The sequence below is a fragment of the Oenanthe melanoleuca genome, chromosome 11 (assembly GCF_029582105.1).
Source record: "Oenanthe melanoleuca isolate GR-GAL-2019-014 chromosome 11, OMel1.0, whole genome shotgun sequence".
Lineage (NCBI taxonomy): Eukaryota > Metazoa > Chordata > Aves > Passeriformes > Muscicapidae > Oenanthe > Oenanthe melanoleuca.
The window spans coordinates 4,492,682-4,553,629 of record NC_079345.1 but is presented as its reverse complement, the minus strand read 5'-3'; the positions used below and the strand labels follow the sequence as shown (position 1 = coordinate 4,553,629).

At 41.1% G+C, this 60,948-nt stretch overlaps 2 protein-coding genes across 3 annotated transcripts; both read left to right on the top strand.

Annotated features, from left to right (window-relative positions):
* Positions 1-1,234: 1,234 nt before the first annotated feature.
* BCO1 (beta-carotene oxygenase 1) lies at positions 1,235-17,160 on the top strand. 2 transcript variants are annotated; one of them, XR_008841420.1, is made up of 12 exons: positions 1,235-1,424; positions 4,053-4,181; positions 5,052-5,181; positions 6,405-6,552; positions 7,414-7,561; positions 8,499-8,719; positions 9,566-9,823; positions 10,960-11,062; positions 11,690-11,784; positions 13,358-13,469; positions 13,646-14,081; positions 16,169-17,160. XR_008841420.1 is itself a non-coding variant. In XM_056500986.1 (11 exons), exons 1-11 carry the CDS (start codon positions 1,361-1,363, stop codon positions 13,816-13,818), a joined length of 1,581 nt encoding a protein of 526 aa, XP_056356961.1. In that variant the 5' UTR covers positions 1,235-1,360; the 3' UTR covers positions 13,819-17,160. The 2 variants fall into 2 exon arrangements, 1 of the variants encoding a protein (XP_056356961.1); XM_056500986.1 differs by having other exon boundaries at positions 13,646-17,160.
* An 836-nt stretch (positions 17,161-17,996) lies between these two features.
* On the top strand, positions 17,997-44,967 carry GAN (gigaxonin). Its single transcript, XM_056500672.1, has 11 exons — positions 17,997-18,254; positions 31,577-31,691; positions 32,529-32,879; positions 33,322-33,539; positions 34,391-34,512; positions 35,008-35,120; positions 36,147-36,296; positions 36,619-36,755; positions 37,230-37,358; positions 43,285-43,394; positions 44,678-44,967. Exons 1-11 carry the CDS (start codon positions 18,088-18,090, stop codon positions 44,857-44,859), a joined length of 1,794 nt encoding a protein of 597 aa, XP_056356647.1. The 5' UTR covers positions 17,997-18,087; the 3' UTR covers positions 44,860-44,967.
* The last annotated feature ends 15,981 nt before the right edge of the window (positions 44,968-60,948 follow it).

The window sequence follows — 60,948 nt, the reverse complement described above, 5'->3', positions numbered from 1 at the left end:
TATAAAGTGAATCAACATCAGAATGCACACACACACTTTCACATATATGCACAGTGGATATGCATGTCTGTGTGTATGTATCTCCATCTATATGTGGATTTTGATCCCCTTCATCTCCTACAGCCTTCTGGTTCTATCCTCCTGTTTATTAGTATTACTTATTCAAACAAAGACCTTATATTTTCTCTTCTAATCTGGCTTTTTATTTTGTTATCATCTGCTTCTGTCAGTGCTTTCCAAAAAGAGACCAAGGCACACTGCCCTGATGATCTCCTGGGGTGAAGATCAGCCATCAAACAGACAGAAGGTTTAGAGAAGAGGAACCATGTATAATAAATGTGTCAGAAGAGTCTGTAGCACAAATTGTGTTTTGAATAAAATAACTGTTGTAGTTCTAAGAGATCAGTCAGTCTTAAGAAGTGATGTTAAACATTTTGGGAACAATGGTGATTCAGCAGAAAAAATCGGATTTTAGGGTAACCCCATATGAAATTGCATAATATATAATTGTGTAAAGATTTTCTTTATCCTTCTTGGTCAATGGAGCCTAAGATTTACTCAGCAATCACATGCTTTATATTGAAATAATTCTCTTTCCAGAGGATTTTAAAATTAACAACATTGAACTCAGTTAAGTACCTTATCTAGAAACAAAAGCATGAAGTTAAAAATCTGCCTTAATTTTAATGAATCCTGCCATACTTTCATAGATGGATTTGGGTCACATATGGGAGAATATGGTAGAGTGAAAAGATATTTAGTCCAAAGATGTGCCACTCAGTTGGAACAGCTGGTACATAAAGAAATACATCACATGACTATTCAGTGGTGATAATTTGTTAATTTACAGAACAGTTCAGTTTAAAATCACAGAATGAAAAGGATAATCCTCTGCTCTGAAGTGCTTTTCACTCCCAAAGTGCCAAATCCAGAGCAGTGAGCAGAGATTTCTTTCCTTTTCCTCTCCCTACCAGCCAAATGAGACAAGCATCCCTAGCAGGGTGTAACATTTACCTGGAAAGCTGGAGGTGATGTTTCAGCCACTCCAGCTGTCCCCTGGCTGTGCCTGCCTCTGCCAGGTTCATAAGGAGCAAACAGCGGAGTATTTCTTACTTCCCCTTCGAGCCAGTGAAAGAGTTAATTTTAATACGAATGTGCAAGAATTAGAGTGTATGTGCTAGGGATTAAAGATCAGCTATTATAAATAGTCAATCTATAAGCCACCGGCCACCAGCTCGAGCTGCACTTTGACCTTATCTTTATATGTAACAGGAAAGAGCCGCTCTTGGCCCAGACGGGGGGGACACCGGCGGCTGCAGGAGCGGCCGGGCAGCGCCAGGCACCGCGGATTTCAGCCCAGATGGATGCGCTGTACGGCAGGAATAAGGAAGAGCACCCAGAGCCCATAAAAGCTGAGGTGCAGGGTAAGTGAAAGGCAATCTGCTGGAAAACGAGCCGCTATTTTGGTGTTTGCCGATCCGTAAAAACTGCGACTCTTCTTCACCAGAGCAGCACTGAAAAGGGAAACTCAAGAGAGAGGCACAAGGGAGTTTTGTTTAAAGGACTGATCTCAGATAATATTTGTGACCCTGCTGGGGGATTTTCCTCGCTCCATGAGCATTTCTGTGTACTTTTCGAAAGTCTGTTTGAACAGGACTCACTGAAGTTGGTGGTGAGGGATAGATTTCATTCGGCCCCCGCCTCCCCGTGGCTCTGCTCACACTTTCGGTTTCTCCTCCCCGAGGCTCCGCTGCCCTCCCGGGCTCTGGGAGAGTCTCGCAGTCGGGGCCCTTCACCAGCAGCAAAGCACCAGTGCAGGATGCAACAGGGCAGCGTTAGCAAGAGGGTTTAGAGGATAATCCCGAGAAACTGCAGAGTATCCTTTGGCTCTCTAGGGATGTCACTCGACCAGCCTGTTATTTTTCCCGATTTCTTTTACTTTACAGAAGACATTTTTTCCTACAGCTACAGGAGAGGTTTGTTGATGGGAACCCCTACTTAGTAAATCTTGGCTTTGTTGCTGTTCAGTTTGGTGGCTGAATTGGAAGATTTTGTGTCGAGTTAGACAAAGTGCTTTGTTTTAATGCCTTTGAATTATTTTATGCTTTTATGGGTTTATGCCTTTCAATTTTTTTTCTCAATATAACGACTTTTTATGAAAACATTTGAAGTTATTTGCAAACAAACAACTTATCAGACCTGATCTATATTATGCAATAGTTTATTTGAACAAAGACCACATATTTCAGAAGGTAAAGTTACACATACAAACATTCCTTCATTGCTGAAGAAAGTAAAAGAGAGCCATGACCCCTTAAAATATTTTGATAGTCCTGAGCTCTGCCAATATTTTGGCTCCTTGTTACTCAATATGTACACACTGTAAATATCTATCACACTTCTAACACCAGCTGCAATTTAACCCATGCTCTCCTACAGCCATGGGATTTTCTGAGATTCTGTTATTACCATAGCTAATAAATGTCCAAATATTTGGGGATTTCAAGTATATATCACTAATGTGTCCTCACACATTACAGAAAAGAATAAGGTCCACATTTTTAAAGCTATATAAGCACTTTGGGATGTTGATTTGGTAGCCAGTGTGAATTACAGAAATGCTTAATCCCCACTAAGATGAATTATCTGCAAACCTCACTAGATGACCCTTTTCTCCTTGTTTTTTATACTGAAATTGTGTCAGAAATTACATGGAATTGCATCAGAAATTTCAGAAACTGAATAAAGTCCACAGTGCTTTAAATATCTCTTTTCCCCTTTCTTATCTTTCCCAGCAAAATTATCATATAAAAAATACACTATAGTTATTGCTTTGGGGTTTCTTGTGTTAGAAAGGGAAGTAAGGTTTCGTTTTCCAGGCTCTTATAGAAAATAGCAACAACAATAATAATAATGACCGTGAAAGTTCATCCATTGTGTCAACAATTTTTTATGTACCTCATGTATTCCAGATCTGTAACCCTAATGGAGTTATGCCCTAATGATGATGTCCCATCTCTGGAATTGCTCACAGCCAGGTTGGGTGGGATTTTGAGCAACCTGGTCTAGTGGACCTGCCCATGGCAGGAGTTGAAATGAGTTAATTTTTAATGTCTATACCAGGACATTTCTAGCTGTTGTAAAGGGGTTTTAACAAGAAAGTGTGTCAACATAATCATTGTGAGGTCACAAACTGAGTGATAAGGAGAAATATAAGTTCTGAAGAGCTTTTTATGCAAAGGTAATACCCAGTGCAGGAATTGTGTGAGGCAGTATGTGATTCTAAATGTTTCCTCAGAAGTCTTATGCACAAAGAAGAAAGCCAGGCTTTTTATTTAATATCTGTTATGCGTTTGTTCATCTCTTTAAACCTATTGACATTCTTTAATTGTTATTATTCTGTGAGTCAAGTGGTAGGTGATGCATTTCTTGCAGGGATTTGATGAGGAACGTTTATGATTCAAATCTCAACAGCACTTATACATTTTCAGTACAATACTCCTATATTTTATTTGTGTACAAAATGCTACATTATGACTAGTGTCAGAAGAGCACTTCCCAAATGACACTATATTATGCTGTGTAATCTAATTAATGAAATTTTTAGTGGAATTAATTTAGCCTGAAGTCTAAGATGATGAGCTGAAAGCCAGTGCAAGTCACATAACCTATAAAATACGTTTATTTCTGATAAGCTCTAGCTTTTTCTGGCACGAGTAGAAGGGTTTAAATGTATCACTGTAAAATATGAATTCAGGAAGGAAAGGTCCAATTTTATTTACTTCCAGATAATTAACAAATTACATTCCAGCAATCTCATTTTCTTCTAGTAATTTCTGATAGCAATAGTCATGCAGAATGTCACTAGTGCCACATTTTTATGTAGGGGAAATTTTAGTTAACCCAAACTCCAATATAATTATATGGTACTGCCAATCTCAACACACCTACAGTCTGTCTGACTACATGAAGCCTCTGTCTTTAGGAGAACTGTGCTGGAACATTGTCCTTGCCTAAATGAATGGATCCTGGTAACTCCTTTGTGTTTATAGGGCAGTTGCCCACTTGGTTGCAAGGGATACTGCTCCGGAATGGCCCAGGCATGCACACGATAGGGGACAGCAAGTACAACCACTGGTTTGATGGCATGGCTCTGCTGCACAGCTTCACATTTAAAAATGGTGAGTTGTTGCTCTTTGGATTGAAAGGAACTCAAAAATCCACATCTTGGTGCCTTATGTTGCTGATTCTGTTCTGAGTTGGACTGGAGTACTGTGGGCTTTGTCTGCAGTGGTGTGTGAGGGGGGAGCTGCTGGGGGAATCTCTCCACACACCCCTCACACCTCACCCTTCACCCTGGAGCATCTCTGCAGGGCTGTTTGCAGGGAGATGTGACACTGTCCTTCCTTCTGCAGTGCCAAAGTTCAGTGCTGCTGTCACCCCAGGACAGCACAAACCCAGCTCTGAGCACTCACTGCAGGGCAGTCTTTCCTTCCACCCAGGGCAACAGAACGGATCGGCCACAAGTCCTGTAGTGAGAGAGACTGTTCTGCTGAGCATGAACAGCCAGTGTCAGGGAGGAGCAGCTTTCCCCTTCTGGGATTTGGTGGCAGCTCTAACAGCTGCCAGGAGAGAAATTGGGCCACTGTGTCACTTCACATGTCAAACCTCACTTAGGATATTTGACACTCTACAGTCCCTCCTCCTGCTTGCCATCCTTACAGAGGAAAAACAGGCAGCTATCCACCCTAAACAATTCAATTTTCTTTTTTTCATTTAAAACATTTTCACCCATTCAGCTGTTACACTGTGTGATACAGGATGGTTTACACCTGGATTCTTGTGGTGAAAAATATGTATCCATTAAAAAAATGGGATTTACTCCTGTTGTCCTCTAATCCTAGTGTTTATTTTTTAGTTCCCATTGTTGGTTTCATTCCAAACTACTGTTGGCTAAAGGACAGCTTCTTGAGAAACTCTGGCTCTACCTGTGCTAACTTTTTGAAGAACTAAGTATAAAATGTGATTGAAACCTGTTTGTTCTTCCTCAGGTGAAGTTTACTACAGAAGTAAATATCTCCGAAGTGACACATACAACTGCAACATAGAAGCAAACAGAATCGTGGTGTCTGAGTTTGGGACTATGGCTTATCCAGATCCATGCAAAAACATATTTGCCAAGTAAGCAACACTTTTCCCAACAAGATTCTTCTGTCTACTTCTCTCTTCAGCACAGATGTCTTTCTGTTTACCATTGACACATATGTACAAATAGAGCAGTTGATCTGTAAATTTACAATTGCTAAATATTGAAAAGGCCAAGAGATATGTACTGCCTATGGGTCAGTCAAAGGCAAATATTTAAAATTCATTTTATCACCAATATTTGCTGCTTCATTCAGTAACACAAGTAGATTATATAAAACCCAAGCATTTTCTTTCTCCAGTGTTGGTGAAACATCTTGATACTCTGTAAGGGAAGAAGCAGCAAGAAAGAAAAGGATTTAGAGATGAGGAAGGTGTATACAAAGTCTATTCAACAGAAGAAAGAGAAGCATCAATAACTACAAAACATCTTTTTGATTAAAGATGATTTAACAGAAAGGTGATGTTTAGGCCATCATGTTACCCTTGATCTTTTAAAACAGGGATTCACTAGCAAGTGCAAATAGGTCACTCTTCTCTCCTTGTCACTGAACTACCTGCAGTGACCTCGAACCTGATATTTGGTAAGGACACACAGACAGACATTTATTGCAAAAGAGCTGACAATGTTGTAAGTTGCTCCCCTGAGATGAGATTTTCTTCCCTCTCCCAATAGTAATAGAGTAACTCTGGTATTTTAAGTTCGAAAGGGATATGGCAACTTTGTCTTGGCTTCTAGTGACTATGATGAAATGCACTGATAAAGGAAACTGTCAAGCCTGTGTGAAGTTCAATCTCCTTTGAAATCATAATTGTGATATGGAATAACACTGAGAACAAAAATTTTCCACTGGGGAGTATATGAATCGATCTATTTTATGAAGGCATACACTGGAAAACCTGCCAGCTTTTAGGTAGGAACTGCTAGACCAAATTTTCCCAAGATAGGCATAGGAGAGTGTGTAATTAGCCCATCCTGATGAACCAGTGCATGTCCTAGAGCTGACAGCAGGAATGGGCCTGGATGCCCATTTGTGTGTGGAAAAACAGTTACTTGCATGTCCTGAGCCCTCACCCAGGCTAAGGCCATTGGAGAAGTCCATCTCCTCTGCTTTCCCACCCTTCCCAGGGAGCTGCCAGGAGTGGGCACAGCAGGGAGAGGCAGCCCCAGATCTGTGGCACTGCAGGGTCACTTGTGCTCCAAGTGGGGGAAGGCAGCTCCAGTTTCCACAGCTCTAATGAAATTTCCCTCTGGACAGGGCATTCACCTATTTGTCTCACACCATTCCTGAGTTCACAGACAACTGTCTGATCAACATTATGAAAGCTGGGGATGAGTTTTATGCTACTGGCGAGACTAACTTCATCAGGAAAATTAATGCACAGACTCTGGAGACATTGGAGAAGGTACAAACCACCATCTGTCATTCTGGTTCCTTGTCTGCTGATGAATAAATTTCAGGCTGACTCATAAGGATTCTTTAACATGTTCAGGACACTAAATACTTTTCTTCTACTGTTGCCTTATTTTTGAAATCGTGGTAAACTGAAATATTGAAGATACCAAAAGATAAAAGATATCTTTTAAAAATTCCTGAGTTCAAATTTAAATCCTGGTTAGTTTAGGAAAAGCTGGGCTTTGAGCAATTTCACTTGTACCTTATCTAGGAAGGCTGCAGGAATAACAGCACAGTTACATGATTATTTTGGGTGATTGCCATTATTATGTATCTGTAGTTATAAAATTATTTACATAATTAAAAAATCAGTTGGTCAGTTAAGGTACTTTTCAAGGATCTTATGTAAGATATTATTTAATTATTGAAATGAGAACTTGAGATATTGAAATATATGATTTTTTTTCCTAGCCCACACTACAGTTCGAGTACAATTACCAAACTTTAGATAAAATAGAAATCTTTCTGCTCCAGAAGATTGCCAGACAACCCTGTTAAATAAAGTGTTTTCAGGGTGAAATGGGCATTTGCAGAATAACTTGCTTAGCTAATCCTCCCTGATGTTATGTGACTTCAAGGGGGAGGTGACTGTAATTCAGATTCTGTAACTTGTTTTAGCCTTGAATAAGGAAATCATTTGAATACCTACACAAGTAATTTGGTTTAATTATTTAAATTTCAAAGTCATTTGTAAATGGGATGCCAGTACAAGGCTGCCAGGGCTAAAAATCTGGTGGTTTTGTGGTGTTAGCTGAGATCAATTTTCATTCTCTCACACATGTCTCAAATCTCTTATTTTATCATTTTCCAGGTTGACTACAACAAATATGTAGCTGTAAATTTGGCAACTTCTCATCCACACTATGACAGTGCTGGAAATGTTCTCAACATGGGCACTTCAATAGTTGATAAAGGGAAGACAAAATACCTTCTATTTAAGATTCCTTCCTCTGTACCAGGTAAGATATATCTGTTATTGGTGTTTTCTAGAAACTTGTTAGCAATTTCTTTTCTTCAAAGGGCAAGGGTGGTGATACAGCTGTTCTAGTAACCAATTGTGTTCATTTTCTTAATTTCAATTTATTGTGAACTTCATATTAACTGCTTAGCTCTTTGTGCATGTGCTGTTACAAAGGCTCTTCTTGAGTACTGTATACAGGGTGTTTCAGTAGGAAGAACCTTACTTTTAGATGAAGATTCTAAAACAATCTTCTCTATAGGCCAGTACATATAATTTGAAGCTGTAAATTTTAATTTCTTTGTAAGTGAAAATTCTCTTCAAATGCTGATACTGTGATTATAGCGAAGTGTGATACTAAATAAAACCTAATATAGAGTTAATTCCTGTCTAACCTGGCCAATACTGGCCCTTGCTGAAATGCTGTCCATTTTTCATGGAGCAAATCCATTGCTCTTTTTCCTTCAAGATCTCTTTTTGGTGTGTGTTGTTGAAAATCAGCTGCTATTGTGTTTCCTGTCCCTTCTTGAACAATCAAGAGGCTTTCCACAGCAGAAAGACCAGTTTGCAATTTCTAGCTGGGGCTCAAATTTAGAAACATCTTAGAAGTTAAAAAACACAGGGGCATTTGAACCCCTTTTTAAAGCTGCTGATTTAATTAAACGTATTTCTCCTCCATGCTGGAATTCTGAAGACAGCAGTCAGTGGAATTAAATCCCAAGACAAGGGAGCTGTGCCTGAATGGATCCAGCAGTGTGCTGCTTCCTGCATGCAAAGTTCTATGTTAATTATACAGGAGTAAACTAACACTTTCTTAACAGGAAAATGCAAATACAACTAAGAGGAACCAGTTCTTCCCTGCCTGGGAGAAACCCAAGCACGAGTTTGGAATGGAATTTATTAGAAATATAATTTTAATTTTTATCATTCATCTTCAGAACAGGAAAAGAAGAAGTCTTGTTTCAAGCACCTGGAAGTGGTTTGCTCCATCCCTTCTCGCTCTCTGCTCCACCCCAGCTACTACCACAGCTTTGGAATCACAGAGAATTACATTATCTTCATAGAGCAGCCCTTCAGACTGGATATTGTCAAAATGGCAACTGCTTACATCCGAGGTGTGAGCTGGGCTTCCTGCCTTGCCTATAATAAGGATGATAAGGTACTTTTCCTACTGCTGAGCAATGGAGTCAGGCAGGCCAGTGACCTCTTCCACACTGTTCTGCTTTTCATCTGGTTCATTCATTTCAGTAGTCACTCTTTTTTTTTTTTTTTTTTTCCAAACTTTGACTTTCGCTTTGCACAGTTTTTTTTGAAGCTGTATGTTTTGTTTCCTGTATCCAGAAATTTCTCAAATAAATATCTGGTGCTGAAGCTCTTGAGAGAGAGAATAGTTTTGCATTGCTAGAAATAGTGTGTGCTAGCAGAGAAATTCCAATCTGCTCTAGCATCCAAGACAGATCCAGTTGCTCCTGGTCCAAATAAAATTCTGTATGTGGTGGGTGAGATCTGCTCCAGGTGCAGTGCATGTGCTGGAGAGCCCAGCTGGGAAAGCCTGCACTAAACAAAAGAAGTCTTTCACTGTGGAAACTGAGGGAAAAACTGTTTTCTGAGGATCTTATTTTTGTGTGCTCTGGGCATCAACACATGGGACTTGCTGAGGTACAGAGAACCAGCACCACAGAAACTCTCAACGAAGGCAGATTAATTTAACTTAAAAAGAGAGCAGGGGATTTTCCAGGTTTTTATGGAAAATTTAAACCTTCAACCTAGCCCAAATAGTAATTAGCAACAACAAAATGAGCTTAAAGCTGTTCCACATTCATTTTAATGCAGTGTTTTCTTCAGTTTGGAACTCCTTGATTCCTAGAGCAAACCCTGAGTTCTTAATATCCTTCAGTACAAATACACAGTGATTAGAATGTTGATGGTTACCTCTAGAAAACAGTTTTCTAAATAACTATTTGCTGATTCTGAATGGTTTCAAATAACATTTTCTCTCTTTCAGACTTGGTTTCACTTTATAGACAGGAAGACTAAAAAAGAAGTGTCCACCAAGTTTTACACCGATGCTATGGTGTTTTTTCACCATATAAATGCTTATGAAGAAGATGGCCACATTGTTTTTGATATTATTGCCTATACAGACAATAGCTTATATGACATGTTTTATTTAAAAAACCTGGGTAAAGACTTTGAAGAGAATGTAAAACTTACCTCCATACCAACCTGCAAAAGATTTGTGGTTCCTCTGCAGCATGACAAGGTAGAAAGAAAATTACTTTTACTGTTCTTTGATGGGTAATTTAAAATACATCATATGTGAATAATAAGTGTATTATTAGGTGCTAGCCCTTATGTGCAAATTTCTGATTCTATGACATCCAAGGTGTGCAGGAGGTTTGGTTTTTGTATGTCCTGTGGGAAATGGCAGTGGGCAGCTGGACATGGTTATGTGGATCCTGGTTCTGATGACCACTCTGGAGAACAGGGCTGTGAAGAATATGTCATTTTCCTCCCAATGAGATTATTTGTTAAATGCCATCAAATAGAAGCAGATATACCCACTTGGATGTTAACTGCAAGGGCATGCATGAGGTTTTGCACAATCTGTTTCTTACTCTTCACTGGAAGCCCACATACAATACATGCATGCTCCCAGCTGGTGCAATGGTTCAATTAAAACAAGATTTCATTTAAGTGTGAAATATAGCAGGAAGAGAAAAGATTTTATCTTTCAGTTTAATTTAAATCATCACTTTACATCATTGTTTGCAGGGAAGATTTTATACTGCCCAGCAACTTGGGCAAGTTTCTGCCTGATACTTTTGGAATGGATATTACTTTTTAATTCTACATCCTAGAACGTTGCTGCTCTGTCCTTGTCTCAGAAACAGCTCTGCAGCAATGACAAAGGATGTGTTGGATCACACTGTTCAATCTTAGGAATTCAGCAGTAGAATGTTATAGAGTATATCACACCTATTTGTCAAATTTTCACTGAACGTCACCAAGGCTAGGTTTTTGCACTTGATTTTTAGCAGATGCAAAAACCTAACCTTGGTGACTTTCAGTGAAAATTTGGCACCTTGTTCCTTGAAACCCATCTTCATTCGTTAAATTCTCAAATGTGTGGTACTTCTGGACCATAGCCATGTGTATCTAAACATTTCTAAAGACTCAGTGTGATTCAAAATAATGGTTCTATGTTATATTAAAAAACTGAGTGCAACAAATTTCCAATGAAAACCTCAGAATTTAAAATGCCATAAGAAGGATCTTCTTGAAGCTCATTTGTTTAATCCCCAAAATGTTAATAGTAACATGAAACCTGATGAAAAATCTAACTTAGAAACATATTTTTTAGAGATCCATGACTTTTCCAGCATTTGTCTCTTTCAGGATGCTGTAGTGGATTCTAATTTAGTCACACTTCCCTCTACTGCAACTGCTATAAAGCAAAAAGATGGAAGCATCTATTGCCAACCTGAAATACTATGTGAAGGTAAGACATCCTTTAAATATCTGATACTACATCAGTTTTGTGTTAAAGCAGGATTCCAAGTCTGATCTCACAACTATTAATATGGCTTGCAAATCTATTTGTTAAAAGAGTAATTTTAGTTAAATAAGTCTGTTATAAGTAGTACTTCAAGTTAAGCTGCATTCTAAACTCTATTCTCTCAAATCTCTATAGAGATTGCCTTTGAAAGAGGATTTTTAACCTTTTATCAGGGGGTAATAACAGGAATATGTAAATACATAACTGCCTAAGGTGAAAAACATTTCTTGGAATGGTTGCCTCCAATTCTATCCCAGTTGTTAATGTCATGCATTTATAAAGAATACATGACAATTCCCAAACCAGGAAAACCCTCATAAATTCCCATTTAATGAATCCCTAAGAATGAAAAATTATTGCCTTTTGAACTAACAGCCCTGGCTTACTTATGTTTATATGCATCTTCAGATTCTTAGAAATTCAGACATTCAAAGTCTATACAACACTTTTATTAAGTAGTTTCAAGGTTTTTACAGAGTGAAACTTCCTGAAGATTGGTGTGTCTATATAGATGTACTTTCGAGGTTTTCTCTTGTCTTGTTCCTAAGTCTTGATCTTCATTTTATGCAGGGATAGAGCTGCCTCGCATCAACTATGACTATAATGGCAAAAAATACAAGTATGTCTTTGCAACAGAAGTCCAGTGGAGTCCAGTTCCTACAAAGGTATAATTAACATTTATAAAGTCAGTGTTTTCCCATTGCTGGGTCATTCACATGCAAAGAAACATGAAATGCCTAAATTCTCACAGTTCATGCTGTACCATTTTCTTACTTCAGCTGTATATTCCATGAAAGTCTCTTGAATAGTTCCTGAGACCCTCACTTTTCTGCTAAATTGGGCTGAACCTTCTGTGATGTGCCAGGAACTACAAAGGAAAGAGCAGGAAAAAAAAGTATTATTCAATACTACTGTATTTAATACTTTTCCCTTTAGGAACCCTAACAGAAAAACAAGATATTGCAAAACTACCTAATACATTTTAAATATTAAAACAATATCTAATTTTGGGAAGGCTTTCTATTTTGCTGGCTAGCTCTCTATTAGAGGTAGCAAATGCTTTGTTTACATGTGCATGATGCAAGGAGACAGCCTGGAGTACAAATAGATTAAAATGAAAAGTGTTTAGATTTAAATGTATGAGTATTACACAGACAAACTCACTCTTTACAATTCTTGTTCTGTGACTCCAGGACAGCACCAATTGAAGTCACTGTTGGTTTTTGCATATAATTACCAAAACTGATTACAAAATAAAGCTGGATTACTGCATGATGCAAGAAAATTTATTGCAGCACATCTGACAATAACTCAAACAAACCTGCAAGTTCATGATTTACAGTGTAGATAATCTCTGCTTGACTCAAATATAATAAAAATGATGGTAGGAGGATCTTTTTTTCACATCAGTTGCAGTTTAATGAATGCAAGCACAACACCCTAATCCTTAGGTAAAGTCTGTCAGTGAAAGTGCTGTCATCTTGGCTAGAAGAGAGAATTCTTTCTAATTGTTCCTCCAGTAATTTGAATAGTTTCACTTTTGTGTAAACGTATTTTTTGGCTAAAGATCAAAATGAAAAAGAATAGAACTGCATCTCTATGGGTAGAGAAAAGGCCTTAATGGAATTGAACTGAAAATGCCAGACATCCCCTCTGGCCACTCAGTGGGATGAAAATCCACACTCTATTCCTTCAGTAAACAGCAGTGTCTGCCCCACTGGTTTAATCTTTACACCTCACTAGGAACAACCTTCCTTCTGGCATATGTACCCTACTGCACAATACAAGGCCTTGAGGAATATGGAAGTAGCAATAAAAGGAAAATAACTCACAGGATTAAAAAATGGCAAGTTTAAATCCTGATTCCAGCTTCACTACAGAATCTGTGAATTGGAACAAGTCTGTTAAATATTCTTTGTCTTGAACTCTCTGCAGTGAGGGGCATTACTTACAATAAAGGGTCTCTTGTGACCTGTTAGCATTTGTGAATTCTTAAATGCCCATAAATGAAAGGTGCAATTGTAATCTAATGAAATTAAATTAAAAGAGCATTGTGTGATTATGCAGCCATAAAATGTGACTCCAAAACGGAACACTTCCAGTTGTTTCCTTGTGATGATACCTGCCTTAACTCTTAGCATTGGTCCCCCCTGCCAGCAGTCTTGTTCATGTTATACCTTTGGAAAAAGCCACTGTCAGGGTCACTAACATTTTTCTTTTCTTGTCATAACCATTTAGATAGCAAAATTTAATACTCAGACAAAGGAAATGCTCCACTGGGGACAGGATGACTGCTGGCCATCCGAGCCCGTTTTTGTTCCCAGCCCTGATGCAAAAGAAGAGGATGATGGTAAAATAATGACAATGTTCTGAAAGCTGGGGTTACATGAGTTTTTGTATTAAATCTTACAAGTTTCAGTACTCTTAGACAAGAAAGTTGGGTTGGTGCGTCCACTTTGAGATGGGGTTATCTTTTCTGCTTAGTGAAATTTTGTATGTTTTTAATTCTTCATTTGTATGTCACAGGTGTTGTTCTGACCTGTGTTGTGAAGACTGATCCAAAGGATCCACCCTTCCTACTTGTCTTGGATGCTAAAACATTCACAGAGCTGGGTCGAGCCACAGTAAATGTGGAAATGCATATGGACCTGCACGGAATGTTTATACCACAGCAAGATGTGAAAACTGGGACTGAATAAAACCTGTTTGTTGTATTCCACAGACTGACATAACCTTCTACTGAATGTGGGATAATATCCTTCAGGAAAAGCTTCTCTTATGATAAGAAATGACTAATTATAACTTCCTCAATATCTTCATATAATCTCTAAGAAGAGAAAGAAATGACATTATTACAAATTGTTATGTGGACCACTGGTATATCACGATTTCAAATGAAGAATTATCAATATGAAGTGCTAATGTTGAATACAGCTTGAAGGGCAAGGAATAGGAGACAAAGGTAACAAGAAATGTTTTGTTTGAGTAGAACAAAGCTTTCTGAGCAAATTAAGTACTTTATTCATAAGGTGACATATGGCATGAGTCACACATGTCTGCAGGTCATGTAACTTCCCTGGGCTGTTGCAAGACTGCAGCTGACAATGAAAGTTGTCTCCTGCCAGAAAACCTCATGTTAAACTATCTACCATGATACCAATAATTCATGGCAATGTATTCTCTTGGTGCTTGATTTCTTAAACTCTACCATAACCAAAGTATTATGCTGAGGTGCTACATTTTTCTTATCCCTAAGAACCTATCCCCCCAGCTTTTCTAACAATTTCATGGTGTATTTTTCGCTTTTATGTTGACAAAACCAAGTAAATTTATTGAAATAGAGTACATGGTTATATGTAGCATTCAATTATACTTTAGTGACATTCAATCTTAAGCAGTTTGTATTTAAATCAGTTTTCCTTGGGCAGAATATCTGCCATGGCATTTCATGTAATTACATGATTACATTCAAATGTTTACATCTTCCATAAAATGGAAATAAACACTTCAGTAAGGTGTGTCTGCAGAAATAGTCACTTTGAGTGCTTACAAGGCACATTACCATTAATAGTTAATAGAACTTTATCTTCTAAAGAAGAAATTTAATTCCATTTTTGTAAATAGTATTAAACCAATACTGGACGAGAAGACTGACTTGTGATATGGCAAAAGACATCAGCTCTGGGATTTCTTTTCATATGAAAAAGTTTGGATTTAAAAAATGCCCACAAATACATTTCTAGAATTACAAGGTAGCAATGAATCAAAAGTCTAACCATTGTTACAGATTTCCTTCTAAAAGTTTGTCTCCAGAATTTCTTCTGTAGTACTCACAGGGTTGTTTTTGGGATGATTATGGGTTTGGATACAGGAGTTGACTGCTGAGGAGGTAATTTTTACTGGTAGAGATGACAGGATAGGGGACACACTCATCATAAAAACAACCTGTAGTCTAAGAAAGCAAACATGTTGTTTACATTCACATAGAAATAATGCAGAAAATAAGTGATAAAAACTTGTCTTGGGCATGATTTCTTAAATGAGATATTCCGTATTCCCTTGGTCAGTACACAACATTTGATTTGCATTGTTTGTAGTTAACCTGAGGAGAAAAACAGTGATGTGAACCTGCATTTGCTAATCCCAGTATCCTCCTGCAGCAGAGACAATAGGAATAAAACCATACAGCTAATCACAAATTTGTTCAAGAATGTTTTTAGTGGTTGCAATACCAATCTGATGAAACATTTACCCTGAATAGGGTAACACACTATCATTTCCAGGCTGACAGAAGCAAGGGGAAATGCAGATATGTTTTGCCAAGTGGCTGCAAGGCTCGTAGGGTTTTTTTGATGTGGTAACATGGCACGTGGTAATGAGTGTCATTTGGTTTGCTTCTGACACCCTTTGCTGAGATTGAAATCTTGAGGGCTAGAAAGGTTTGATTCTTCTTTTGCACCAATTTAAGTCATAAATTAGCACAACAAAATTAATGGATTTATTACAATATTGGCTTAACACAAATCTAGATGAAGTGACTGCAAATAAAAAATAGTAAAGATAAGTATCTCCATTAAAAGAAAAATACATAGTTGAGTGAGAGAATCAGGCCACGGGTATGCATACATATAATTAATTACCTCAGAGATGCTACAAATGGACCTTGATAGAGTGGTTTGGTTTGTTGTTTTGGTTTGGGGTTTGGGGGTTTTTTTGTTAATGCTTTCATTAAATGGAACAAATAACAAGGTATAACAATGAATTTGTTCTCTGGAACTGGATATTATCTGTTACACCTTGTCCCATTGCCCCACATAGGCAACAGGAGGAAGCAGAAGCAGTGTTTACAAGGACGCCTTAAAAACCAGAAATGCAACAAGGTTTTCCTCTGTAACAATCTGTGCAGGTGGCAGGGAAACACACAGTGTCTTTCCTTCCAAATAACCAGGCCACTCAATGACAGCTTTTGCAATAATTTAAACCACTGCTCCCTTGGGTCTGCAATTACCTGGGTGTTAATGACAAGCAAAATACATCTTTCTCCTGCAGCCAAGGAGCAGTGTGCTCTCTGCCTTCATTACCCTCAAAGAGAGCTGAGAATGTGTCCTCTGGATCCTCAAGCTACCCCTGACATCCTGGATAATTATACCCAAGCAACAAAGAAGTGGCCTTCTAATATTTGTGAATGGGTACGTACAACAACAAGTGTTGCAGAGCCACTGGTGTTTCATGCACATTGCTGTGGGTTTAGGTATTCTGTCCTACAGCCTCTGCTTCTAAAACTCCTGCTCAGAGCTGCACAACGAACCTGCAGCACTGTGCTTCACCCTGAGACACCTCTCCAGTCAGGGAGCACTTCAGCAAGGGTTCAGCTGTGAAGCCTGGCTCCACCAGGGCTGAGCACATTCTGGGTGTGCACACCCTGGGTACAGGGTTTGGACTGCTGGGTGATGTGTGAGGATGTCCCATCTGCAGAACAAACCAGCATTGTGTCCAGCTTGGAAAGAACAAGGCTGCCTTTGTGAAGTCATTAACTTCTCTTTCCTACAGGGTCGCTTCCAGATACCCTAATTCATTTTCCATGTGGAAAAATGATTTGGAGACACCATCAAATTGAATGAATGTTAGAATTTTATTAAATTCCACTAAAATGCAAGTAATAAAAGTAATCAAAGTAATCAAAGTAATCAAAGCATGTGACCCATCACAGCTTTACTAGATCAGACCCTCTGAAAATGTGATTTTCCCAGTGAAGGAATGGGCAGCATGACATCCATTTGGGTGTTCCAGAGGCTGGGAGATCCCAGTGCTGCTGTGCCTGTCAGCACAGGGAGCACAGTGAGCTGCTGTGCTGGTCCCTCTCAGCAGCACCAGCTCAGTGTCTGTTTTAGAGCACATCACAGTTTGTGAAACACTTTCACTCAGTGCAAATAGTTTCACTGCTTTAATGTTGGATGCTGTTAAGAAAGCAGATGGAATCAAGTAATCTCTTAATGTGCAATTAAGCACGATAATAAATGGCCTAAATTTTACCATGTGAACTGTCCTAAAGATCTTTTTTTGCTGGAAAGGCCACATTTCCAGTGGGCAGCAATGGAAAGGGGCACTGGCACAATGAGTCTCTCTGTGTTTAATTCTGATTTTCTTACTTCTCCTTGTGCCTACTCTCGTAACATTGACCTCCAACTCAGGCAAGGGGACAAATAAATAAATAAAAGGCCAGTTTTATAGGATCACAAAATCAATTAGATTAGAAAACACCCCTGTGATCATCGAGTCCAAGTCATGACCAAACACCCAGACCATGGCACCGAGTGCCAATTCCAGGCTTTTCCTTAAACATCTCCACGGACGGTGATTTCACCACCTCCCTGGGCTGCCCGTTCCGACGTTTGATCACCCTTTTTGGGAAGAGATTTCTCCTGATGTCCAACCTAAACCTAAACCTAAACCTAAACCTAAACCTAAACCTAAACCTAAACCTAAACCTAAACCTAAACCTAAACCTAAACCTAAACCTAAACCTCCCCTGGCACAGCTTTAGGGCTATTTCCTCTTGTCCTGCTCTCATTGCCTGCACAAGAGCCGATCCCCCGCAGCTCCATCCTCCTGCCAGGGAGATGCGGAGAGCGGCAAGGCTCCCCCTGAGCCTCCTTTCCTCCAGGCTGAGCCCCCCCAGCTCCCTCCTGGTGCTCCAGCCCCTTCCCCATCTCCGTTCCCTTCTCTGGACCTCCCCTAGCGACATTCCAAAGCCGTGAGGAGACAAAGCCGAGATTCCCGCGGGCAGCGCCGCCCCGCCCGCGGTGCCCGAGGCCGCCGGGCCGGGCCGGGCCGGGCCGCCCCCGCGGGGCGGCGCGGGGAGATGATGCCGGCAGATGATGTCAGCGGCGGGCGGGCGCTCAGCCATGGTGTGAGGGCAGGGACTGAGCCGGCCCGGCCCGGCCCGGCTCGGCGGCGGCAGCAGCACCATGTCGGGCCCGAGCGCCGTGTCGGACCCGCAGCACCCGGCGCGGCTGCTGCGGGCGCTCAGCTCGTTCCGGGAGGAGACGCGCTTCTGCGACGCGCACCTGGTGCTGGAAGGCGAGGAGATCCCGGTGCAGAAGAACATCCTGGCGGCCGCCAGCCCCTACATCAGGTACGGGCGGGCCCGCAGCCCCCGGGCGGCCGCTCGGAGGGGCCGCGCTCCGGGAGCGGGGCCGGGTTATGTAAGGAGCGGGATCCGCGGCATGAGGGGACGGAGGAGCCGGGGAGGGCCGGAGGGGGAAACTGCGGACCCCGAGTGCGCCTCGGCCCGGAGCTGGCCCGAGCGCTCAGGGAGGGTGTGGAGGCTCCTCCAGAGACATTCAAAACCCAGCTGGACGCGGTGGTGTGTCCCCTGCTCCAGGTGACCCTGCCCTGGCAGAGGAGCTGGACTGGGTGATCTACAGAGGTCCCTTCCAACAGCAACTATTCTGTGGTTCTGTGGGACCAGCTGCTGGGCCACCTCCTTCCCTCCTTCCTTCCCTCCTTCCCCCCTTCCCTCGTTCCCTGCCTTGGCCGCTGCCCCTCCTCAGGACCCGTCGTGTTCTCGGCACACACACCGCTGATTTTCCCGGTTCTGAGAGGCTGTGTCACCCACCACGGAAAAAAATCCCCCCAACGACTCAATTGCTGCCAAGCGCCTGGTGTGAACAAGTATCCCCTGAAGGATGAACTGTGAGGATGATGAGGGAGGTGTCCGGCCGAGGGGCAGCATCCCAGCGGCACTGTGAGGGTCTGGGCTGTGTGTGTCCCTCGGCCGCACCGAGTCAGCACTTCAGCATCTTTTTTTTCCTCCTTAATGTCTTTTAGCAAGACAGGGCTCCAGCTGGTGGTCATGGGTTCTGAAGTACATCGGCTTCTAAATTAAAAAATAAAAATACAGGTTTGTCTCCCTATCGCTTGTGCCCCCACAGCACCTAAGAACATCACTCGGAAATTGCCAGAGGGACGAAGCCTGGCGGTGCCAGGATCGCTGGCAGCTCTTGGCAGGGCTGTCAGCAGCATGTGCAGTCAGAACTGTGCCACTTGACAGCGAGTGTCGGGGAGGACGAGCTGCATTAGCACAGTCATGGTTTCCAAGGTGCTGGCAAACAGCTGTTCCTGGGCTGTGTGTGCAGGGAAACCCAGGTCATGGAGAGTCCTGCTGACACCAGTTTGAACCCATCACACTCAGTGCTGACAAGTCCAGTGACATCAGGTGAAAAGAATATACCCTCCCCAAGATGTTATGGTACATATCTGCATGCCAGAGTGCATAAACAAAACGTACAAGTGGTTAATTTCAAAGGGTTTTTAAGTCCACTCATTTGCAGGTAATAAAGGCATTTGTTTTGTCTTGATGTGTAAAGCAGGAGCAGACCTTCAATACCACGTAAACATAGGATTATCATAAATCTGTAGCAGACTTTTTGTACTGTTTGGATATTTCTTCCAGCTCCTGCTTCCTGTGAAGTTGTCATTTTTTTGCATTTTTTTGCTAGGTGAGGATGGGGATTCTTTATGCTACAGTCCAAAAAAATGCAACCTTCTGCAATGTCATATCATCTGCTTTTAGGCAATGTGGTATTTTGGGTGACCATTGTAGTACAACTTCAACATTCTTGAGTACAGAAATAAATGAAAAATAAATAGAATATGAGGCTGGTAAATAACTTGTAAATAGTAGTGATCATGCAGAGACTTAAGTAAGGAGTTCTCTGCACTGATTAAACTAGTAGAGCTGAGATATAAAATAAAATGCACAAAGAAGGAAGATAATCAAGAATTTGCAAAAAGGATGTAGTGGAGCGTTTTTTTGTCACTGCTTGTCTTGAGAAGCAGGTTTGGAAAGAAATCAAAGATGTGAAATAGAAATGAGCCATTGATTCATACCCTTCAAAATTCCTGGATGCTTTTTAGGTCATTTGCCATCATATTTTAGATGACCATATGCCTGATGTTAAGTTTAAGAAGAGTTGCTCTAGGTGGTAAGAGGTCATGTCCTTGGAAAAACTGCTGTTCTACTGTTACAGCAGAATGAGTTTACAGAAAATATCAGAATTTTTAATGTGAAAAAGAAATGCTTAACTAAAAGATACTATAGATTATCCTGTGGAGAAGTGCCTTTTCACAGAATTTCATCTTTAAGTTTTGCATTCTGTCAATCTCTGGAAAATGTACTGGGGGAACATGGGTTAATTGTATGTGACGAATAAGAGTTCCAGACACAACTACATTAGGAACAAAACTTGTAGTCATTAGAGTTGTGGTTTTTTTAAACTGAGAATTGTTCAGGTTCAAATCTCATGAAGGAACTCATTAACTATGTGTGAAAGTAGGTTACATGCATTAATATATAAATATTATTAAGTATGGGGTTGGTTGGTTGTTTTTTTTAAGATTACTCATGTCTCTTCCTTAGGCTTTCAAGATGTAAAGAACAGAAAATACGTGTACCTAGTTCTTGTGTAGCACATTAGGAAACACATTTCTATCTTTGCAGAGCCTAATTTTTACTTGCTGCCTGTCTCTCTTCTTTTTATCACTCCAGGATCTCTCTTAGTCCAGCAGGTCTTCATATTGGGTAGAATTGGTCAGGTAGGTTGCCAATGTTGGAGCATTGTGTTTCCAGCCAAGGGTAATGTTTCAGTGGCTCTTTTTGGAGATAAAATTGATCTCCACCTTGTACCTAGTTTATGCAAGTCCTGTTTATTTTGAGTGTTGGTTTTCCAAAGAAAATCCGCTTAGGCCTCTATATAAACAGTTATTGCAGGAGACACAAGAATTTCTTGCCCCTGTATTTTAAGGGTAGCTGATTCCAAAGCTCTGGTACCACAGGCTGTTACAGTCTCCAAATGCCAATTGATTCAGATTGCTTTCATTTGAAAAATTCCAATATAAAGCTAAAAAAAATCCATTAAGTAATTTCAGAAGTAAAACTTGGAATAAAAATAAGCGTTTACATGAAACTTTGAAGTGAAGCAGTGGAAGGATGAGTTGATGTGTTTTCAGTGTCTGGCTGTGTCATTATGTGCTGTGGCTGTGGGCAAGTTGGTGGGCGAGTTCAGAAACTGTAGGGTTTGCATGAATGCCTAGTTTAGGGTGTGAGTAGGAAAATAAGTAGGCATGAACTTTGTGAGGGGGTGGTTGGGTGTGAGCGGAGTGTGCATGCTGAAGGATTTGTGCAGCCACAGAGAGAGGAGCGTTACCTGTTTTTTAGTTTTGCATGGAAGCTGTTTGGCTGACTGGTTATGAGTAGGACACTTGTAAATTATAGTGATGTGTTTTCCCACTAGTTCTTTGGCAACTGGATTATCCATGCAGCTCAAAGATAGCAGCTTCAGTGGGGAGAGAAAAAAAAGCATGACGGGGCACAGAAACACATTGGGAGTGTTATTGGTGTCATGGGTCCCACCTGCCTGTCTGATCCATGAGGTAGCTTCTGCAAGTACAGAAAAATAAAAAAGACCTGTTTCATTTTCAAATTTTCAGTCTGTGGGACCAGTAAGAATTTTAATTTTTGTGGTAGTTTGACTCTTGGGGTCTTGCCTCAACTGCTTAATGCCAAGTGGTTTGTAGCTCTCTCAGGGCAGTGAGGTCTGGGATGGTTGTGTGAATTCCTACAAAATTCCCTTATATGTTTGTCTAATCCCCTCTGTGTGCCCCTGGAGTAAATCCTGCCATTTACAAAGCACAGAAGTCTCCCTGCATATCTCTAACATCTTGTGGTATGTTCCTGAGCCTGAGAAAAGGAGGGTTCCTCTGGAAGAAACCGCCACAGGACAAAGCGTGGTTTGGCTCAAGGTGATGTTGCTGTGCATCCCAGAGCAGTTATACCCGAGCTAGGTGAGCTCTTGGTTTTCTCTTCTGTAGCAAATCAACCAGAAACCTGCACTTTTTTTGGTAGCACTCTTTGTCCTGGCAATTGCCTTGGAGTAGATGCATTGCCCTGGTTTAATTTATTTAGTTTGAGAGCCTGGTGTAAATTACAGTGCTGTAAGAGGGCTTTTCCCTGAACAAACCATGCTTGCACTGGTAAGTTTGGCCTGAGTTGTGGCATAGATCTGCCAGCCCTTTATAGGATAGATTTGGTCCAAGCATTCCTGGTATCCTCAGCATAGCAGCAGATGTTCCCATCTGAACAGATCTGTCACTGTCTGGCATGAGTCGTTCCTGGCCAGCTCAAACTTGCAACTCTTTATATTTTGCTCACTTACTGTCTGCTTGCCTGGATCACAGGGAACATGTGGGAACTACCTGAACAAAGAGGATATTTCAGCCCATATTCTTAGACAAATGCAATGTTGTTGTGCAGGGATTGTGCTGCTGCATTACAAATTGAATTAAGACATTTTTGTTACCTCAGCAAGTTTTGTCTGATTTTCACACATCTGCGTGAGCAGATTGCAGATGGCTGTATGTGTTCTATACTGTTCTTTTCAAACTTAGTAATGGACCAGTAATCATATTTAAATCTTTTTTTTCAGATGAACATAACTAAACAACAATGTAAATGTAAGATTAAGTTCACATTATTTTTATGTACTTATAAATAGCTGTACTGATTGTAAATGGGTTTTGGTGAGAAATAACCTGGCAGCATTTGCATCTTCTCACTTGTCCTGTTCAACCTTCTGACATCCCTAGAACACTGCAGTCCTTGTAAGTCCTGCACAGCCATGGCCAATGCTGAAATAGATTTCCATGGAGATGTGGGGGGTCGTGCCCCCATCACTGACCTCCTGCCCTTTCCTCTGTGTGCTGGCACTTGGAGCGTTTGCAGTTGTCACAGGGGAGCCTGCTGAGACTCCATCCCTGTGTGAGTGTGCCTGGGAGCATCTGTGAGTGCTGGTGTGGGAGGTGGGATGGGATGTCCCTCTGCACCCTGGAGGTGCGACTGGGCACTTCTTGTTACACCTGTTGGACAAAGAATATTTTAGAGCAAGGTCAAGTAGGAGCCAACACATACCAGCAGCCTCTGCTGCTTATTTCCTGGTACCTGTTTGGTTTTTACTAACACTTATAAAGATCTTTTATAGTGTTTTAAAATTTCCCTTCAATTTGGGATGAATACTGAAGTCAGGAGCACAAATGGCAGCTGGAGCTGGGAGCTGTTTGGTTTTCAGGACCTCGTCCCAGGTTCTGCTTTAGCCAAATCATGCTGTACTTGTGCCAGGGCTTGTTCCCTCTTCACTGAATGTGCAGGGAGTGTTGTGGTAACTGCATTGTCAAGGAGAGCTCTAAAGCCATTGTTGTCTTCAAGGCTTCTTTTGAGAAGTTTGTTTCTGACAGTCCCCTGGGAGCTTTGGAGGTTGCCCTGGCAGTAGGAAGTCAGAACAAATCAGGCCAGAATTTGCTTCCAGACTTTGTTTTTTAAATTGGACATAGTTTTATTTTGGTTTTGATTTTTTAAAAAAATTGATTGAAATGCTACCTATTATGTTTTAGTGGTAGCTGAGTTGTAAAGTCTCTGTGACTTTGAGAGGCAGTAAATCAAAATAGTTGCCTTGGCCAGAAACTCTCTGCCTGGCACAACTCAGAAGTGCCTACATGCATGTTATGTTTGGATAAGCAGTTAAGGGGCAACAATGATAAAGGTATGTTAAAAGTTTATGGTTTGAAAAGGGATTTAGAAGTCACTATACCAGGCTTGAATGGGGAGTTGTTAATTATATTCCTGCTCCAACAAGCCCCTAGAGATCGCCTGAAGGGAAGAAGCCATAAGGTTCTTACCCAGCCCAAAATAGTAAAAAAAATACAGTTGAGCTGCTGCTACATGCCAGGCAAAGGGAGAATTGGGAATAAGAGCATCTTGTTTATTCAGGAGAACTAGAGATGAAATTTCTTGTCCTTTCTTTGTACCTGGGGACGCGCAGCTCCTCGGCGTGCCTGACGTAAGAGGTGAGCTGAGATGGAAGGTGTGGCAGGATGGGGCTGCTTGGGATGTCTGGGTAATTTATACTCTGTAGGTTGCCTTTACACTTGTGTTAATTGCCTTGTTTGGCAAAACTCTTATTATTAAAAGAACCTTTTTTTTTTTTTTTTCCTTTTCGATTTGGAATGTATTTTGTGGCTGGAACAGAGGTTCTCTGAAGTTCCTGATGTGTCTGGAGCTGATGAGTCTCAAATGCTTGACTTGTGTTTTGGTTTTTTTGGTGGTGTTTTTATTTTTTTAATTCTTTGAACTTCTTTTGTTTGTGTTGGTCTCGGCTGCAGTTACTAAAGGAACTTTTTCCTGGTGTGGACTGACAAATATGAATGGTAATGAATGGTTTGAAAGGATTTGTTTCCTCACTCTGTTCAGGCTCTTACTCTGAATATTGCACAGAAGTTTCTCTCTGTGCTGGTACTGAGTACCAAGATAGTGCTACCCATGCACAGAGGAGTCTCCACTCCTGTCTTTGCCTCTTATATTTTATCTTTGCCATGGCTTAATATGTCCAAAAACCAAAATAAATCACTGCTTATGCATGGCTCTGAATGTCCTTGTCCCTATCAAGGAAGTATGTCCTTAATACCATGTGGTTAGTGGCTGGTTTATGTCCTCAGGCATGTTGGTTTACATCCCCTGGACAATGTGGGCTGCCTGGTGCAGCTCTTTATTTATGAACATGAGGAGTGCTCTGCATTGGAGACTCCTGTGCTGATGAAATCCATGTTCCTGGTTCCTTTTTCCTCTTGGCTGTGGCATTGCTTTCTGTGAAATTCTTGTTTTCCAGCTCTGGCATATCCAGAATTCCAGTGTTTCCCTCTGCTGGATTCCAAACATCTTCCAGCTGTTCCACAACACTATTCATGCAGTTAAAATTTTGTCCATTTGACTTCATACTTGGTATCAATTATGAAAATCTTTCTCTGACTCTGTTGCTTATTCCTCCTATGTGCTGTAAGGATAAGTGAGGTATAAAACGTGCTTAATCCAAGCTTTCCCAGCAGATCTATTGGTGTTAAATAATAATATTAGTAAGTTACAGGAATATTTGGGTTAGTAGACACATGCTACACAGCACTGTGTTTCTTGAATATATTTAACAGCAAATTTATCAGCATGAGTATGGCACTGTACTTGTTTCTTCTAAAAAAGCATTTTTAGCAAGTTTAAAAGTAGAGTTCATTTGAAAGAAGACATATTTCAAGTAAAGCACTCTTCATTTCTTGGCTTAAAACTCTATTTAAAAAATATCTTTCCTTGTTTTTCTGAGGAAGTCCTGGTTCCAAACTGCTACCTGAAAAAGTGTGACACTGCAGGGAATCATCAGTTCAGTGAGTGGACTGGACTGTCAAGTGGAGCAGACAAAAAAACAAACCCAAACTACCTTTCTAAACCCAGTGGCAGGTGTTTCTGTCACAGAAAGGTCCAGCACAGATGAGCAGTGACTGCCCCACCACATCACAGCTGAGCCTGAGCAGTGCTTCATGCACAAACCACAGGTGCCCAGCAGCTCATCTGCACTGCTAGTGTTTGACCTGTCTGCAAGCTCAGCTGGTGCAGCTGCTTGGTTGTTTTGGCTGGCTGAAGAAACCCAAAGTGAAATGAAACATCAGGTCCTTGCTGCTGCTGAGAACTCCCAGGGTCCATCCTTGGGCACAGTTTTTTGAGTGTGTATTCTGTCTACTTAGGGCTAACTCACATGTTTAGGCAAGACACTCTGGTTGAAGGTAGATTTCCAATTTAGATTACAATCTAGCTCTGGATGAGCTCAGTGTAATCAGAGTAATTTCAGATTTTCATGGTAAACAAGCTCTTCATTGAGCAAAGCCCATGAGCCCTGTACATGTCCCCTGTGCTGCTGTTGAAGGAATTGCCCTATTCCCTTTCTTATGGAAAGGGGGAAGCAACATTTTTGCCTGACTTAAACTTTTCAGTAGTTGAAAAAATTAAGTTATATGTCATAGTTTTTGTTTCTTTTAAAGCATCTTCTGCAAGATTTTGTGCTGAGCTGTGAAGTGGACTCCTTTGCCTTGAGATCTGAAGTTGGAGTTACAGATAATCTTAAGGAGAGAGACATAGGAGAGACATAGGAGAGGCACAGCCAAAATCCTCTGAGAGCTGGCACCCTTTGCAGGGTGTGGTGAGCACTGGCTTTTATGTGTGCTGCTAAAGGCCAGGGTGCGACCTCAAAGGAAACCTTCTGATTTGGTTGTAAAATATCTTTTTGGAGGATGGCAGTGGGTGGAGTGAACTGCTGCATCATGTTTTTATGTCTGACCTGTTTAATAATGTGATTATTAAGGGGTTTTTGCATGTAGAAAGACCTGCCTTTATGGGAGAAAACGTTGCAGGGATAAAGGCAAACAAATGAAAATCTTCACCATTAAAATGGTCAGTTCTAAGTAGGACTTAATTAGATTTACCATGGAAAGCTTGTACTTGAAACACTCAATCCTACATAAGGAAGCCCAGACCAGGAGATTAAATTGACCTTATGTTTGCATCACAAGCAGATTTTTTGTTTTCTCCTTAGTGATGCAAAATCTCCAAGTACTCGTCATTTTTGGGACTGAGTCATCCTTTTGAGCGTGTTTTGGGTTTGGTGCATGTCTTTGCTGGAACCATTTGTTGGAGGTCCAACTTCATTTTAAAATGCTGATGCTCTCTGGAAAAGGCCAAAACACTGATGCAGGTAAAGGATAAATCATCAAACTCCAATTTTATTGCCCTTTGGTTTCAAAGGACAGCTTTGCTTCTTGAGTATTAAAGTTTGCCATGTGGCAATACTAGCAAAGCATGTGTAGACCAGCCTTTAATGGCTAATCTGGAGGAAAATCATTAATTTGGGAAGACAGCTCCTTTCCAAAAGACAAGTGTCTCCCTGGTGTCTCCTGCAGTCTGGTTCCTGACACCCTGCAGTGTAAGTAGGTCAGAGAACTGTGTTTGCACCATGGTGACGTGAGAGCAGGTAAAAGTTTTGTGTTGCAGAGCATCAAACCCAAAGCATCTGTCTCTTGTTCCCCAGATTTTTTGATGGCTGTTCACTGTAAATATCAACAACCTGCTTGTGGTGATTGTGGTCTGGAGCATTCTCATAGGCACAGTCTGTGCAGACAGGTGTTTTCTTTACTTGTTTAGGTTCCAGTATACCAGCACTCTAAGGATTAAAGCTCTCCAAGAGTTGTGATTTTGTTCTCTGTATAACTTGTGTGACCATGGTAAAAACACATCAGTTGTCTTCTCTTAATAGTTTATAGATAAGGCAGAGATTTCAAAGATGAAAATATTCCCACAAAATTGTGTCTGACTCAGGAAAGCAAGTGGTGTCATTGGTGGCCAAGTTCTTAATTTGAATTTTCATTTTGTTTGTTGTTTTGTCTAGTTGAGTTTTTAAAAGGGATTATTCCCCTCCTGTAAACTTTAAACTGTAAAATGTAAGAAAACCAAGTTTTCAGACACATGGATATTTTTCAATCTGCTTCTTATAAGTCTTGACTGTCCCACAACTGTGCTTTCACAGGGATTGACTATAAGGTCAGAAGTATTGGTTGTGTTTTGTTTTGCTCTTTTAAAATAACAGTAAGTTGGAAGTTCCATCTTAATTTTAACAAGACTTGTGAGCAGTCTTAATTTACCTGTTGGTTTGCTTTTTGCTTGTGGGGTTTTTTTTTTTTTATTTGAATCTATTTTATGTCATTAGATGTAAATTGTTCCTAGCAGTATCAACATCAGTTCTTGAGCCCATCTTTTCATTTTGAGGATTCACCTTGCTTATATTGCTTATGTATACAGAAGAGGTACTGGAATTTTTATCCTCATTCTGCCTCATGTAGGGCATTTCAGATGACTCATTAGGATTGTATTCCTTAAGTGATGTGGAACAGCAGATTCTAAATTTGTCACACAGACAACATCAAAACACAACATCAACCCATTTGTTCTTATGCCACTGGCTCAAGGTGTTGTGTGTGCCAGCAGTTTTCCTGACGAGGCACAAGATGTTGGGGTGGATGTTGAGCATTTATAGAACAGTTTTCTGTTACTGCAAGCAATTTCAACTTACAATCATGATCTTAATTAAAAAATTGAAATTATTGTTTTAAAACGTGTATGGAGTCAAGTTGCTCAAAATTAAATTACTTGAGAAAACAGGAGGAAGAAGTTGCCTTATTTCATTTCTTCCAGCTCTATCTTGGCTGTGCTCTGCTCCCAACTCACGGGGGTTTTGGTTGGCTGGGAGGATTATTTCCTTCTAGATCTTGATGTTCTGGTCTTCCATTTGAATTAAGGAAGACTGAGGCAGCCTTTTCTGCTGTGGTTTGACAGCTTGGAGTGCTTTTAAAGTAATTAAAATGCTGTCCTCAGTAGGAAGCTGTCACATGTTAGAAGCAGCTGTGCTGCAGCTGGCACATCTCTGCACCTTGGGCTGCTGGTTGCCACTTCCAGCTCTCAGCCACACAAATCAGAGGCTGAGGAGCCTGAGGAGGAGGAGGATGACAGAAGGAAGGCATCCTCCTCCTGGGATGCTGACAGATTGGAAAGCTTCTGCTTAAGCATAGCTGGTAGCTTATTTTCTAAAGTGAAGTTTGATAGAGGGCAAGGGTTAAGTATTTCTCCATGTGCTGCCCATTGTCTTTCAGAACTGGGAACAAACATGTTTGGAAACTTTCTCATTCTGTCTCTGTGTGTTATGACAGGGATGCCCAGGCCTCAGTTTGCTGGCGAGGTGTGGGTGCAGGTCACAGCTGGTGCTGGGTGATGCAAGAGGACATGTGGCTCCTTGCCCTCTGTTGCACACCTTCTTTTCTTTCCTCCTTCAGCTTTCTTTCCATTTGGACTCATGATTTATTTTTTTTTCTTAAACTTTTACGGCCCCAAACCAGGTTATAATATGTTCTTGCATCATATTTTTCCTCCTCTCTTCCCAATAGCCAGTAGCTGTCCTGCAGTTTTGTTGTGAGTGACAAGGAGTATCCCCAGCTGCCTTTGGGAATGGCTCTCTTGGCATAGCTCAGAAGTACTTGTACTGAAATAAATAACCTTGTATTTTATTAACCAGCAAATTAAAATCATGTGACAGATGGATCACTGTTGCTTCCCACAGATAGATGATAGGAACAAAACTTAATCTGAACTGGGAAGCATTTGCATAAGGTGAACGTTTGCCTAGATAAGAGTGTCTCTAATTTTGAAGTAATTTGATTTGTCCTCAAGGTTATTTTTCTGCTTTGGCTTCATGTTTTTGCCTTGCATTAGGGCCTTGGTAATTTCTTTTCACCTCACAAACTGTTGATGCCAGAAAAAGTACATAGTAATTAGAACATCTACCCTGATAAGACCCAGAAACTCTGAACAGCACTTCCTTGTTACCAGGAGACGTCAGTGTAAAGTCCATGCAGTAAGGTGATTTAGCTTGGGTGTGTGCAGGTGATGCTAAGATGAAAGTTAGTGATAAATTGCATGAGTCCTTTCCCTAATCTCCCCATTAGTGCTGGCATCAACATGCTTATTATATGCCTTGGACCTGTTTTAAGGCCCACTATGTGTTGGACACCCCAGGTTCTGTGTAGATACTACTGTGTATATGATCATAAGAGCTTCTTACAGGTACCTGACTCAGGTGAGATCCAGGGATCACCCACCTGACTTTTTTTTCTGCTGAAGGAAGCCAGACACTGTAACTTAATTTTATGTTAAATTAAAAGAAAACACAGTTTCATCCTAGGAATCAAGAAGTGCTTTTTGTTACACACGAAAAATCCCAGAACTCATGTGTAAATGGAGGTAGTTTGGATAGATTTGAAAATGTATGTAAAGGAGCCTTTGCTCTCTTAGAAGTGAAGAAGCACCTTGCCCTGTGTATATATATGCTCTGTGGCTTGTTTGGAGCTTGTAGACATGGAAAATGCACACTGCACATGGGCAAGGATGGCTCAGGTTGAGGTACATGTTGTATGTTCTGCTGGAAATGAGCATTTGGGACAGGAGTTTTCAGCTGACAAGCCGTAAATCAGTGCCTGCTATTGCAGCATGCACTTTAATGGGAGTCACATAGTTTTCCTAATCTTCTTCCAAGTGTTAGGAAATAAACAATTTCCTAACCCACACCACGTTGTTGTTGTTGCTTGTCTTGTAACTCGTGCTGTGCAGAGGGTGAAGCAGCTCCAGCCCTGGTGCAGTGGTACATGGGCACCTGAGCATCTCTGCCTCTGGGTGCTCTGCATAAGAGGAAAGGGATGTGAAGACAGGACCACAAGTATGATGATGAACTAAAGGGCTAAAATTACTGCCCTTATTCACACTTAAAAATAGCTCCTTACAGACTAAGGTTTTATTTAGTGTGAGTTAGAGGTTATTTTGTGAGAAACTTAATTTATTCCAATATGAGTAAGTGAGGCAGAATCTGCCCTTAGCTAAGACCTATTTATGTATTTGCTTAGTATGACTGGATAGCAGGAGGCTGGGCATTTCCATCTTAGCAAAGCCACAGCTTTTCACATAAAAAAACTGATTCTATCTAAGGATATATTCAAAGCTTAATTCAAAGAATGTTAAGAAGTTTTAAAAGCTTTTATTTTAGTGTGCTGTGGTATAGATGTCAGTCACTATATATACACAGAGGTAGTGAAACAAACTTTCTTGTCTTTATATAATATATTCTTCATTGACCAAAATGTGGAAAAATAAGTTTTAAATTATCTTTTATAAGCTCTTGTGGCTGCTTGCACCAGACTGGTGAATGTTGCTCCCTTTTGAACACTTAAAGTTGTCTCTCCTGGAAGAAGTGTTTGTACGGACAGCTGGTGGACAGCAAAGTGCCTGCTGTGCTATTATTACTTCCTCACCTTTTCCCCTAGCCCCCACCATTCTATTCACAGGCACATCACAGCCCTCCTGGTATGTTTAAAGAAATGGCTTGTAAGTGAAGTGTCCACTGATGTAAATGAATATTTAAAGCTCTGCTGAGCAGCACATGGGCTGTTCCCTGCAACTGTGAGTGCATGGCTTGGTTACAGTCAGGCATAGCATTAGGCTGATAACATCATAAACTACACAAAATGGTCATGCAATCCAAATGTTTGTGCTGCCAGTGAATATTCTGATCACATCTGCTGTTTCTTCCTTGGTAGAAAAAGTTTTGGTTTTGTTTTGCTTTGGGTTTTTTTTCCTTCTTTATCAGAGCAAATTCTTATGTTTCATCTGTCAGCAGAGCTGCTGTTCAGTTGGAAGGCCTGAGTGAAGTTTTTGAATGCTTGTGATGAATGAACTGGGATAAAAAATACTCTGCCTCTTTGATGGCCTGGGTAGTTTGCAAGGCTGACAGATTTGTTCGGTTTGGAAATGTGATAAGCAGTATCAGAGGCCCTACCTACGTGCTAATTCAAGGGACAGTTTTCCCATCACGTTGAAAATTTTAACATCTCTGCTGTGGCTCAAGAGATCCATATTCTGTGATCTCATATTCTTCAGAAAATGAGACCCAGCAATGTCCAGATTTTGAACTTTCCTCTTTTCTCTTCTCTTAGAACGAAATTGAATTACAATCCTCCAAAGGATGATGGCTCAACATACAAGATTGAGCTTGAAGGGATATCTGTTGATATCATGAAAGAGATACTAGACTACATCTTCAGTGGGCAGGTATGGTATTAAAAAACCCCTAAACCTCACTTGGACTATTTGTCAAAATAACTTGAGTTTTAATGCTGCTATCCTGACAGATGTTTAAAGCTTTGTGATAAAACATCTGCAGAATGGGACTGGGCATATGAAGCAGAGGCAGTAGGCTCTGCAGGAGTTGTCTCTGCCCTTCTTCTGCAGCAGGGGAGGACATTAAAATTTAGAGTCAATGTCAGATGCTTGTATTAAAATTGGTGGCTACCTTCAGTAACCTGCTTTAAAACAGGCAGTGTTTGTCAGCTGTGGCAGAGGACTGCTTTGGTAGCCACAGAGATGGAGACCCTATCACTGAGCATTACAGAACACCAGGCACCCCCCCTCCCTGCCCCTCGTGTCCACCTCTCTGGCCTCTTGTCAGATCTGCCTGCTAGGAGCCTTAGCAGGAATTAAAGTTGGGGTGTATGGTTTATTTGGAACCAGACTGAGATTGCTGAATGAGTTTAGCTTTCAGCAGAAAAAGAAAAGGCAGATTTGGCTTGAAATTCATTCCTGCATATGTGTTTAAAAAACGTATTTATTTATTGCAGCAAAACTCATTTTTGGTTCCCAGATGAAATGAGCAATTTTATGGTTGGTTACTTCAGGAACTTATAAAATTTCTGCTCCATACCTTCTGTCAAGCAAATGCCTTTCTAGCCCTGTGTTAATTAATAAATGGTTAGCATATCAGTTGCTCCTAATTTTTACACCGGCATTAATACTCCATTTTTCAGCCCCTGAGAATGAGTGTAATGAATGCAGGCATGTCATGGAACAAATGGGTGATAGTAGCTATAACTTCTAAATTAATTCTTGCAGATCAGGCTAAATGAAGAAACTATCCAAGATGTGGTACAGGCAGCTGATCTCCTGCTGCTTACAGACTTAAAAACTCTCTGCTGTGAGTTTTTAGAAGGTTGCATAGCTGCTGAGAACTGTATTGGTATTCGGGACTTTGCACTGCACTATTGTTTGCATCATGTTCACTACCTTGCCTCAGAGTATCTGGAAACTCACTTTCGAGATGTCAGCAGCACAGAGGAATTCTTGGAACTGACTCCTCAAAAACTGAAAGAAGTGCTGTCGATGGAAAAGCTCAATGTTGGAAACGAAAGATACGTCTTTGAAGCGGTGATTAGGTGGATTTCTCATGATTCAGAATCCAGAAAGGTCAGGACATCCAAATGTTTGAACTTTGAACATGGCGCACATTGGGGGTTTTCTAATCAGTGGGAACTTGAAATAGATCTGTTTCTTTCAGGACTAATCTTATAGAATTTATTGAATTTTGCCTGAAATGCAGACCATGGCATTGCAGTAAAATGGAGAAAGCTGTGTTGATGATATATCATCTGCTGCCTTTACTATTTAATAGGCATTAAGATAAAAAGCACCATTTTGACATTTGATGATATAATCTTGTTTACATGGTGAGAAATCAAGAAGCACATTTATAGAGAAACTTTGAGAACCCGATGCATTTTCTTTCTAACGCTGTGTTGTATAGCTTTACTTGCCAGTATCACAAACTCTCAAGTATTTGCCAAACACAGAAGGACCTGCACGGGTGCCTCCGTGCAGGGGGTGATTTTGTGTCCCTCTGCCTCCCCAGGTCCACATGAAGGATGTCATGTCAGCAGTGTGGGTGTCGGGTCTGGACGCAGCCTACCTGCGCGAGCAGATGATGAGCGAGCCGCTGGTGCGCGAGATCGTCAAGGAGTGCAACAACATCCCCCTGACGCCCCCGCAGCAGGGGGAGGCCATGCTGGCCTCCTTCAAGCCCCGGGGCTACTCCGAGTGCATCGTGACTGTTGGCGGGGAGGAGAGAGTGTAAGTGTGCAGTGGCATCGCAGCTGGTCCCAGTGCCAGCACTCACAGCACTCTGAAAACAGAGAACATGTGCACCTGTTGCTTATTACTGTATCATTGGAGTTTGTTTTAGGTTGGTCAGACACACCTAAAATACCTTTGGGGATGATTCAGCAATAAATAGTTATGCTGTTTCTGACATTCAACATGTAGTAAACTTAGAGAAGCTTTGTTTGTTCAGTAACAAACAGTTAAACTGAATAGACTTAAACACAGAATCGTTTCTGATTATCTGAAAAGCATCTATAACAAAACTTAGAAGTAATGAACATGTGCTTTAAACTGTTTTGTTTATAATAGATGTGGTTCCAAAAAAAAAGTCATAATTGGTGCATCTGAGATAAGGTGAAAATTCTTGTTCTGCACAATAATCCCTTTCTTTTCTTGAGTACCCCCTGCAGCAGAAGGGAGGGTTCTGTCTTGTTTAAATACATTTAGCATTTGGATGTTAGCTCTTTATAGAAGCATAGTAAACCACTCAGATAGCATTTTACATATCAGTTTGTGAATCACTTTACTCAGACATTACTAATACTCTATCAGTTCTTCTTAGCTAGTTCAAAGTTCATAAAAGATGTTACAGGCAGATACAGTAGGAACAAAGTGAATCAGCATTTTATGTCTCCAAGTCTGTACAAACCCAATTTACATGTTTGGTTTGGGGGTCTTCTCCTTACCAGGGAATTGTCACGTGGTGAATATACAAGAACACAAGAACAAGCAAGCTTTGCACACAAGGTGTTACCAGTGAACTTGTAAAACTCTGTCTTTGTCTTTCTCTTTCTGTTTGTTCCCTCCCACCCTGTGTTCAGATCACGGAAACCAACCTCAGTGATGCGGTGTATGTGTCCTCTTTATGATCCCAATAGACAGCTCTGGATTGAACTTGCTCCTATGAGTATTCCAAGGATCAATCATGGAGTATTGTCAGCAGGTAAAGGGGAACTTTGTCTTTGTAAAGTTAATGTTATGAAAACTTACCAGTGCCTCAAAATCTGAGATACAGCTTATAATAATATGTTTTCTTCAATACTGACTGCACTGGGGTTATTTCTTGCTTCCCCTTTGTCTGCCCAAAACTGTACTTGATTCTGTGAAAATCCCTGCCATCTGAGTGTCTTGAAATCACTATTCCTGCAACTTTTTGTGGGAATCTGCTACATCCGTCTCTCCAGGAGTATTTCATGTTTTAAGTAAATTCTAGTTGCTGCATCACTGAATATGTTGAAGGGTATCTGCAGGGGTAGACTTGAGTCAGATGTAACTATGTGCTTTCCCTTCTCCAGTCCAGAGTGTGACCTGTGGCTGATCTGGATCTCTTGGTGAATTCCAGAATACAGCTCATCAGTCATGTTTTGCTCAGTGTGCAGGTGTGAGTCCTCTTCTTGAGAGTCCTGTTCTTAAGATCATGTTACATTTTGTTTTACAGAAGGATTTTTATTTGTGCTTGGTGGTCAGGATGAAAACAAGGGAACGCTAAGCTCTGGAGAGAAATATGATCCAGACACCAATTCATGGAGTTCCTTACCACCAATGCATGAGGCAAGATCTCTATCTAACTGTTGGGATTTAAGTTTTTACTTTGGCAAAATGTTCCGTTTCTTCTGCAAAATTTTATTCTGAATCTCCAGTCGCTTGCATCTTACACATTCAAAATCATGCTCCAGACTGACTTCTGTTTATATCCTGTTGTTCTTGTGGTCTGATGCTGACTGCTGGATCTGGAAAAACTAAACAATTGGTGAAGAGCTAACTGTAAGATGAACTACAAAATTTCAGGAGTTTCATTATGAATCAGTCCTATAGTATACTTAATGTTCTGCGTGTACTGGCCTTCTAAAACAAGAGACTCTGAGATGGACAAAGGGATCGGACTGTGCAGAAAAGATGGACAGAGGACTGGCCAACATACAGAACTTGGCTTGCACAGACATATTTAGGTTTGGTTTGAGTTAATGCTTCCTTCTTCATAATTACATTCCATCAAAAAGTAACAGTTTGTTATTTGTAAACATATATCCTTAATGCACCTGTGTTTTTATCTTTGTAAATCAGCACAGGTAGTTTATTAAGAAGGTGTTTACCACAGGATTTTCCTCTTTGCAATCTGGTTGACAAAGGCACGTGGATTTGGCTACAATTTTAGTTAAGAGGGGTAGCTGGGCTCATACATACAAAATAAAGGAGCTGCCTTTGCACAGAGAATGGGTCCAGGCTTTGCTGTTATAGAGACCTGAAAGCAGCAACTTCATTCTGGAGACCACCACTATGAGAACTGACATATGGCTAACTCTATTCTTAGATTTCTTGGTGGTCTCTTTGGCTTCTGCTGCTCTGCTTTTTTTTTTTTTTTTTTCCTCTTTTGGTACCCTTTGTTTTGTTTAGTTGATTAAATTAATAATCTTATGTTGGTGTTTAGGACTTCACCATTAAAAAAAATCCCAAAACAAAAGCCAGGCATAATACCAATAGCACTTTGGAGACAGATAATCTGAAAAATAAGATTGTATTCATTTTTTCACAGCGGCAATTGCATTTTCCAATGTTGACTTTATTGATGTTCCTTAGGCACGACATAATTTTGGTGTGGTGGAGATTGATGGGATTCTGTATATTCTGGGAGGTGAGGATGGTGAAAGAGAGCTGATCTCTATGGAGAGCTATGATATTTATAGCCGGACCTGGACCAAGCAGCCAGACTTGACCATGGTTAGAAAGGTAAAAACTACATCCTATATTATTGTGTTGCTTCTTCTTAAACTGTCAATGCAGATATATGTATATATATTAAAAATATGTATTTTAATGTTTTGCTTCAAGTAGAAGCTGTAGCAAATATCTCAAAAAGAAGTGAGAGTGAGCAGTTTCTTCTCTCTTTATACACCAAAACAAAACTGTGGCTGAGCATTTTTATGCCTTGCATTGTTTGACACATGGTACAGGCAACCTAAATACTTCTGTGTGTGTGTGTAGACAGCTTGGAGCTCTCAATACTGTGCATTTGTGTCATTTTAGATATCTTTTTCTTTTTTTCCATAAGATTGGCTGCTATGCAGCTATGAAGAAGAAAATCTATGCAATGGGTGGAGGCTCCTATGGAAAACTCTTTGAATCTGTGGAGTGTTACGACCCCAGGACTCAGCAGTGGACAGCAATCTGTCCTCTCAAAGAGAGGAGGTGAGGGAAAGTGGGATGGGGGGGGCTAGATTGCTTTTCCAACCCTCTGCTGAGAGGAAAGTGTTGTTTTTCTGATGAATCTGTGAAGATGGTCTGTGAGTCTCACCAGGTCTTTCTGAGTCATGGTGGCCTGCAGTTAACGCGGCTGAGTAAAGACAAGCATCCAAGCAATAAATACAAATTCTATAGAAACATAGCCCTGATGTTACAAGTTCCCTGATGCAAAATGAAAACTAGAAATTATAGTTCAATTGGAACTTCAGAATATTTTTAGAGAGAAGTATTTCTACTAGTTTTTTCTTTCTTGATCTGAATAGGTGCTTACAATTAATATCCATGACTCATCCTGTTGGATATTTAAGGCATCTGTATGTATAAATAAATAAAAGAGTAAAAGATGAAGAAAGTTCAGAAGGGTATGCAAAATGGTTTTGATGCATTACGTTAATATTTTTTCCTCATCTGGATTTTCAGATTTGGGGCAGTGGCCTGTGGAGTTGCCTCTGAGCTTTATGTATTTGGTGGGGTCAGGAGTCGTGATGACAGCCAAGCCAGTGAGATGGTGACGTGCAAATCAGAATTTTACCATGATGAGTTTAAAAGGTAACTGGCTTCAGCTCTAAACATAGAAAATAACTTGCCATCCAGTCATCTGCCTGTTCCCTCACCCCTTGTTCCTGAACTCCAAAGCGCATGAGGTCTGTTGCTCACTGCACTTTTTGTGACCTGGTATGACTGTTACTGAAGGCCCACCCACTCCACTTTTCCCTCTAACATGCCAAGCCTAAAGCCCTGGAGCCACTGTGTGAGTCTTGAGTGCCCCTGGGCAGGAGAAGCCTTGATCACTCAGGGAGTTTGTGGTTCTTGCTCTGCACTCTGTGATTTCCCCAAGTGCAGGGTACTGCTGCCCCCACCCCTGCCCTTGGCTCCCTGTTGAGTGCTCATTACAGGTCTTTTCCAAACTAAATGATTGTGTGGCTCTGTGGAGGAATGTATGTATGTACAGGGATATTTCTTCATGATTCAGTCCTATCTCCAAAGATTTGCAGCTGAGGGAATTCCTAGACTAGAGATAAGAAATCTCATGCATTTCTGTTCCAAACATTTATAGCTGATGGCACCCATGTAGCTTTTGCCATAGGAAAGACACTATGGATATTATACATCCCACAGCCACCTCGCCAGACTGCATGGCTCATCTCCTTCTGTTTGTTTTGAATTTGCTTCTGATTACTTAATTTGTTATCATCTTGTTATCATGTTCTGTTTGTTATTTGCTTCTGATTATTTCATTTGGTAGTGGAATCCACCTTACTATACATGGTAACCATTCAAAAAGTTACCTTACTTTGAATTTTGTTTAGTCACCTTACTCTCCAGTCATAAGTGACAAGCTTGGTTCCTCCAGTGACTTTTTTTCTTGCATATAACTGTAAATTGGATTATTCCTCTTTCATAAATTAAATTTTAAAAAAGCTTTGTGGTCAGATGTTTCAAGGCTTGTTGACAAGTGAAGGAGATTAGCATGTCTTTATTAGAAGATCAAGACTGATTTATGACAGTGACCTGTATAAAAGGACACAAAAATAGAACAGTAGATGTAAATTCATTATATAATTTTCTTGCAAGATATGGTTGTAAAGAGACTTTAATTTCTGTATGAAGAGATCTCCTCTGTTGTTCAAAGTGATGTCTAAACTAGCTATAATCAAATGAAGCTGAAGAAAAACATCCTTTAAATTGGTTAAAGGAAGCAGACAGATCAGATCAGAGTGCTGTTGCTGCTGATGCTCCCTTAGTGTTTGCTAGGGAACACTTCTGGAGGCTGGGGAAATGGTAGAAGTTTATCAGTGTTTTGCAAGAGGTTTTTTGAAAAGGAAAGAACTGTGAAAAGAAGGGCTCCCCTCTTTCCTACTTGATATTTTCAGCTGATGTACTTGAAATATTTCCAGCCTGATTCTTTTCTTCAGAAGTTACAGCTCATGACTCCTCAGCAGTGGCTGCAAACCTGTTTCACTGGTTGGTGCAGGTTGAGTTTCCATGAAGTGGAGTTTGGGGAGCTGGGAGGGCCCAGCCTGGGTGCTGCAGGTGAGTCCCTGGTGCCACCTGCTGACTGCAGCACCTACACCTGGGATGGATCCCACATGGGATGGATCTTGGCCTTTGCTTGGTGACATCCCCAAGGCCTTGCACGATTCCAGTGGAATCCTGAATAACTGAATAATCCTGAATAATCCAGGGATAACTCCAGCTGCCCCAGTTGCTCTGAGTGCTGGGTGTGTGGCTGGGCACTGTGCTGGCATGGGGCAGGGGAGCCAGCAGAGGTAACTGATGGAGCTGATGGAGGAGACACATGGGGAGGGCAGCTGAGATACCAGACTTTGCCTTTCTGCTCTGCCACTGCCCAGTCTGAGCTTAGAAATTTAAGTCAGCATGAGTCTGCAGGCAGGGCACAGGCTGTGGATGTTCCTGTGGAGGCTGGGGACCAGGGAAGGTTGGGATGGTGGCAGCTGCTGCCTGGTGATGGTGCTCCCCGGGTTTGGAAGCCCCAGCTCAGCCCAGGGGTGCTGTAGCCAGAAGAGGGTGCAGTGTCTCTGTGTTATGTTCCAGCACTCAGCTCCAGGGTCTGAAGTTATCCCAGGTTTCAGTGCCCTCAGAGATCTGTGTAGCAGGTCAATTCTAGCAGTAACAAACCAAAATTCACAGTGACTTTATTAATAGCTCTATGCCAATATTGCATAGTTTGTCATGAGCTGTGGGCTTTTCCAGCTGTTTAAGTAAGTGCAGAACTCCATTATGTTCAGTTTCTCAGTGGATGAAGAATACTCTCTGGACTGTGGGTTCAGTCAGGGATGGTGTTGGTTAGGGGTACGTGCAGCAGTGCACACCTGTGTCACCTGCACAAATTTCCATGTGTGCCTCAGGCCTCATTGCCAGAGCACAGGGTCAAGCATCATCCCAGGCACCCAGAGCCTGAGTGTCTGAGCTGCAGGTTTTACTCCAGTGTGAATGTCTAAGGATGTACTCACATCGGTATATAAACATATTAATTCATGTAAGCTGCCATAATTCTGGTTTGAATTGGATTAAAGGACTGGGCTTGTTTAATATTGTTTACTTTGACAGTAACTTACTCCAAAATAACTCACAGTGCAGAGTCTTTTAAAATTGTTATTCTTAACCATGACGCAGACTTCTCAAAGACTGGGGATATGCTGAGATCTTCACACTAGCAAAAAAATAAACATTGAGACTCCTGTTAAGCTGTGCTGTATAAACAAGTAATAAAATAAATGAAGTGAGACAGAATAGTAGCATCCACATGAAATGTGAACAGGGTAATGTAGGAAATAATTCTCATACTTGAAGTGCTGCTGTAACTGAGATTTTTCAATTAATAAATGTTTTGTCAGCCTGTCTTTAGAGTCATGTGCATGAGTAGATTAAAGTGAACCCAAAGATAGAAAAAGCTGTATGTCAGACTGCAGGGTTTTTGCAGGATGTAGATTTGTGTGCACTGTATCCTGTTTTTTTAAATATCGATCAAGCTAAAAACAGATTTAATGAATGTGAAAATGGAAGATGGAAATGTGAAGGTATCCTTCACTCAGTGATTCACTGTTGATCTACTCCATAAAAAGCAGGAAGTCTTAAATACATACTCAAGACCTTGATGGGTCAGACTTTCTTTATATCAGAGTTCATAATTTAGAGTACACCTTTTGTACCATGTGGGTGAGTAGAGAATTGGATGATGTCTGCACACACTCGGATTTTTTCTTTTCAGTGTGGGTGGTTGGAAATATTTAATAAAACCCAAACTGACTTTAGGATTCTTTGCAAGATCTGTTGGTGTATGGTCACTGCTTTCCTTGGTGGTCTGTAAGTGGGGCAGGATTTCTTCCCTCTTTTCATGATTCAAAAAAAGAATTACAAAAATTTGCAGGTATTGAAGGGGATAAAAGCGATAGATATTTTTCAGAAGCAGCACTTTGGTAAAATATCCTTTACAATGTTCTTCTTGCTACTGGAACATCATTTCAGCAGTATATAACCAGCGACCTAAATAGTCTTGTAACATAGTATATGTAATTAGCAACATTCTTCCAGTCAGTGTGCAGGAGTTTCATTAAAAGCAAGTGCTTATGCAAATGCAATGAGAACACTAACTGTCTGATAGCATGTCAGATGAGAGGAACATGGATTTTCATTAATTTCCAGGCTTCTCAGCTGGAGTGATCTTGAGGTGACGTGTCTGGAATATGATGGTTCTGTATCACATCTTTATTTATTTCCCTGTTGGAAATAAAGCAGTTACCCCCATCCCACTCACTGATTACAGCAGTGTGGATGGATCATTTTGTTTGTCTCACTTTAAGACTGAGAAAAATCAGGATTCCTTCGCTTCTTTTTTTAAACTGGGTGGAAGCCTGTTCCAGTTTCAGAGCCATCACTTCTGCCCGTGGTTGCAGCAGGACTTGCCTTCCCCCTGCTCCTCTTGGACTCGGTTTGAGTGGAGCCATCCCAGGGAAGTACGCAAGAGTTCTGTTCCAAGGACTGTTTTCAGATTCCTGAAGATTGTGAATTTTTGGTCGTGGTGTTTTTTCCATACTGTTCAAACAGCAGGCACAACCCACATTAAGCTGGAGCTTAGTCAAATTCTGATGAAACATGACCCCTTGCCCTTCCTGTCTTTGTTCCTTCCTAGTTTTAACTGCTAAAGCTGCTGTGAGTGTTCCTGAAAAGTGATGCCTGTTTTTTAAAGTATACACGTTGAGAAAACCTGAGGATGAATTTTCACAAGCAGCTACAGATACTTTAATATTGTTCTTTGGTGATGCACAGTAGGAAAATGCTTGGGTTTCACCCTGTGGGCTTAGGATTTTTTATTTAAACTCCAAAACCCGGAGTATCTAGTGCAGATGAACTCCTGATTTGAGTTTTTCCCTTCCTTAACCTGGTCCTATAGTTAGAATTAAAAAAAAAAAAAAAAATTCAGTCTTCGTTCTGCATTTCTCTTCCACTTACTCAGTTTTCAGAATTCTAGGTCACTTGCTGCTAAAAGGCAGTGAAAATACTGTGCCCTCCTCCTACAGTAAGGGAAGGAAGCTAATGAAATATGGTGCAAGTTGTTTTGATCTGTGAGAATTTCTGAAGCAGTGAAGAGAACTTCTCCTTTTCTCTCCTTAGTTCATCTGTCCTCTTCTGTGACAGCTACAAACCATTTCCTTGCTTTGCACAGAACGTTAATCCTTCAGTGTACAGCACAGACAAAATAATGGACAGCTAATCCTTTCATTTGCCCTTTAAAAATTGATTTCTGTCTCCAAGATAATTGATATGGAGCAGCGTCTCGTTCAGTGCCAGAAGAGTGGTTTACTCCTGAATCAGGAGTTCAGATGATGCAGAATTTTCAAAGATCAGCAGTATCTGGGAGGGCATTTCCTAACTTTTTCCTTCAAATTAACTTGGTGTGGCCATGAAAATATATGGGATGATTTTCAAAGGTTGCTCAGACCTTCATGTTACCTGTAAATTATTTAATAAGAAGTGTAGGAGCAGTCCCCTAAAATGGCTGTGATTTGTACATCTCAGGCTCTGTACATGGTAACTGTGACAGCATCTGCAAAGGTGCAGCAGCATTTTGTAGGAATTTGTTTCAGAGCCACAGAGAGGATGACGATAACTCTTGGACCTCTTTATGACCAGCATCCCACATGGATAAAGAGAAAATCCTTACCTGCTTTCCAGAGGCTTCAGCATGGAAAACTGCTTTTCACTCAGTGGAAATGAGCCTGTGCTTACAGTGAACACAGGGGAATTTAAGATTACTGTAGGAGCTGGAAAGGGATTGAAAAGAGCTTGATATGTGATTGGGAAGGTCTGTGTCAATCCAAGATAAAGGACATTTCCAAATTCCACTACCACTTTGATTTCCAGTCTTCTATCCCTTGTTTGAAGTTAAGCATTGCCAAGTGCTGCATTCCTCATAGCAGGCAAGGATTTGTTTTCCCTGATAAAGCACTATTAAAGTATTAAAGAAGTAGAAGAATTATATGGGGGACACACTGCTTAATAACAAGGTTCTGCTATACCAATTTGTTATTTCCCCTACTATGGATCATTATAATACTTGTATGTGTTTATTTTAAAGACAATTTAAAGACTAATTTAAAGACAAAATTGCCTAAAATTTTCTCTGTAGGGAAGACTGACTGGCATAGCTGTTGTTGGCTCTCTGACATGCCTGTTCTCTTCCAGAAGGTTGCACTGGGTGGCTGTGAGAAGAATTTATTATAGGTAGATTACACAGATGAATGGAGCAATTCTGAAATTAAGCAACTTCAGGATACAGCAGTACTAGCTGCTTTTCCTGGCTGTCCCAAACTATACAATGTTCTCTTTACATAACAAATTAATATGTACACTCTGATTTTGAATCAAAGATTGCAGCTGCAAAAAGACTCTGGATTCTTTTTTTTTTTTTTAAAGTGCTCACCAAAAATCTTTTTAATTTTTATTTTTACAGGTGGATTTATCTAAATGACCAGAACCTCTGTATCCCAACTAGCTCTTCTTTCGTGTATGGAGCTGTGCCCATCGGAGCCAGCATATACGTGATTGGAGATCTTGATACAGGTCAGGACCAGGCCTGAAAACCTCTTTATGCTCATTTCTTTCCAGCATTTTGAATACTTGGCACTGATGAGACTGAACATTTTAATAAGAGGCTGGGACACTGTTCTGTCACTGTGGGTGAGGGGGATTGTGCTGCACGTAGAGAAACACACAGGTTGGTTTTGGACCTCTTCAGTAACGAGTTCAGTGTTATGAGCATTGGGTTGATTTGGTTGATTAGTTTGAAGACCACAAGAGGTCAAGACTACTTTTATCTAAATGTAAGAAGACCTGTTAATGCCTGAAGTTGTAGCTAATCTTTGTAGTGGAAAACAGGCAATTCTGCATTCTAGGGGCATCGTCCAGTGGTTGATATGGATGTGATAGTGACTCTTGGCTCTAAATCCCAACCAAATAGATGTGTGCTATTAAATATACTCAGTTCTCAGCTGCCAGCATCTGGTCACACTCTGTAAAAGAGATCTGGAAGACTTTTGTAGCCATGTGCACGTGAATGAGTGTGTAGCAGGGCTTTCTCCAAAATACAAGCTAACAAAATTCCAAATTTGGGGGTGTAAGTAGGTCACAATTGTAGTAGTTCCCTTTTGACGATAATTTCAGCTCCCCATCCAGGCACTGTTTGTGTTCCTGTGCATGCTCTTGTTCATGTATTTACCTTACTAGAAGTTAAATGTGGCAGCTGCAGTGAGTTTTAAGCTGTACTGGTTTGAAAGCAAAACCAGTGAGAGACTCCAAGTGAGAAATACAATTTAATAGGAAAAAAAAAAAAGAGAAAAATAAAATACAAGCAATAGTACAAAATAAAAACCACTAACAGAGTCAGAATACAACCTGACACCCCACTAGTTAGCGTTGTGGTAGCAGTCCAGATGAAGTGGTCTTGTTGAAACAGTGATCCTGTAGAAAGGTCTGGTAACTCTTGTCCTCTGGAAACCAGTGGGAAAGGGCTGCTTTTGGTGTTCCAAATCTCAGTTTTTATCTAGGTAGGAAGTGTTTGGCTCCTCCCCCTGGGTGGAGCATCTCACAATGAGATGATGTAATCTTATCAGTCATGCAGTGGGACTCAGTGGCCCATCAACAGAAGATATCTCCTGGAGGAAGGGTGGGAAATAAAAAGAACTGGTTTTTAACAGATGGCCCATTGGCAGAAGATATCTCTCATAGAGATAAGAATCACTGCCCCACCTGGCTGCAGCAGATGGTGATAGAATACACACTTTCAGGCACATCTTTACATTGTAACATAGGACATAAGCATTTCCCCTCTTTTCTCGTTGGTTCAGGTACAAACTATGACTATGTTCGGGAATTCAAGAGAAGCACGGGCACCTGGCAGCGCACGAAGCCGCTGTTCCCGTCGGACCTGCGGCGGACGGGCTGCGCGGCGCTGCGCATCGCCAACTGCAAACTCTTCCGCCTGCAGCTGCAGCAGGGGCTGTTCCGCATCCGCGTACCTTCCCCGTGACCCCTGCGCCGCCAGGGGAGGAGACTGGAAGAGTTCTGCGCAGTGCACCATAATCTAGCTCTATTTAAAGGAAAAGCTGAGAAATTACAGCTGAAAACTTACACTGTATGCTGTGCTTTGGTATGGTAACTGTTTTTGTTTTAAATGCTTACAAAAGCTTGAGTCTCAGTACTTGTTTCGGGAACAAATAACTTAAGTACACATTAAAAAGAAGAGAAGGGGGAAAATAAAAGGGGAGATCGAGGAAACACCTTCAGTCGTAACCATTTGGAGTTTAAGCCGTGTTGTTGAAGGAGGATTTTTGTGTCTGAAACTGGTGGGAATCAGTTTCCTTTGGCAAAGCTTATTGAAAAGCAAAAAAACAGATTTCAGGTGCGTTTCCCCTGCGGGGAACTGATACGAATCCTTGTGCTATCTGGAACTGGATAGCTGTAATACACAGAAGCTACACGATAACCAACCTCCCTGGTGTGCTGCTGCTGGAGCATGAGGCCACAGGAGATGTTGGTCATTGCACCTTTTATTTCTAGTCCTTTCTCAAAAGATAAGGTCTGTGCCTAAAAAATGGTGGAGGTGTGTACATACGGTTTTTCATTCATTTGCAACGGTTTCATTCCAACAAATATTTTTAATATATATATCAAATGGACTAATCTGAAATGGATACACCCCAGAAAATGGATACAGTACACCACAAAGAAGTAAACAGTTTTTTTCTATGCTGTCCTTCCAGTAGCCCAATGAACTGGTCTGGAGATGGGTGACGTGCATTTCTGGGTGGGCTTTGGTGGCTGTTTTCCTTGAAGTGAAAAGGGAAGACATGTTTAGAACAGTTAGTGATGATTGCTGCTTTTGGTAAGAGCAAAAGGACAAATTAAATATATTGTGTTCCTTTTTACTTCAGATTGCTTGCAAGTTAAGAATGGTTTTTAAGACTGAGGACTGTAGAAAGGTGCATTTTATGTCTCTTAGAACAAAGGTGAAATATGACAAGGATATATTTATTTTGCAGAAAATATGGGTTTTGGACTAAGAGTTAAGGAAAATTTGTACAGTGACTTTAAATTGGGATCAAATTTGGTTTACTAATGATTTCAGTGCTACAGTACAGTCTTGTTTACTGCTGTCTGACTTTGAAAGCTGGGGTTTATGGTGTGGTTCTAGTGAAGAACTTAGTATCTTGCATTTTATTTCTTACTAAGCCTTGTTCACATCCGTAGTGATATTTAATTTACTTTTGTTTGTAGTCAAGATTAACAGGTAGAACAGTTTTACCTCAATTTTTGATTTCATTGTTGTTGTGATGGGCAGGACATAACCTGTATTTATTTAAGAGGAATAAAATGGGAGAGATGGAAAATAGAAATTATACCTCCTGCCCTTCAGAAAAAGAGACTTTGTACAACCAGTATTATAACTACATACAAGACTTTCCACTCTGCAACTTTGTGGACCTCAGACAAGCCAAACTCTGCCCTCAGTTTTTTTAGTGTAAACCTTTGTCATCTTTATTGAAATCATCTTACACATGTTGAAATATGATCCCAAACTAGTTCAAAACATTGGTATTTCACTAAATAGTCCTTGAAGAGCCATTCTGAAACTTACTTCTGCTCAGTCTTTTCATAGCACTAATATGGGGTTGGAATTACTCTGATTCCTGAGCAGAGGAGTGTGGCAGGGTGGGGAAAAGGGCAGCAGCCAATCTATTGACCATTTTTTAATTTTTTTTTTTTTTTTTACAATGCTGAAGTCTGCAAAACTTGAACTATTACATCGATTTTCTGACCTATATTAGTTGGCATATTAAAAAGTTTATATATTTATGCATTGCAGTAAACTTGGTGTGTATATATATGTCTTTAGATTTTAAATTTATATATAATGCTTTACTACAGAAATGTGAACCACTATTTCCATCCTTGGCTGTCTTGTGAAATAAATCAAGTGCTGTTAGTTTATCTGTAAAACTTCCCTTTTTTGAAAAATCTTACATGGATCAATTTTTTGTTTTTCCTCAGACAAAGTGCCAAGATCCCATATTCAAAAGTGATGAATGTTCCTAAGTATCTGTCACTTTTGAGCTCAGTTTTCTAAGTGGCTTGGAAAACTTCCGAAAATGTTATTCAGAATTTTGCCAGCTGCTATCTCCCGAGTCCCTGTAGCTCCCCAGTACACTTGAGGGCATTCAGCATCCAGAAAATGTAAGTGATAAATGCACATGATAAATCCAAGTAAATACTCTAGCAGTGTTTTGCAGTTCAAGTTACTGAACCAAATGTTTACACTTAGAGTAGGATTAACACTAAGGTGTTCTTAGTTTGTTGTTTTGTTTTTTTAAAGGAAACATAAATAAAACAATCAAATCTGCTGGTGATTGGAGCATGTTGCAAATGCACCCAGTGAGATTTGGCCAAGAAGTTTAAGCCTCTGTACCTGAACCAGTCACAAAGTGAATTTCTGAGCACATTGTACTCGTGTCACGTTCCACGTGGCTGGGGACCAAGTCTCAAGGGATGCTCTCCAGGGGTTTTGGGTGTGTGCTCAAGATTTAGGCACTCCTGAGATCTCAAAACTGGCTTTCCTGGCCTTGCCTAAGGGGATGGGACCACTCCCCATCTGCATTGTCTCTGGGACTGATCTAGGAGCTGTTCTAGCCCCTGTGTGTGCAGGAGGGAAGGGATATGTCTTCGGGGGTCTGACTCCTGTCTGTCTGTCTGTCTGTCCAGCTCTGATCTGTGAGTGCATCCCTTGGATTGTGCAATAACCAGGCTTGATTTCCCTCCGGATTTAGAGCAATGCTTTGAAGCCAAGGCTTTCCTTTCTCCAGGGATTGTACTGGTGATGGTGTAGGAGTGAAGCTGACCTCTGACTTTCTCTTTTCAAAGGGATGGTTGACTTCAGAAGGGGAGGGAGGCTGTGATGATACCAGAGGTGCTGAGAGGATGGAGGTCACCAGTTGCTGAGTGTGTTGAACGTGCAAACAGCTGTAGATTGAACTGGGTTCACTGGTAAATACCACCACTCAGCTGTCCCTGCTCTCCTGGCACTGTGTACCCCTGCACATGATGGCTGAACCACATGGGAAAACAACTTAGAGGATTTTTGGAGTTGCAATCTAGGGGTTTTAGGTGGTTTGGCAGTTTAGAAACTTGTTTAAGTTGTCCTTGCTTGGCACAGTGGCCTTAATTCTCCCAGCTCATGAGTTGGCACTGACATTCAGCCAGGTCCTCCACAGGTGACTGTTTGGATGTGTGTCCTGGCCAGCTGTCCGTGCAGGATGAGGACTGGCTGGGCCACTTTCAGCTGGAGGCACTTGGGCTGGGCCTCTGCATCCTTTTTCCTGTCCCTGCTGAGGAACTGGATCAACCCCAGCTACTGAAATGAGAAAATCATCAAATACAGGGTAGGAACTGTTGATGAAGGGACGAGTGGTGGCTTTTTTCACCCCTCACTCCATCTCTTCCCACAATTCCCCCAAGAAAAGTTTCTTCTTTTTTTTTTTTTTTCATGTACCACAGATAATTCTGGAAAAATTTTGGAATTGTTAATTTTAGGGGAAAAAAATATGTGCTACTGTAAGCACACAGCAGTGTTCTCTGTGCTTGTTTTACACTTGTGCTTGTTTTAGTCTTGTGGCTGCTCCACAGCAGAGAGGGATTACAGAAGCAAATGTGTAAAGTGTTCTTGCTCTCATAAAATAAATCCCTTGAGTTTCTGAGGAGGCACATGCCTGGCCTGGCTCTCTTCTTACCTGGCCTTGACAGATGCTCATACCCCTAAAGAGTCAAGGTTGGATTTCAGATCTCCCTTTCTGGTTTTATAACCTGAAGAAGAGGCATCCTGAAGTGTCTTCTGTTTTGCTGTACCATAGCAAGGTCTGGTTGTCCTTAAATATTTTGTCAGCAAGTCCTTAAACTTTAGTTACTGTGAAAGTGCTTTGTCAACCCAGCTGCTTTTGGTCAAGTGAATTTCTGTAGCTTTGAGGGTACTTCATCTTTAAATTGAAAGCAAATTAATATGAAATTACACAAAAGGACTGAGGTGAATCTGAAACCCAAAGAAGCTTAAAATCAGCTTGCTGATAGCTGTGGGCAGGCTGTGTCCCTGGTGTTTGCACAGCACGTGCCTGGCACACAGCCTGCCTTCAGGAGCAGAGATCTTGATGAAAATAAAGAGCTTTTATCAAAGCTACTGAACTGCCTGGCTTATGAAATCCCCCTCCAGAACACACCAGGCAGCTTGGTTGCCTTGCAATATTCCTGGTGCCTGCATGACTCAGTAAATGCACAAGTACAAGAGTGAGGGGTTTGGGGAAGTTTTTCCCTGTTTTAACTGGAGTTTCTCTGTTCCATAAATGCTGAGGATGTGCAACCTGCATGGGCTCTGCTACCATGCATGTGCTATGCAGAGTGGAGGATGCAATAACAAATGCAAATTGTTACAAGTGCCAAACTTTTGGGTTCTTCTGTGTATAACAATAATTCAACTGTTCTAAAATACAGAGATGCTTAAAATTCACTGTGTTCCAAAAAAGAGCAGTGGTTCTTTTTTTTTTTAATGAATGCTATTGAAAGCAATGTAAATCTACTTTTTTTTAATACTGTTCTGCAGGTTTGTGTTACTCTTCACAGCTGCCTTGAGCATCACTTCATGTGATGCATATGGACACTTTGCTCTTTATTAGAGCACTGGTGCCATGCAAGTATATAATAAAAGGCAGCTGACAACAGGCTTTAGTATTTAAAATTATAACTGTTTAGATTAAGTGCAATTTGTTTGCATTAATCGACCTGCAGAAAGGAAACTGCCTCGGGAAATGTGGCTGTGCCCAGGGACACAGGCAGACTGAGCATTGTAACTAAGGTGTGGTTTGGTGCCACTCACAGCGCTGCTTTCCAAGGAATTATATTTAATTTAGTGTTAAATGGATCCTTTCTGCCTCTAATTTAGCCCTGAGGATTTGGGGGTTGTGTTCCCTTTAGCTCTTTGGAGTACTTAAACGACTACTTCAGGTGGGTGGGAGGGGTGTTAATTGCATCCGTGTTTGTAGAAGCTGCTATTTCCATCTTCCCAAAGGAGTATTTCCTTTTCCCGTTCGGGACTGAGTGCAGACCTGTGTTTCAGTCGTCACTACTGCAGCCTTTTGACATTTGCCATTTGCTGTTGCTCTTCCTTGTTTTTTTCTTGAAGCTGGGAGCTGTGTCCACAGGGTCTGTGTTTCCAGGGCACATCACCTGTGAGAGAAAAGCACAGGGCTTGGGGAGGTGAGCCAGTAAAAGCTGAAGGCAGTGGAGTTTGGGGGAAACTCTGTTAATTTTCTATGGGGGTCACCTCTATGTGCTCTGAAGTTTATTAATAAGTTTGGCACCTACTCCCCATCATCTCTGTGGGTTTTGGTGTGTTGTTTAATTTTCTTCTTTCCCTTGGAAATCCCTTGCTGTAGGAAGGACTGCAGCCAGGGTTTAAGGTGACACCTCTGAGCAGCCATGCCCAGCATGATTCTGCACTCTGACTGCTGCTGTGCTCCAGCAATCAATTCTCTCAAAATGTTGATTAATAGGTTACCTAAAAACATAGACTAGAGTCATGCAAAGTGCCCAGCTAGATAATCACCTGCTTAAAAGGATTAAAGGTAATAAGAGAATTAAACTATGAGCTACTACAAACAGATGATTATGTTGAAAATTCATTTGTAATACAAAATATTATGTTTTTAAAATTACTTATTCTAGGTAGCTGCTTCTTAGTTATAAAAGTATTTACAATACATAAAGGACTTCTATAGAATAATATTTGGAGGTTATTTGAAATAGTCTATTGAAATGTCTTGGAAAGTGAGCTAGAAGATTTAAAGTTTTCAATGGAAAAAGGTTAAATCTTGGTGCCCAGCAGTTTTGCAGGGTTTCTGTGAGCAGAGAACTTGTTCTGCCAGAGCACCTCAGTACATGAAGCTGCTCAATGCCACTGCCTACCTGTGCCCTTGAATTTGCATAATGAAATGAGGGTGTTTTGAGCCCTGGTAAAAGCTGATGGGTCTGATTACAATAATAGAGAGAAATATCCCCTATGTAATTAGTGTTATTTTATTGATAAAACATGAATTTTATTTTTTTTTTAATAACTGGGGGCTTTTGAATTACCACCTTAGGCACTTGATTTATTTGATTTTTAAAAAATTTATTTGACTTTCCTCCATTTCTTTTGAGGTAATGCTGAGACATTCTCAGTTTTTGCTGAGAGCAAAGTTTCTTTAATTTGTGTTTGTAAACCCTGTCAGAGGCTGACAGACCCCCTGCCACAGGCTCTGCATTTGTTTCACAAGTGTAATTTCTGTGCATTCTGTTATTGGGCTGCCACCTCTGCCAATTTCAGAACAGGAGAAAACCCCTGTGGAACAATTTTGTACCTGATGAAAGCAAGAGCCATTTTGGTAAGTTTAAATTCCCATCTGCAATTGGCAGTGTGCTATGAAAACCTGATCCTTGGCTGGGCTTGAGGTTCTGTCCTGAATGATCTCACATATGCAGAAACTGTGGGTTTTATTAATCTGCTTTATTAATTTGCACATTGTAGTAGGAAAGCATTATCATCCCAGTCACTTGTTTCACTGTTTTTATGTCTTAAAAAGCATATTTATTAGAGTGAATAAAGCAGTACACAGGGGTATCTGCCTTTCAGAGCTGGTCTTAAACTAGTCCAAAGGAGTCCTTTGGACTGCTTAGAGAACATGAGGTCTGTCCTAGCTTTTGTTTGCTTGGGGAAACACCTGCTAAGTCAATTTTAAGCTCTTTTTTTTTTTTTTTTTTTTTTTTTTTTTTCTTTAAATCCTCAACTTCCAAAACCTGAGTAGTTTGCTTCTTGCAATTGGAACATTTTTGTGTTTAAGGGGCTGAGACTTCATTTTGCAATGCATGGTGAGTGTTCTGTCCTATCTTGGTTACATGATGTAAACAGCAAGCTGTGTTCTGGGGGGCTCCTGGAAGCTCCTTTACAGTGCTAAGGGGTGGGGAAGATTCTGTACAAGATTCTCCTTGTACTGCACAAGCCTTGCTGTGAGTGTTAGATGGGGCAAGGGGCGGGGTTTGGTACAGAACTCATGGAATTGCCACTGCTGGCTGTCAGTCTTTGGACCCCCAGAGCTCATCAGGGGCAGGTCCTGGGTGTTCCTTGCACATTTCCTCTGGCCTCAGGTGTTTTCTCTTTTGCTGTTCCTAACAGGATTTTGCTTTCACTCTCCCTCTGAACACACAGCCTGTGCCCATGGTCCCTGGGAGCACAGCTGTGGGTCAGAGGGTGGCCACACCAGCTTGTTCCCTGTGGCTTTTGCACATCCCTGCACATCAGCGTGTGTGGGGACAGTGCTTGGTACACAATGAAATGACTTTTCACTGAGGTTGTAAAACTGCTGCCAGCAGGTCAGAGATCACCTGAACAGCTGTAAGCAAACCTGCAGGTAGGGCAGGTGTAGCCCAGGTCCTCATGGGTGTCACTGTGGCTGCAAGTCCGGCACCTTGTCCTGGGGGGAAAAGCCCCTATTCCCAGCTACCTCATTTTTTCTTTCTTTGCACTTTGTCAAATATTTTTTGTTTTGTTTTAAATCACATTTTGTCCTTCAATTAAAAAAACCCTAAAAGCAGACAAGAAGCAGGACAGAATGGTACCATTGCCCAAGGACAGTTTAATTTCATTTTAAATTATTGTTTCTGTACAAAAAGACCAAGGTTGACCTGCAGCTGCTGTCAAAAGTAAATAAAAATTTCTATTACTTGAAAGTAACTATTATACTTGGAAATGAGAGTAGCAATTGAAAGGCTGTCGTGATGATTTTTAAATATTAAAATATTTGTTTAAAAAATAGAAGTCTCTGCTCTTTTAAGGACAGATCAGATAGTTTTCTCTCTGCCTCTACTCTGTTCTCACTGTTTTGCCTGTGAGAGATTCACTAATTTTTCTGCAATGTCTAATTAGATATTTTTTGTGGAGTTCCCTATTTAATCACCTGCAGAGGAAAAACTGTTCAAATCAATACCCACCTTCGTACCTGAACTTATGTCATTGCCCATTTCTTTGTGATCTTCAAGTACGTGGGTTTTTGCTTATATTGAAGAAGTTTTTTCGAAAGTGTATTTTCTTCTGCTTCTAAAGGTGCTATTTTGACATAGTTTTGAATTCCTTACACTGTGCTTGACTCCTAAAAGTACTAATATAAGCTGGTAATCAGCTTGTGTTCGTTCTATGGAGTTTTTCTTTGAGTATTCAGTCTCTATTTTGAAAAGCATCCCTTTTCTTAAAGATGGCTTCCAAACTGTCAAAGGCCTTAATAATACAAAATGTAATGGGAAAATGCTACCTTTTTCCTTTCTTTGTAAAGGCAGAACCAAGAAATGCTTTACGGAGAACATCTTCCTCTACAGTTTTGAGGAGCAGCTCAGACTAACTTTGAATTCAATGTAGCAAACATTTTAGTGGCCCTGCACAAATAGTAGGGGTGGAACAAGGAGCTATTCATAACTCTGCAGACAGTACCAATTAGCTGCTAATTCCAGAGCCTTCCATTAGCATCATGGTGGCTATTCCATAAATATTAACCTTCCCAGGCTTGGTCCCAGACCTGGCTGTGTCTGGGACACGCTGACCTATGTGGCTGGCAGATCACTGGGATGTTTGGCCCAGTGTGGGGTTTGTCTCAGACCCCTGCTGCTCAGCCCCTCAAGCTTTGGGTGCCACAGGTGCTCAGGAGGAAGGAGGAGGGAAGCTCCCAAGTGCTGCCACTGCTGTGACATTGGCTTGGGCACTCCAAGGAGAGGCTCTTGTAGACACAAGCCATGGAGGAGAGGGCTGAATTTTAGTCCTGCGTAGTAACTTTGCTGTTGTCCTTTTTGTGCTCTCTTTATTTTTGTTTGATCTGTATCATCAGTTTGGTTTAGGCATTTGGTAACACTGCTACAGGAAGGTTTTTCCTTCTCTGAAGCACATAAAGTTCTTCCCCAACAAAGTTCTACTCCTGCTCTGTCTGAAGCAGCAGGTTCAAGGGTTGATGTTTGAATTTGTCCCATCTCCAGACAGTGGGTTATTTGTTATTTATTTCCTTCTCGTAGGCTCTGCAGTCCCAGGGCTGTAGCATTTCTCAGTTATGTTAATCTAAGAGCCCTTCATCTTTTGAAGAGAGTCCAGAGGCTGCCTTGTCCTTCTCCTCCTTCACATATTGGGTGCTGCCCTCTGGACCATCCAAACTCATCCAGGCTGTCACTGTAGAGGAGTCACCAGTTGGTGGCCTCACAGGAGTAACTGTGTTACCTGCAGCACTTCTGAAAAACAGCTGATAAATGAGGGGCCATGGATAAACTCTACTGAGCTTGCAAATTCCTGATCCTCTCATTCTAGGGAAGGCTGAGGAGCAGCGCCAGTGCTTGCCTTGCAGCTGCTCCCTGCTGCACAGGTCAGGATGAGTCTGCACTGTCCCTTACATAAGGGTGAGATATAAAGATTTATGGGCTGTTATAGCAGATCTGCTATTTTGCATTTGTTATATTTAAATCTGGAACTTCTGGAGCTATGTAACTGTGGGTTCTGGAATTATGTCTGCTGTGTGGAACCACAGGTATTGGCCTAAATAGCTGGGGAGCTTCTGGCCACCTGTTTTTCCACTACACTTTTTTCTTTTTTTGAGAAGCCAGAGATGTGAAACTGCATCCCAGTTTGTATGCCCACTGCTTCATAATCCAGAGTGGGAGCCTGATAAGCTGGAATTGTTTTACCTTCAGAAGGAAAAACTAAAATGTCTTCACATTAAATGCTGTATCTTCAGAGTTTTTCCTCTGTAAACCATGTTTATTGAGTTCCATGAATCTTGTGGGATTGAGTTAAAAGAATATGAATATGTATTATAAAAGTGATAACTAGTGAACTTAGTCAGACTTTGTATTGTACAAATACTCTATTTTATCTTAAGAGAATGAAATAACTATTGAATAATCCAATTCTATCTGTATTACATGAACCAAGTAATAGAAGGCTGTTGCAACATGATGTCACATTGCTGCCTCTCTCCTAAAGGTTCGATGTTCTGTCAAATCTAAGATCTTGATATTTACCAGGATATTGTCAGAATATATTGCCACTTTTTTTACAAAAGGCACATTGGTGTGGTGAGGTAAAATCACTCACCTCTTGTTTACCATCTGTGGCAAACAGCTGGACAGCAAGGGTTATCCCCATCATCCAGCTGTGGTGCTCTGACTCCTGTATTACAGATGTGGTTACTGTTACAGGCTTTTTATGTGTCTACATGTTCTGTGGGTCCTTCTGTGCTTTGTGTGGGAATGGAGTTTTAGCTTTGTGTCCACCCCAAAATCTTTATAAATTAATTGATGAATCACTTGGGGCCAGGGTTTGGAATGCTCTGATCGGAGTATGTTGAGTTACTTCTGTTTAAAACAGGGAAAAATAAGACACAAATGCTCTTTGACCTCAATCAAACTATGCAATACAGCACATCAGAGAGCTGAATTCCTTGTGATACAGAAGTGCAGCTCCTGTGTCCTTCCAAACCCAGTCCTTGGTGCAAGGTTAGGAGAGCTTGTACTCAATGGCTGCCCAAGAATCTCGTATCCAGATCAACTCCAGTGCACTGCTTTCCCTCCTGCCCCCTCGCCGGCCCAGCAGTTTATGGGTCAGGTTCTTGGTCAGGTTCTTGGGTGTTTTGGCTCAAAATGATGAGATTTCCAAGTGCATCCCTCCTGTTGTCCTGTGGTGTTGTCAGCTGGAGCTTGTCCTGTGACCCCACAGTGCAGGTTTACCTGCTGGGGCCACTTGACCATGTTTGTACGTCCCTGCCCCAGAGCACGCCAGGTGTTTGGGGTGTGCTGTGCCCCCTGGGTTGGTGTTGTCTTGTTTTCCCTGTGTCAGTCAGTTGTGGATCTGGTGCTTACAGTAAAGAATCCCTGTGATGTCTCAAATCCAGTCCAATTTTGTTTTCATTTCTGCTGCTTCTGTGTGAGTTTGATTTTTCTGCTTCTGTGGCAATTCAGGGATAAATGCCCATGTGGTCAGGATTGCTGGTAAGGGTTCTTTGTACTCCCATTGCTTCATTTTTCCAGTGAAATTTGTTCCTTGTGTTCCTCTTCTTCCCCCTGTTAAAAAAACGGGTACAGTTTTTCCTGGTTCTGCTTCCCATGAGGAGCTCTACTCTCCCAGGTGATCATGAATTCTTCATTTACCTAACCCACCCTGGACCTGGTACAGTTTCTGCCTCCTAACTCCCTTTCCTGTTTTGTCTCTCTTCAATTCAGATTGACCTCGATTTCTTTCTCTGATTCCAAAAAGGGATTTTGGTGCATAACCTGAGAGACAAGCAGGAAAGCTCTCTCTGCAGGTGTCTGTGTACATCCATCTCCTCCCAGCACACGCAGTGTAAGGGGCTCAGCCTGTTCCATTCCTTCCCCCAGGTTTTTCTTAGTGCTAAGCAGACCACAGGCTGAAGCCATTTCTTATTTCTTTTGGTAACTGAAAATATTAGGAGATTTTCTTCTATGGAAATAGCCACTGCAGAGGAGCAGCTGGCATGAGAGAGGGTTGTTATGCTTCCATATTCAGTATTTTTAATTGAGGAACGAATAATTTATTTTGGGGAAAAATGTAAATTTTTTTGTATTTGTATGTCAAAGTGGCCTTTATAGGAAAAGCACATAAAATATTTAGATTAAAATTGCTTAGTTGTGTAATTTCAGTGGGGATTTTTGTATTGACAGGGTTTCTATGCATTTTTCAAAATATACTTGCTGTTTTGTGTTAGAATTATTGGAAATCTTTTTAAAAACATGTATTACCACATTTTCCATGGTTGACCCCTTTACTACTATCATTCCTTTTGAATACTAAAATGATTTTAATTAACCCTGTAAATTAATTTTCCCCCACAAATATTTGCATTAAGTCAATCTAATGAGTTATAGCTTGGGTATGTAGCTTTAAGGGAATAAGCCTAGTAGTGCAGCTTAATTCTGGAGAGATGTGTTTGCAGAAGGGCAGTACAGCAGCATTTCTATTGCACTTAAAGCACTAAATTAGGAAACTAAATTTTTGCTGTACCTCACTAGGGTTTTATTAAACCATGTCCATCCTTTATTGTTTACACTTGAGCATTATTTAATGATGTATTATTTGTGCAGTTTGCAGTTCTCTGTTCTGTTGGGATTATGTGAATGTTAATAGATAGGAAAAGTTTTGGAGTGGGCTTGACGTGAATTTGGGGAGGAAGGAGAGAGGAAAGTTAGATCCATTAGTAGTGTATTTTTCCATTTAATTATGTACACATTTTCACATTAGCTGAGACTGAATAACTGAACTTACAATTGAACTGTGAGTAAAATCACTGCTTTGGGGGTGGGGGAAATGAAGGGGTTGCAGAACTTCAAGCAAAAACCCCTTTATTTGCACTGTGGTACAACTGCCCTGACTGCCTGTGCAAAGCATAGCCTGAGGGGATACATCAGACCCTGCTCTCACTGCTCTGGTTTTACTTTCTCTTCTTGAGGTGTTGCTGCAAGGTTGGCTAAGTAGGACCTTGCCAGTAATGTCTATCAACTGAGACTTGAGTTTTATCATTTTATGTTTGTAGTTTTAGTTTTTGTTCTTGTTTCTGTTTCGTAGGAGATCCCACATGTTAACAGGTTAGTGAAGTGCAGGCTTTCAGGTGTAGCACCAAATGAGTGTTTCATGCAACCATGCATTCTGTAATTGAAGAAAAATGTGCAATTCTAATGGCACTTTGACCCATTGCTGAAACACTGGGTTTTGCAATTGAACAAATTCAACAATTGAAAACACTCTGTGTCTTCATTAGATGTCTTGAAGGTGATTAAAAGGCAGTTACTCTAGTTGTACCCATGGATAATTTGGTATTGATTTTTTTTTAATAGTTTTATGATCTGTTTTTAGAAAAACACTCATTTCTTGGTTTACTTTAGTTGCCATAAATTGCCCAGTGCAGAGTCTGGTCCACTTGCATTCATTTATTTTCATAGAGTAGTTGCACAAAAACTGGTAACAGCAAAGTAGGAAAGCTCTTTGGTTTCTCACCAGTAGCTTCCCTTGCAGAATAGCTTTGTGGCTCACACATGGTATGAAAAGGGACACAGGAATTTTCCTGGATTCAGTAGCACTCGCTTTGTTTACGTGTTCAGTAGAACGTTGGGTAACTAAAGGGAGGCTCCCTTTTTAAAGTATTTGACTTGTGCTTTGAGGACTTAGTTGCCACTGTGCAAATTGTGCTGTAATATTGTACCAAGGATCAGTGAAAGTGTTTTATCTTTTTTAATGTTGTTTGTATTTGACCGGGTTTTATAAATGTAAGAAAACAGAGTGTTGTATTTTGATCTGAAATTTGCGTATGGTAAAAGTAATTTTGCTTTATGTATTGGAGGTTTGTTCAGAACTTGAATCATTTTATAGAAGGGTACAGACCAAAATTAATTGTCTTAAAGGTGTTTAATAAATTAACCAAATAAAACATTGATTGTTTGAAAACTTCTTAACTGCACCTTCCGCTTTTTTTATTTTTATTTTTAAAAGGAAGAACGTAGTTCAAGATTTTCTCTCAAGGTCTTACAAAAAGTGAAAAAAAAAGGAGAAGTAGATTTTATAAATATCATCTCCCATGAGTTATCTGTTTTATTATTAAACATTCCAACATGCCAGAAGTTTAATCAAAGGGGAAAACCCAAAGGAAATAAATGGAGGAGGAAAAGCAATGAGGAAATGAGGGGAGGCGGGATCAGTCCCTCCCTGGCTCTGCCCAGGCAGTAAATGCTTGTGGTTGCTGGGCTGTGGATGTTGTCAATAGCCACCCCAGGAAAAATGGGAGTGGGAAGGAGCTTCTGCTCAGCTAGAAAAGCTCTCATGGTTGTTTCAAGGTGTCCATTCTCCCCAGCAGTCCCCTTCACAAACACTGCTCTTCCATGTGACCTTTCAAAGCGGCGGAGAAAAATATGTGAAGCGTAACTGCTCCAAGGGCAGGTACAAACAGCTCCTTCCAGGGCTGCCTGATACTCCGACCCTTGGCTGTGTCACAGCGTGCAGACACAACCCCTGCAAGTTCAGAGACCTGCACATTTTTAACATGCCAAGCAGCTGCAACTCCAGTTGAGCAATATTCTACCTCCGTGCTGTGCTGCTCCCTGCACTGGGGTAGTGGCCTTGCCTCTGCTGGGGCTGCATCCCCTGGGTTTGATCTCCAGGAAAATACCCAGAGCTCTTTCCACCTTGTCCTAAACAAAAGGACTGAGGAAAGGCCAAATGTGAGGTAGGAGTCAAGGAAATTGAGGTTTGGGGTAGCTTGGCAAGGGGTAAGGCAGCAGCATGGCTTCAAAGCAGAGTTCAGAAACTAGGTGCTGTAAATATGTGTTCTAAAAGAGATAGTGAGAACTAGGACAGAAAAATGAATATTTGTTCCATAAATCCCTTTTCTTATTTAGTTTCACAGCCATACCAAGGTTCAGACTGCCAGCCAGGTTGGTGCAGGGAGCCTGAGGCCTCCAGTGTAAACACAGACTGATGATAGGGAATCTTGTGTTGATTTACTCTTGTTGCTGGTGTTCCCATGGTTATGGCTGCTTAGATGGGCTCTGCCATATCTCCCCTGTATTACTGAGTCTTAGAAAAAAAGACAGGAGGGTGAACTTGGATTTATCTTTATTCCACAGCCTGGAATCCTAACAGAAAAGGAAGAGGGCTGCTGCCTGGTTTCCTTTACCTCTTATGCACAGAGAAGATATAACGAAGTTCCCATTTTTGCCTCTTTTAAGCCCCTCAAATTTTTTTTACTTAAGTCTCACAGGAGAAATCCAGAACTGGTTCTTCAAACAGGATATTCAGCTGAAGCTCTTGATTCCTGGGAGCAAGACCTCTCTGTGCCTCCTTAACTTCAAGGTACTTACCAAGAAGGCAAACTACTGAGTTTATACAACTGGACTTGTGACTCTGGTGATTTCTGTGTCACAGGGAGTCACAGCTTCTACCAGATGTTCTACCAGCTTCTACCTCAGCCTGAGAGAGGAGTGTCCCATCATCTTTCTCCTGGCAGGAATATGCTATGAGAGGCATGCAGGATCCCTGCAGGCTGTAGCTGCTGTGGAGCCATCTGGGTGTGTGAGCAGCTCCAGCTTTGCTGAGCCAGGCTCTTCCCACGACTGGTGCCTCCTTGGCAAGAGGTGGCATCTGTGTCCTTTGCACAGCCCAAGTTTTGGAGCAATCTTTCAACAGGCTTCTGTCCTTCAGAATCTCAAATTAAGCAGAGACCATAAGCTCTATTTTACTGAGTTGTCCCTTTGCACAGTGATCACTGGAAACAGTTAAATTAACAGAAGAATTAATTGCTGTTCAGAATTCAATTCAACCCATAACTGTTTGTCCGGAAGCAGCTGTAAAGGCAGAAAACTAATGTGGAGTCCATGGGGTCTTGGTCCAAGTCATTTGAGCTAAATGTTTTTACCACTGCACAGATTTCTCTGCTCCAGGTGAAGCCAGTGGCAGCAGGATCAGAGCTGTTACTCTTGCTTTTTCCCCAGTGCATTTGGGCACACACAGGCCAAGCTCTGTCACGTGTGGCCTCTAAGGAATCATGAACCCCAACACTGTGGGCTGGGCTGAAGGAGTTAGCTAATGGAGAATTTACGGTAAGAGCAAAATGTATTTTTAACCACCAGGATATGCTTATCGTCAGGAAAGGGTAAGCAGCACTCCTATCTCTCTAGGGAAGGGGAAGTGTTGAGTGTGACTTTATTTTTTTCCAACTCCTTTTCAAACTCTGAAAGGGTTTTTTTCTTGCTGAGACATGTCGTTGGATTAAATCAGGGAGTTACACAGACATCAATCCTGGGTCACAGGTGAAAAATATTAAATGCCAGGCATGCAGTGTTTTTCCATTGCATGTGATGTACGTTCAGGAAAGACCTTTGGAAAGATTGCTTTGAAATGAGTCTGTTTTGCGTTTTAAGATACACCAAGAGCCCGTCCAGAAGCTTTTAATTTTTTAGGACAGCTTTGATGTTTTCTGTGTTGAAGAGGAAAGCAGATTCCCCTCCTTGT

What these genes read in the sequence shown, in the direction of transcription:
- GAN (XM_056500672.1), top strand. Translation starts at nt 18,088, where the DNA reads ATGTCGGGCCCGAGCGCCGTGTCGGACCCGCAGCACCCGGCGCGGCTG. An exon ending in TCATGGAGTATTGTCAGCAG is followed by an intron (nt 34,513 to 35,007) that starts GTAAAGGGGAAC and finishes TTTGTTTTACAG; the next exon opens with AAGGATTTTTATTTGTGCTT. An exon ending in GATTGGAGATCTTGATACAG is followed by an intron (nt 43,395 to 44,677) that starts GTCAGGACCAGG and finishes TCGTTGGTTCAG; the next exon opens with GTACAAACTATGACTATGTT.
- BCO1 (XM_056500986.1), top strand. Translation starts at nt 1,361, where the DNA reads ATGGATGCGCTGTACGGCAGGAATAAGGAAGAGCACCCAGAGCCCATA. An exon ending in CATAAAAGCTGAGGTGCAGG is followed by an intron (nt 1,425 to 4,052) that starts GTAAGTGAAAGG and finishes TTGTGTTTATAG; the next exon opens with GGCAGTTGCCCACTTGGTTG. An exon ending in TGCAAAAACATATTTGCCAA is followed by an intron (nt 5,182 to 6,404) that starts GTAAGCAACACT and finishes CCCTCTGGACAG; the next exon opens with GGCATTCACCTATTTGTCTC.